Source organism: Dama dama, chromosome 16, assembly GCF_033118175.1.
Source record: "Dama dama isolate Ldn47 chromosome 16, ASM3311817v1, whole genome shotgun sequence".
NCBI lineage: Eukaryota > Metazoa > Chordata > Mammalia > Artiodactyla > Cervidae > Dama > Dama dama.
The window spans coordinates 33146390-33218478 of record NC_083696.1 but is presented as its reverse complement, the minus strand read 5'-3'; the positions used below and the strand labels follow the sequence as shown (position 1 = coordinate 33218478).

General features: G+C 40.3%; 1 protein-coding gene across 1 annotated transcript; it reads left to right on the top strand.

Annotated features, from left to right (window-relative positions):
• Positions 1-57389: 57389 nt before the first annotated feature.
• LOC133071432 (ras-related protein Rab-5B-like) lies at positions 57390-58064 on the top strand. Its single transcript, XM_061164017.1, has one exon. The coding sequence runs from the start codon at positions 57405-57407 to the stop codon at positions 58050-58052; it is 648 nt and encodes a 215-aa protein (XP_061020000.1). The 5' UTR covers positions 57390-57404; the 3' UTR covers positions 58053-58064.
• The last annotated feature ends 14025 nt before the right edge of the window (positions 58065-72089 follow it).

The window sequence follows — 72089 nt, the reverse complement described above, 5'->3', positions numbered from 1 at the left end:
AAAAAAGTTCATCATTTAATGTTTCTTTTTTAAAAATTCCATGCTTATTACTTTCTTAGCATCCTTGAACTTTGGTAAAATACAAAGCTAACACTATGAATAGAGGTGCTTATTAAAAAAAAATATGTATCGAATTGGCCAAAATGTTTGTTCAGTTTTTTCTATAAGATGGTATGGAAAAACCTGAACAAATTTTTGACCAACTGAAAATTTGGGGTCTACTATGTGAATGACCTTATGCTAGGTGTAGGGGATAAAATAGTGAATAAGACAGACTTCATGCTTTGAAGAGCTTATACTTAAACTATAAATGTGTTTATTTAAGATACTTAAGGTTTACTATAATCCAGGCACTGAGCTAGGAGCTCAGGATAAAATAGTGAACAAGAAAATAAAGGTTGGTTTTCCTGGGAATGTAGATGTAGTTAGGGAGACTGACATGAAATCACACATTACTTAATATTTACAGACTCATGCTTGCGACCAGAGATGCAAAGGGTAGGACCTCAAGCTATGAGGATATGATGGAACACATCCTCTGAGGAAGAATCCATGAGATGTTCTCTGAAGGATGAGCAGGAACAAGCATGATGGAGACATGGACATAGAGTGGGCAGGTAGAAATTAGAGTTTTGCCGCACAAGAGACTTTTGCTGGTATCAGAGGAAGAGTGGCTCCAAAATGGGAGAAGTGGGCAGGGCCTTAGAGACTAGGAGATACTTTTGGTTTTCACACTGAGTACAATGGACACGCATAGAGGAGGTTTCATCAGAGAAGTGACATAATCAAATATGCAATTTAGAAAGACCACTCTGGCCTTGCACATTGAGTGGTTCATAGGGGTAACAGTGGAGGCAGAAATACCAGTTAGGAGATTATTCCACTGATCAAAGTGGGGAAATAATGGTTGGTGGAACTAGAGTAGGGGTGGATGAGATGATGGTAACAGACATATAGATATGAGAGATCTAAAGAAATCTGACACAGTAGGACTTCAAGCTTAATTGGATGCAAGAGTTATTAAGGAGAAAGTTAAGTAAATTGCCAAATAGATTATAGTGACCAAATGTTATAAGTGACTATGAGGCATGTATCTAGTCACTGTGTGTCAGCAAAGATATATGCAAAGAAGCATATGACCTCAAATCGTACATGGCTTATTTGAATAGATTAGATACCAATACTGAAAGTTAGTATACAGTCAAGGCAGTGCACACCAAGCATCGAGTGATGCATTCATTGTGGGTTGTGGTGTTCACAGGTCACTTGTAGATAGAGGTTAAAGTGAAAATGTTCATTACTCAGTCATGTCCAACTGTTTGTGACCCCACAGACTGTAACCCACCAGCCTCCTCTGTCCTTGGGATTCTCCAGGCAAGAATATTAGAGGTTGGCATTCCCTTCTCCAGGTGATCTTGCCAATCCAGGGATCAAACCTGGTTCTCCTGCATTGCAGGCAGATTCTTTACCATCTGAGCTACCAGGAAAACCCTATAGATAGAGGTATCTAGGGAAAATGTCATCAATAGATGACACCAGCTAGACTTGGACAAAGAAAGGGAGAAGGGCAATCCTGATGGAGAGAACATCTGGGAGAAGGTGAGGAGGAAGTAAGAAATAGATGTCACCTCTTTCAGTTCAGTTCAGTTCAGTCACTCAGTCGTGTCCGACTCTTTGCGACCCCATGAATCGTAGCACGCCAGGCCTCCCTGTCCATCACCAACTCCCACAGTTTACTCAAACTCATGTCTATTGAGTCGGTGATGCCATCCAGCCATCTCATCCTCTGTCGCCCCCTTCTCCTCCTGTCCCCAATCCCTCCCAGCATCAGGGTCTTTTCTAATGAGTCACCTCTTCACATGAGGTGGCCAAAGTATTGGAGTTTCAGCTTCAGCATCAGTCCTTCCAATGAATACTCAGGACTGATCTCCTTTAGGATGGACTGGTTGGATCTCCTTGCAGCCCAAGGGACTCTCAAGAGTCTGTACCAAATAGACCAGTTATATAAAAATAGGGAATTTGGAGGAAAAGTGATACATGTGATAGTATCAGGGTAAGAGCAGCCCCAAAATGGGAGAAGTGGATTTGGTAGGGCAGGTAGGGGACAGCAATGGGGTTGTAGAATTTCTATAAAAAAATTCATAAACATTATTTTGCCTCAATCATCATGTCCTAAATCTTGTGCAATAGGAAAAGCTCAAGTTCTAGATCTTCTGTGACTTTTTCTACAGTGGAATCTTTTTTCTGCTCAACTTTATTGAGTTTATGTAGTTTATTTATTTATTATGTAGTTTATTTATTTATGTAGTTGCCATATAGTGTTGTGTAAGCTTAAGGTGTACAGTGATGAACTTATTTATTGAGAAATGATTACCACCATAATGTTAGCTAATACCCTCAGCACATCACATGCCATTTCTTAATTGTGGTGAGAACACTTAAGATCTACTTTCTTAGCAACTTTCAAATATATATTAAAGTATTATCAACTATAGTCATTGTGCTATATATCCCAGAACTTACCCTTTGTAAGTTTGTACCCTTTGACCAGCCTCTCTCCATTTGCCGCACCTTCCAGCCCTGGCAACCACCATTTTACTCTGTTTTTATCAATTTGGTTTTGTTTTAGATTCACATATAAATGATATCATGCAGCATTTGTCTTTCTCTGACTTATTTCACTTAACATTATACCTTTAAGACCCATCCCTGTCACAGATGGCAGAATTTCTTTCCTTCTCATGGCTGTATAATATTCCATTGATGTGTATCACATCTGTATTCATTCATCTGCCGATAGACACTTGGATTGTTTCTATATCTTGGCTATTATGAATAATGTTGCAATGAACATGATATTACAGGTATCTCTTCAAGATCTTCTTTTCATTTTCTTTGGTTACATACACTGGAGTGAAATTGCTGATACTGTGGTAGTTCTATTTTTAAATTTTTGAGGAACTTTTATGCTGCTTTCCATAATGGCTGTACAAATTTACATTCCCACCAGCAGTGCACACACATTCCCTTTCTTCACATCTTCACCAACACTTCTTATTTCTTGTTGTTTGATTCTAGCCAGTCTAACAACTGTGAGGTAATATCTCAATATGGTTTTGATATTCAATATGGTTTTGACATTTCCCTAATGTCCCTGATAATTAGTGATGTTGAATATATTTCCATGTACCTGTTGGACATTTGTATATCTTCTTTGGAAAAATATATGTTTAGTTTCTTTATCCATTTTAAAATTAGATTATTTAATTTTCTTGCTGTTGAGTTGTGTTGGTTCCTTTTATATTTTGAAAATTGACCCCTTAAGAGGTACATGATTTGCAAATATTTTATCCCATTCTGTAGGTTTCCTTTTCATTTTGTTGATTCTTTTTTTTTTTTTTTTTGCTGTGCATAAAATTTTTAGTTTGATGTAGTCCTTGTTGATTTTTGCTTCTGTGGCTTGTGCTTTTGTTGTCAAATTCCACCCCCCCCAAAAAAAAAATCATTGCTAAAGCCTATGTCAAGGAGTTTTACCCCTATGTTTTCTTGTAGGAGTTTTATGGTTTCAGTTATGTTTAATTTTTTTTTTTCAATTTCCAGGCAATTTTGTGAGTGATGTAAGTTAGGGGCCCAATTTTTTTTTTTCTTTCTGCATGTGAATCCAGTTTTTCCAACACCATTTATTGAGGAGACTATGATTTTCCCAGAGTATTCTTGGCTCCCTTGTCAAATATTAATTGGCCGTGTATGCAAGGCTTATTTCTGGGCTCTCAATTTTGTTCCATAGGTTTATGTCTCTTTTGATTACTAGAGCTATGCTGTTGAATTCAGTTAGTATATCTCCTTGGACTGAAGGAGATCAAACCAGTCAGTCAATCCTAAAGGAAATCAACCCTGTATATTGTTTGGAAGGACTTATGCTAAAGCTCCAATACTTTGGTCACCTGATGCAAAGAGACGAATCATTGGAAAAGACCCTGATGCTGGGAAAGATTAAGGGAGGGAGGAGAAGGAGGTGTTCGAGAACGAGATGGTTGGATGGCCTCACCATCTCAATGGATATTAATTTGAGAAAACTCTGGGAGACAATGAAGGACAGGCAAGTGGCATGCTGCAGTCCATGGGGTTGCAAAGAGTTGGACATGACTTAGCAAACTGAACAGCAACAACAAATCTTTTGTTGAGAATTTTTTGCATCTGTATTCATCAGGGATATTAGTGTGTAGGCGTTCTAAACTTTGTAGTGTCCTTATCTAGCTTTGATATCTGGGTTATGCTGGCCTGGTAAAATGAATTTGAGGGTGTTCCCCTTTTCAGTTTTTTGGAAGACTTTGAGAAGGATTGGTTTTAATTATTCTTTAAATGTTCGCTAATATTGTTGTTCAGTTGCTCAATCATGTCCGACTCTTTGTGACCCCATGGACTGCAGCACACCAGGTTTCCCTGTGCTTCACCACTTCCTGGAATTTGCTCAAACTCATGTCCATTGAGACAGTGAAGCCATTCAACCATCTCATTCTCTGTCACCCCTCTTCTCTTCCTGCCTTCAATATTTGCCAGCATCAGGGTCTTTTCCAATGAGTTGGCTCTTCACATAGGTGGCCAATGTATTGGAGCTTCAGCTTCAGCATCAGTCCTTCCAATGAATATTTAGGGTTGATTTCCTTTAGGATTGATTGGTTTGATCTTGTAGTCCAAGGTCCAAGGGACTCTCAAGAGTTTTCTCTAATACCACAGTTGGAAAGCATCAGTTCTTCAGCACTCAGCCTTCTTTATTGCCCAAATCTTACATCCATACAAGACTCCTGGAAAAACAATAGCTTTGACTATATGGACCTTTGTCAGCAAAGTAATGTCTCTGCTTTGTAATACACTGTCTAGGTTGGTCATAGATTTTCTTCCAAGGAGCAAGCGTCTTTTAATTTCATGGCTCAGTCACCATCTTCAGTGATTTTGGAGCCCAAGAAAATAAGGTCTGTCACTGTTTTCCCATCTATTTGCCATGAAGTGATGGGATTGGGTGCCATGATTTTTGTTTTTTTGCTAATATTCACCAGTAAAATTGACTGTTCCTGGGCTTTTTTGTTCTTGAGGGTTTTTTGATTACTGACCCAGTTTCCTCATTTGTTATTGACCTGTTCTGATTTTTTGTTTCTTCCTAATTCAGTCTTTGTAGGTTGTATATTTCTAGAGCTTCATATATTTCTCTTAGGTTATCCAATTTGTAGGTGTATCACTGATTCACAATAGTTTCTTATGATTCTTTGTACTTCTGTGGTATCAGTTGTAATGTCTCCTCTGTCATTTCTGATTTTATTTATTTAGGTGCTGTTTTTTCTTAGTGACTCCAGCTAAAGATTTGTCGATTTTGCTTATCTTTAAAAAAAACAAAAAACAAAAAACTACAGTTCTTAGTCTTATTTGAAATATCACATCCTCAGAGAAGCTGTGCTTGTCATCCATCCTGAAGCAGGTTTTCCTTCTGTTATTGTTCATCACAGGCTCCTGTGTATTTCTCTCACACTGTTGAGTACAACCCGCAGATATTCCAAATGTTCGCTTGTTCAATATCTGTCTTGTCCACTAGAATGCAGACTTTATGAGTGGAGGGCTTTGTGTGATGCCCTGCGCATCCTTGATCCTTAAAGTAGAGCTCACTTGGAAGAAAAGGATGTAAAGAGTGTGATAAAAAAGCAGGAGCAGGGAATTTAGACCAGAAATGAGAGCAGATTCTGCCACATTTACTGAAGGAAAATATGCCTCATTTTGGGTTTGCCAGACAATTCCTGAGCTTTGCTTAAAAACAAGTACAAGGAAAACAATACCCATGTCTTTTTATATCCTCTGAAAGTTTGAAAACTTGTTAAGGCTCCTCTTGGTATAAAGTTATGCAAATATTTGGAATATTCAAAGTGTAAGCATTTATAATACTTAAAATACTTTTCTAATTAACCATTTTATGAGGTGTCTTTACCTGCATGCTCAACTTTCCCACTTTTAATGTCTTAAGTAACTCTTCTATTTTATTTTCTGCTGAAAGCATTGCTAGTTAACACTAACTCCAAAATTGGGGTTTTACTGAACATTGTGAGTATGAGGAGATTAAATCCTGGTCTGCAGGGTCCAAGAAGGAACATGGGTCTCCTTCTATCCATGTTCTCAGTTTCCTATTCTTCCAGGGTGGGAACATCCTGGTGACCCTGTTTCTGGCATGACTTGTCTCTTGGGCTCTGGGGTCTACTGTGTTGGAGAGAGGGTGAATTCTACTCTTGAGACTGAATGCTACCCCACCTATAAAGTAATCCTGCCAACATGGGTGTATTGTCTGAACAATACACCTAGTGAGTTCTGGGTACAGACTTTTGCTGGTCAGAGAGCCTACCAGCTTGTTGATTACAGCTCATGGACCATGGAGCCAACTCCTGGGTTTGAATCTCAGCTTTTCCACTTGCTAGCAGGAGGATTTAGCAAACTAGTAGCAAACCTCTCTGTGTCCTGGCTTCCTCACCTAAACAAAGGAGATGATGATCACTTTACCTAATCAGGTAGCTGGGTTGTGAGGATGCAATGAGAGAATATATATACAGCCCTTAGAAGAGTGGCATATAGGAACTGCTTCATTAATGTTGTAGCTGAGTATATGGGCATTTTTGTCCCTACACAGCTCTTTTAACTGAGCCTGTTTCGTCCGTCAACACCCATGTTTTGGTAAGCAGCATTTAGAGTTTATCCAATCCCTGTTGGTTTGCCCTCTTCTCTCTCATCTGAACTGGTTGTTTACCCTACCTTCATTTAGTTTCCACATCCTGCTGTAGACTGATAACTTTGCTTGATTGGCTTTCTTGTCTTGAATGGTCTTCCTGGGATATGACTTTTATATCATAGGTAAGATGCACTGCTCTTTCATACATGCCCTCATCCTCTGGCGCCACCAGGACACAAATTCGTCCCTGAATAATGAGAAGTGATGATGTAGGACCCTGGTCCTTTGCCCTAGGAGTGAACTTTTCATCAATTCCTAAATCTTTAGTATTGAGCTGAAATAAAATGAGAGTGGCCAGAAAAGATGACTGGAATGATTTCAGTTTTTTTGAATTTTCCAAGACCAGATTTATGGCCCAGGATGTGATCTATTCTGGAGAATGTTCCGTGTGCACTTGAGAAAAAGGTGAAGTTGATTGTTTTGGGGTGAAATGTCCTATAGATATCAATTAGGTCTAGGTGGTCCATTGTGTCATTTAAGGTTTGTGTTTCCTTGTTAATTTTCTGTTTAGTTGATCTATCCATAGTTGTGAGTGGGGTATTAAAGTCTCCCACTATTATTGTGTTACTATTAATTTCCTCTTTCATACTCGTTAGTGTTTGCCGCACATATTGCGGTGCTCCTATGTTGGGTGCATATATATTTATAATTGTTATATCTTCTTCTTTGATTGATCCTTTGATCATTATGTAGTGTCCTTCTTTGTCTCTTTTCACAGCCTTTATTTGAAAGTCTATTTTATCTGATATGAGTATTGCAACTCCTGCTTTCTTTTGGTCTCCGTTTGCATGAAATATTTTTTTCCAGCCCTTCACTTTTAGTCTGTATGTGTCTCTTGTTTTGAGGTGGGTCTCTTGTAGACAGCATATATAGGGGTCTTGTTTTTGTATCCATTCAGCCAATCTTTGTCTTTTGGTTGGGGCATTCAACCCATTTACATTTAGGGTAATTATTGATAAGTGTGGTCCCGTTGCCATTTACTTTGTTGTTTTGGGTTCACGTTTATACAACCTTTCTGCATTTCCTGTCTAGAGAAGATCCTTTAGCATTTGTTGAAGAGCTGGTTTGGTGGTGCTGATTTCTCTCAGCTTTTGCTTATCTGTGAAGCTTTTGAATTCTCCTTCATATCTGAATGAGATCCTTGCTGGATACAGTAATCTAGGTTGTAGGTTATTCTCTTTCATTACTTTCAGTACGTCCTGCCATTCCCTTCTGGCCTGGAGGGTTTCTATTGATAGATCAGCTGTTATCCTTATGGGAATCCCTTTGTGTGTTATTTGTTGTTTTTCCCTTGCTGCTTTTAATATTTGTTCTTTGTGTTTGATCTTTGTTAATTTGATTAATATGTGTCTTGGGATGTTTTGCCTTGGGTTTATCCTGTTTGGGACTCTCTGGGTTTCTTGGACTTGGGTGGCTATTTCCTTCCCCATTTTAGGGAAGTTTTCAGCTATTATCTCCTCGAGTATTTTCTCATGGCCTTTCTTTTTGTCTTCTTCTTCTGGGACTCCTATGATTCGAATGTTGGGGCGTTTCACAGTGTCCCAGAGGTCCCTGAGGTTGTCCTCATTTCTTTTGATCCTTTTTTCTTTTTTCCTCTCTGCTTCATTTATTTCCATCATTTTATCTTCTACCTCACTTATCCTATCTTCTGCCTCCGTTATTCTACTCTTGGTTCCCTCCAAAGTGTTTTTGATCTCATTCATTGCATTGTTCATTTTTAATTGACTCTTTTTTATTTCTTCTAGGTCTTTATTAAACATTTCTTGAATCTTTTCAATCTTTGTTTCCAGGCTCTTTATCTGTAACTCCATTTTGTTTTCAAGATTTTGGGTCATTTTTATTATCATTATTCTAAATTGTTTTTCAGGTAGATTCCCTATCTCCTCCTCTTTTGTTTGACTTGGTGGGCATTTTTCATGTTCTTTTACCTGTTGGGTATTTCTTTGCCTTTTCATCTTGTTTAGATTGCTGTATCTGGAGTGGGCTTTCTGTATTCTGGAGGTCTGTGGTTCCTTTTTGTTGTGGAGGATTAACCCAGTGGGTGGGGTTAGACGATTGGCTTGTCAAGGTTTCCTGGTTAGGGAAGCTTGCGTCAGTGTTCTGGTGCGTGGAACTTGATTTCTTCTCTTTGGAGAGCAATGGAGTGCCCAGTAATGAGTTTTGAGATGGGTCTATGTGTTAGGTGTGACCTTGGGCAGCCTGTATGTTGATGTTCAGGGCTATGTTCCTGTGTTGCTGGAGAATTTGCGTGGTATGTCTTGCTCTAAAACTTATTGGCTCTTGGGTGGCATCTTTTCTGACCACAGTGCAGTAAGATTAGATCTCAATTACAGGAAAAAAATTGTTAAAACTTCAAACATATGGAGGCTAAATAACACGCTTCTGAATAACCAACAAATCATAGAAGAAATCAAAAAAGAAATCAAAATATGTATAGAAATGAATGAAAATGAAAACACAACAACCCAAAACCTATGAGACACTGTAAAAGCAGTGCTAAGGGGAAGGTTCATAGCATTACGGGCTTACATCAAGAAACAAGAAAAAAACCAAATAAATAACCTAACTCTACACCTAAAGCAATTAGAGAAGGAAGAAATGAAGAACCCCAGGGTTAGCAGAAGGAAAGAAATCTTAAAAATTAGGGCAGAAATAAATGCAAAAGAAACTAAAGAGACCATAGCAAAAATCAACAAAGCTAAAAGCTGGTTTTTTGAAAAAATAAACAAAATTGACAAACCATTAGCAAGACTCATTAAGAAACAAAGAGAGAAGAACCAAATTAACAAAATTAGAAATGAAAATGGAGAGATCACAACAGACAACACTGAAATACAAAGGATCATAAGAGACTACTACCAGCAGCTCTATGCCAATAAAATGGACAACTTGGATGAAATGGACAAATTCTTAGAAAAGTATAACTTTCCAAAACTGAATCAGGAAGAAATAGAAGATCTTAACAGAACCATCACAAGCAAGGAAATCAAAACTGTAATCAAAAATCTTCCAGCAAACAAAAGCCCAGGACCAGATGGCTTCACAGCTGAATTCTACCAAAAATTTAGAGAAGAGCTAACACCTATCTTACTCAAACTCTTCCAGAAAATTGCAGATGAAGGTAAGCTTCCAAACTCATTCTATGAGGCCACCATCACCCTAATTCCAAAACCAGACAAAGATGCCACAAAAAAAGAAAACTACAGGCCAATATCACTGATGAACATAGATGCAAAAATCCTTAACAAAATTCTAGCAAACAGAATCCAACAACATATTAAAAAAATCATACACCATGACCAAGTGGGCTTTATCCCAGGAATGCAAGGATTCTTTAATATCCGCAAATCAATCAATGTAATACACCACATTAACAAATTGAAAGATAAAAACCATATGATTATCTCAATAGATGCAGAGAAAGCCTTTGACAAAATTCAACACTCATTTATGATTAAAACTCTCCAAAAAGCAGGAATAGAAGGAACATACCTCAACATAATAAAAGCTATATATGACAAACCCACAGCAAGCATCACCCTCAATGGTGAAAAATTGAAAGCATTTCCCCTGAAATCAGGAACAAGACAAGGGTGCCCACTCTCACCACTACTATTCAACATAGTGTTGGAAGTTCTGGCCACAGCAATCAGAGCAGAAAAAGAAGTAAAAGGAATCCAGATAGGAAAAGAAGAAGTGAAACTCTCACTGTTTGCAGATGACATGATCCTCTACATAGAAAACCCTAAAGACTCTACCAGAAAATTACTAGAGCTAATCAATGAATATAGTAAAGTTGCAGGATATAAAATTAACACACAGAAATCCCTTGCATTCCTATATACTAACAGTGAAAAAACAGAAAGAGAAATTAAGGAAACAATACCATTCACCATTGCAACAAAAAGAATAAAATACTTAGGAGTATATCTACCTAAAGAAACAAAAGACCTATACATAGAAAACTATAAAACACTGATGAAAGAAATCAAAGAGGACACAAACAGATGGAGAAACATACCGTGTTCATGGATTGGAAGAATCAATATTGTCAAAATGGCTATTCTACCCAAAGCTGTCTATAGATTCAATGCAATCCCCATCAAGCTACCAACGATATTTTTCACAGAACTAGACCAAAGAATTTCACAATTTGTATGGAAATACAAAAAACCTCGAATAGCCAAAGTAATCTTGAGAAAGAAGAATGGAACTGGAGGAATCAACCTGCCTGACTTCAGACTCTACTACAAAGCCACAGTCATCAAGACAGTATGGTACTGGCACAAAGACAGAAATATAGATCAATGGAACAGAATAGAAAGCCCAGAGATAAATCCACGAACCTATGGACACCTTATCTTTGACAAAGGAGGCAAGGATATACAATGGAAAAAAGACAACCTCTTTAACAAGTGGTGCTGGGAAAACTGGTCAACCACTTGTAAAAGAATGAAACTAGAACACTTTCTAACACCATACACAAAAATAAACTCAAAATGGATTAAAGATCTAAATGTAAGACCAGAAACTATAAAACTCCTAGAGGAGAACATAGGCAAAACACTCTCCGACATAAACCACAGCAAGATCCTCTATGACCCACCTCCCAGAATATTGGAAATAAAAGCAAAACTAAACAAATGGGACCTAATGAAATTTAAAAGCTTTTGCACTACAAAGGAAACTATAAGTAAGGTGAAAAGACAGCCCTCAGATTGGGAGAAAATAATAGCAAATGAAGAAACAGACAAAGGATTAATCTCAAAAATATACAAGCAACTCCTGCAGCTCAATTCCACAAAAATAAATGACCCAATCAAAAAATGGGGCAAAGAACTAAACAGACATTTCTCCAAAGAAGACATACAGATGGCTAACAAACACATGAAAAGATGCTCAACATCACTCATTATTAGAGAAATGCAAATCAAAACCACAATGAGGTACCATTACACGCCAGTCAGGATGGCTGCTATCCAAAAGTCTACAAGCAATAAATGCGGGAGAGGGTGTGGAGAAAAGGGAACCCTCTTACACTGTTGGTGGGAATGCAAACTAGTACAGCCGCTATGGAAAACAGTGTGGAGATTCCTTAAAAAACTGGAAATAGAACTGCCATATGACCCAGCAATCCCACTTCTGGGCATACACACTGAGGAAACCAGATCTGAAAGAGACACGTGCACCCCAATGTTCATCGCAGCACTGTTTATAATAGCCAGGACATGGAAGCAACCTAGATGGCCATCAGCAGATGAATGGATAAGGAAGCTGTGGTACATATACACCATGGAATATTACTCAGCCGTTAAAAAGAATTCATTTGAACCAGTCCTAATGAGATGGATGAAGCTGGAGCCCCTTATACAGAGTGAAGTAAGCCAGAAAGATAAAGAACATTACAGCATACTATCACATATATATGGAATTTAGAAAGATGGTAACGATAACCCTATATGCAAAACAGAAAAAGAGACACAGAAATACAGAACAGACTTTTGAACTTTGTGGGAGAATGTGAGGGTGGGATATTTCAAAAGAACAGCATGTATACTATCTATGATGAAACAGATCACCAGCCCAGGTGGGATGCATGAGACAAGTGCTCCAGCCTGGTGCACTGGGAGGACTCGGGGGAATCGGGTGGAGAGGGAGGTGGGAGCGGGGAGCGGGATGGGGAATACATGTAAATCCATGGCTGATTCATATCAATGTATGACAAAACCCACTGAAATGTTGTGAAGTGATTGGCCTCCAACTAATAAAAAAAAAAAAAAGATTAAAAAAAAAAATAAAAAATAAAAGACAAAAAAAAAAAAAAAGAAAAAAAAAAAAAAAAATGAGAGTGGCACTGTGTGTCAGGATGGGAAATAACATGCCCTTAACCAGAAGAGGATGACTAGCCATCCAGGTGGTTGTCCAAAGGAGGAAAAAGGACTAGGTTTGTATTTTAACATAGTTCCTTATAGCCTTCACTCCTTTCTCTCTCTCCAAATCTCCATCTGCCTCACCGTTGACAGTGTTTAGAGGATGACCTTGTCTGAAGCTATCCTATTGGATTCTTACACCTAATTGGAACCAGACCCTAGTGTGGATTCTTTGTCCTCATTTGAGCATATAGCAAATGACCCCATATTCATGGGGGCAGCGTTGCCATAATGCAGAAAATAATCAGGCATTTCCTGGTGCATTAGAAGAGAATCTGTCTGGTCTTCTCCCCAGAAGTTAAATTTGTTTTTCAGTTTTCGGCAAGCATCCTCATTCTGTCCCGTGTTTCCATTTAAAACTTCATATTTTATCCAGGAGAATAACCGTCAGCTGATTATTTTGGTTGTCAGTGGCTGGGATGAAGCATTGCTGGTGATAAACTAACACAGCTGAAGTTCCCACAAAATTTTTCATGTGGCGTTTACTGCGTGTTGGGATTTACAGAACAGCAGGTTGTTCTTTAAGAGGTGTGATACACTGCGCTGTGGACTCACCAAGAATGAAGGATTGCTGAGGCTCCTGAGTTCTCTCAGAAACATCAGTGCTTCAGCTACGCTTGTAGTCAGAATGATGAGGATAAGGAGAGGAGCTTCATCCACCTCAGGCTCCACACAACATACTCAGATGATAAATTCCTGGTTAAATTTCTCACCGTGGCTCTGTGAAAACTCTTAGCTCAAAGCTGCCACAGTTCCTTTAAAAATTCCCTGGCAGTCCTGATAGCCAGGAAAAATTTATTTTTCAAGCAAGAATTTTGGTATTTGAATGACTGAGTCCTTTATTTAATTATAACAGCACTTTTAATTTAAATTTCCTTTGGAAAAAAATGAGAGTTTGAATGAAGGGGGAAATACTATGTTATACCAGACTAAGTTTGAGCGATTGAAAACTCTATTCAAAAAGAATTCTAAAGGTTTTGTGAAACCCTTCCCCCCATTGGTCAACCTGCTCATCTGCTCATATAGTGACCTTTACCTAAGAGCATTTCTCTACCCTCCACCCAAGCTAGGACTAGGAGAGAATTATTTTTTTTTTAGTATGTATTGATTTGGGTTTTTACTATTTATTTGGCGGCATCAGGTCTTAGTTGTGGCACACAGGATCTTTCATTGCAGCACATGGGCTCAGTAGTGGGCCCCTGCTCAGTATGTTGTTGGGCAACATATTGGATCTTACTTCCCTGACTAGGGATTGAACCCAAGTCCCCTATATTGAAAGGCAGAGTCTTATCCATTGGACCACAAGGGAAGTCCTGAGAGAAGTAATTTTATAAAGATGAGAGCCAGGCCTATGGGGTCCTACAGGACTCTAATGGGGCCTTTTAGACAAGTTAGAGTTGAGTGTTTTATTTGATAACCAGAGGGTGTCAGTTTCCTTACCCTAAAAATGCCATTTTTAGTTGCACGCATTAAGCATTATGAAAGCCCAGGTGAGACTCTGTAGCACTTAGTTGTAGACCATCAAATGGTGGACAAAACAGATTAGAATTCAAGAGTGGTAGTTACAAGGACACACTGTTAGCTAAATTCTGCCCTTCCTCTCTATTTCCTCCCTCCCTGTTATTCTCCCCCTCCTTCCTTCCTTTCATCCTTCCATATCAGAAGGATATCCATTCCATATCCATTCTTTCTCAGGATGGGAGGGATTGGCAGATTTTCTACTAAATTTGGGAGTAAAAGAAAAAGGAATACTTCCTATTACTCTCTGAACACTCCCGAAGCAAATGTGTGGGTTTTTCTACACCAGGTAACTCTCCAGTTGTCTGTGGATGCTGACTGGGCACCTACAGTTTAGCTCAGTTCTGATACTAACTACCAAGGGTTAGTGCAGACCCCACAAGATTGTCCCCGCTCCAGATACCACTTGTACTTGGGTTGTCCCTTGTATTTCTGACCGCCAGTGCACAGGGTCCTACACCATCACTTCTCACTAATCATGGAAGGTCACATGTCCTGGTGCCCCCCAGAGGATGAGGGAGTTGTGTGAGTTTTGTGATCAATTCTATTAAATTATTATACCTGAGGGGAAGGTTGTGGGAACCCCCACCTTCAAACTGGTCTCATAAAGGATGCTTCAAAGGATATAGGTGAACATTCAGATGAAAAAGGACATAGGGCAAAATGTGGGGAAGGGGCACAGAGCCTGCATGCCTCCTAGCACATCCATGTGTCCACCAACCTGGAAGCTCTCTGAAACCTGTACTTTAGAGATATTTTTTAATCATCACATAAGCATGATTGGCTATTAATTCAATCTCCAGCTCTTCTCCCCTCCCAAGAGGATGGGAGTTAAGTGTGACTGAAAGTTCCAAGCTTCTGATCATGCTTGGCCTTGCTGGTGATCAGTCCCCATTCAGAAGCCTACCTCACTTCACTAGAACAAAAGATGGTCCTATTGAAAGTTTGCTGCTGAGCCATGAAAGATGCAGGGATTCTTGGCCATTGGAGGAGAGGAATTTGATCTGGGGCCAGTGATGAGGCTTGATAGCTCAGAGCTTTTATAATAAAGTTTTATTAAAGTATAAAAGAGATTGATAAAGCTTCTGACATAGACATCAGAAGGGGGCAAAAAGAGTGCCCCCCTGCCAGTCTTTAGCAGTGTGTTATATACCTATCAGCAAGTTGTTAATTAGAGAAAAGAAACGTCTCAAAACTCAGAGTGGCACCAGGCCCCTCACCCACAACATGCATTTTGAGATAGCATTGGCACAAGGTAAGTCATCCCAGGCCATAAAATGATTGACATGAATCTTGAGGAAAGGCAGGTTTCCAAATAAATATATAGTTTCATTAACATATATTAGGAGAACAATGTATGAGTAAAACATACTAGTTTGTTGAGCCCTTATTGTTTCTGTGTCTTAAGCAGAACGGACTTGAAGAAAGACAAAGTCTAGGGTAAATACATAGTTCATTAACATAGTTTAAGAAAAACATTTCCATAAGAAAAACACATTGGTTAGCTCAAGGTTTGAGAAAAGTTAAGTTCAGGTGGAAACAGGTGTCATCATGGCAACCCAGAATTTTAAGAGAAACCTCCTTTTAATTTTGTATAGGAAAGGGAAAAAAAATCTGACACTTGTAGTTTGTTTCCTCCTGCCACTTAAGCAAGATAAAAAACTGTCTGACACTTGCAGCCTATTTTCTCCATTTGGAGACCCCTAGCCTTCTTGCCTGTTACCCTCACTATCGCTCAGGAAATTACATGGGCTCTGTGTCAAAACCAGGGTCAAAGACCAACTATTAGAACAAGACACTCATAGTACCCTTATCACTCAGAAAATGACAAGAGATTTGGGAGCTCTGTTTCTGGAACTGGGGGCAGAAATCAAATATATATATATATATACACACATATATATATACATACACTCATTTCTTATTATGTCACAGGGAGACTGAGGCCTAAACATCATTTCAGTGATTCTCTTTGCCCCAAGTAGTCCAAGGTAGGGCAATAGACATGTGTCACAGTCATCCTTGAAATTTGGGTCCCTCCAAGGCTTGATTGGGAGAAGGCAATGGCACGTCACTCCAGTACTCTTGCCTGGAAAATCCCATGGACAGAGGAGCCTGGTAGGCTGCAGTTCATGGGGTCGCTAAGAGTCAGACACGACTGAGTGATTTCACTTTCACTTTCACACATTGGAGAAGGAAATGGCAACCCACTCCAGTGTTCTTGCCTGGAGAATCCCAAGGACGGGGAAGCCTGGTGGGCTGCCGTCTATGGGGCCGCACAGAGTCGGACACAACTGAAGCGACTTCGCAGCAGCAGTAGCAGCAAGGCTTGATTGACTCTTGCCCCAAGTGGCCACCTGAGCCAGTGACATGTGCCAAGTCCAGAAGCTCTGGGAGAAAGTTCAGAGAGAGAAACAAGACTTCCTGATTGAGTCCTCAGCTGTGTGACTCCCCACATCTCAGCCTCACTTCTATTAGCGAGGAAGCCAGGAAGCCTGTACAGCTGAACCAAACGGTTACCACAAAATTCATCTTTATTACTGTAGTGTAGATACTTGGAGTTTACTGAGTTATCACATCACATTTTGCAGTTTATGTGCACGTTGGCTGTCATGAATGATCTTTCTGGTCTAGAGCATTCAACAAATACTTACGATATGCCTGTGTGGGAAATGCTGCCCTGGACCTTTGGATGGCAAAGGGATGAGGTTGGAAATAAAGCATGACCTCAAGAAGTTTCTAAGGTAGTGCAAGGTTAAAATGTACCTCTAAGATGAAGGAGAAGGCGGTGTGTACTTTAAGAGAAGCACAGAAAAAGCAGAGCAGTCTATAAGTCAAGAGCAAAGAAAGTTGATTTCAACTGGAAGAGTGGGGGAAAACTTCCTATAAAGGTGAAGATTAAGTCCAGTCTAGCAGACTGGTAGGATTTGAATACATAAAAGTGGATCATACATGGGACTAAAAGTTAAGGAGGGGAATTGTGGGCACACAGAGGAAACAGGAGAGCCAGGGGAATGGGAGCAGACTGCAGTGTTGGTGCAGGGATGAAAAATTGGTTGGAGAGGTCATTTGGGGACAGATTGTCACCTAGTAATGGCTCACTGCCCAACTCTCATAGAAGCCAACACTATGGCACTGGGTTTTGAGAAAAGAAAGAGCTTTGTTTGCAAGGTCAGCTGACAAGGAGAGAGGAAGCAACTATCTCAAATCTGTCTCACTGATCCAGGGTTCAAGGCAAAATTTAAGAGTTTAGGGGAATTTCAAACTTGGAAACAGATTGGCTAGTCTTGAATCAGTTTGTAGGAGCTACTTGTGCTGCTGGAAACCAGATTCTCCTTACTAAAAGACTTCTCACCTTAAAAAAGGGCTCTGGTGGCAAGATTTCTGTTCTCAGAGATCCATATACTTAAGATTAAGTTCCATATATTTAAGTTTCATGTACTTCAGATTCTTTGTCCTGAGGTCATCCTAGAGACATGGATTTCCATTTTGCACATGCACAGCTATATCTCTGTAAAATAATTCCAGGTTCAATTAATCAACAATCTGTTTCAGGGAAGCAAAGCCAGGTTAATCTGCTCAATGTTTTGCCCACTGTTTCAGGATGCTGCTGGACTTTGGCTGTAAGTGAAGAAGTTGAAGTGATATGAGTGCCAAGATAATAACTTGGGTAATTTCAGGCAGACTGGAAAAGTGAATTTGGGTTGAGTTGGCTGGATTTGTGCTCCTCAACAAACTTTTTATCTCCAACTTGTGAGGAACCCAAGATGCCTCCTCAGGTAGTATCTTCTTGTAGCCATCTTCTTCTTATATCAGACCCCTTTCCTTGCCCAGGACAAATCCTTTGTATTTTATCCTGTGACAGCTATGCCCACCATTGTATCTCAGGAGGAACAGCTCCCAGTGGTCAAGAGTGTGTCAACTGCCAGGCACCTTCGGGAGTTTTTAACATGGTATTTCTTTTAATTCTCTTCAAAACCTAATGTGGGAAAATGTTTTCTGTATTTTTCAGACAAGGAAACTGAGTCCTAGTGTGGTTACCTGTATTCTAAGATTAAACATGGATGTGGCAGAAAAATGATTTGCTCCTGTCATACTCTGCCCATTTTTCTATCCAAGCTCTCAGAGCTTTTAATATTGATAAATATTAATAGCTGACAATGTGTGTTCCACATAGCACATGCATTAACTCACAGTAATAATATAAACAAAGTCCTGCTGCTGTTATTACTACTTGTGAAAATTGCTCAGTCTTGTCTGACTCTGTGACCCCATGGACTATATAGTCCATGGAATTCTCCAGGTCAGAATACTGGACTGGAGTGGGTAGCCTTTCCCTTCAGATCTTCCCAACCCAGGGATCAAACTCAGGTCTCTCTCACTTATTTGCAAGTGGATTCTTTACCAGCTGAGCCATGAGGGAAGCCCAAGAACACTGGAGTGGGTAGCCTATCCCTTCTCCAGCAGATCTTCCTGACCCAGGAATTGAACCAGGGTCTCCTGCATTGCAGGCTGATTCTTTACTAACTGAGCTTCAGTTTATTACTTAAAAAATGAGAAAACTGCCTTAAAGATTCATATACTTTGCCCTAGGTCACAAAGCTACCAAGTGGCAAAACCCAGTATTTTAGCCTAGGCTCTAAGTGTAAGGTCTTAGCAACTTTGTTATAACTGATTACTAGCTCTGCTAATGCAGGCACCAGGCTCTAGCAGAGTTTCAGGAAGCTAGTGGCCATTTACATATTTTTAGATGTTCTTTGAAAGAAACTGAGCAAATGAATGAATGAGTGGGTGAAATCAGAATGAATGAGTAAGTCGTTTGTATATGACACCAAAGTTGAGTCCTTCATTTTCCCCCAGGACACTATGCTAGGACTTTTGACAGCTGGAATTGCCACAGGTGTGGCAATAGGGCCAGCTGCTAAATATCAGATTTTAGTTAATTAGTATTTGTCTATAGAAATAAAATTTTAAATTCCATTTCCTAGTTCTAAACTAGGTATATTGCATGCTCCAATAGTACTAATTCAATTAGGAGTAATATGTAAACAATCACAAATATGTAGGGGCATTTTGGTAGTTTTTTTTATATTAAACTTTACTTCTTACTATAACAGAAAAACAAACCTGACTCCATATTGAATCTATACCTTTTGCTCTAACCTTTGTGCTCTCTTGCCTGTGCTTAGTCATGCTGAATTTGCACCTTAGTAAACGAACCAACCTAGATAGCATATTAAAAAAGCAGAGACATTACTTTGCCAACAAAGGTCCATCTGGTCAAGGCTATGGTTTTTCCAGTGGTCATGTATGGATGTGAGAGTTGGACTGTGAAGATAGCTGAGCGCCAAAAAATTGATGCTTTTGAATTGTGGTGTTGGAGAAGACTCTTGAGAGTCCCTTGGACTGCAAGGAGATCCAACCAGTCCATCCTGAAGGAGATCAGTCCTGGGTGTTCATTGGAAGGACTGATGCTGAAGTTGAAACTGCAATACTTTGGCCACCACATGCGAAGAACTGACTCATTGGAAAAGACCCTGATGCTGGGAGGGATTGGGGGCAGGAGGAGAAGGGGATGACAGAGGATGAGATGGCTGGATGGTATCACCGACTCGATGGGCATGAGTTTGAGTAAACTCTGGAAGTTGGTGATGGACAGGGAGGCCTGGCACGCTGCGATTCATGGGGTTGCAAAGAGTCGGATGCGACTGAGCAACTGAACTGAACTGAACTGAACTGAAAAGAATGTTACCTACTTGATAGCCCATTCTCAAGGCTCTGGCCTTTAAGGATATAATACTTTTCCATTTATACAGAGAGAAAATGTTGCAAAGGAGATAAAAATACCAAGGGCAAAGGAGACGCTCTAGCAAGATGGTAGGAGGTGCAAAATTGCATTTAGAATCAAACCCCATGGCTGCCAGAGACGCTCAGAGGGCTCAGACAAGCCTTGTGTACACCAGGACCCAGAGACCCCACAAAGACTGAGACAGAACTGTGTTTGAGCGTCTCCTGTGGAGGTGCAGGTCAGCAGTGGACTGCCTCAGGGGCAGGGGCTCTGGATGCAGCAGACGTGGGTATGGCATAAGCCCTCTTGGAGGAGGTTACCATTAACCCCACCACAGAGCCTCCAGAACTTACACAGGACTGGGAAACAGACTCTTGGAGGGCAGAAACAGAACCTGTGCACACCAGGACCTGAGAGAAAGGAGCAGTGACCCCACAAGAGACTGACCCAGACTTGCCTGTGAGTGTCCAGGAGTCTCCAGTGGAGGTATGGGTCAGTGGTGGTCGGCTGCAGGGTTTGGGGCACTGACCTTTTTCTTTTTTTTTCCCCTATTTTTAAAAACTTTATTTTACATTTATTTTAATTTTTTTCCATTTATTTTTATTAGTTGGAATCTAATTACTTTACAATATTGTAGTGGTTTTTGCCCTACATTATACAGAGTGAAGTAAGCCAGAAAGATAAAGACCAATACAGTATACTAACACATATATATGGAATTTAGAAAGATGGTAACAATAACCCTATATGCAAAACAGAAAAAGAGACAGATGTACAGAACAGACTTTTGGAATCTGTGGGAGAAGGCGAAGGGCACTGACCTTTGAAGGAGGTTCCCATTATCTTCATTACCTCCACCATAGTTTGGCCCCAGGTAAATAATGGAGGGAACACAGCCCCACCCATCAACAGAAAATTGGATTAAAGATTTACTGAGCATGGTCCTGTGGATCAGAACAAGACCCAGTTTCCCCCTCAGTCAGTCCTTCCCATCAGGAAGCTTCCGTAAGCCTCTTATCCTTCTCCATCAGAGGGCAGACAGATTGAAAACCACAATCACAGAAAACTAACCAATCTGATCACATGGATCACAGCCTTATCTAACTCAATGAAACTATGAGCCATGCGTGTAGGGCCACCCAAGACAGATGGGTCATGGTGGAGAGTTCTGAAAACATGGCCCACTGAAGAAAGGAATGGCAAACCACTTCAGTATTCCTGCCTTGAGAACCCCATGAACAGTATGAAAAGGCAAAAAGATAGGACACTGAGAGATGAACCCCCAGGTCAGTAGGTGCCCAATATGCTACTGGAGAAGAGTGGAGAAATAAATTCAGAAAGAATGAAGAGATGGAGCCAAAGCAAAAACAAAACTCAGTTGAGGATGTGACTGGTGATGGAAGTAAAGTCCAATGCTGTAAAGAGTAATATTGCATCAGAACCTGGAATGTTAGGTCCATGAATCAAGGCAAGTTGGAAGCAGTCAAACAGGAGATGGCAAGAATTGACATTTCAGGGCTCAGTGAACTACAATGGATGGAAATGGGTGATTTAAACTCAGATGGGCAAGAATCTCTTAGAAGAAATGGAGTAGCCATCATAGTCAACAAAAGAGTCTGAAATGCAATACTTGGATGCAATCTCAAAAATGACAGAATGATCTCTGTTCATTTCCAAGCCAAACCATTCAGTATCACAGTAATCCAAATCTATGCCCCAACCAGTAATTCTGAAGAAGCTGAAGTTGAATGGCTCTATGAAGACCTACAAGACCTTCTAGAACTAACACCCAAAGATGTCCTTTTCATTATAGGGGACTGGAACGCAAAGGTAGGAAGTCAAGAAATACCTGGAGTAACAAGCAAATTTGGCATTGGAGTATAGAATGAAGCAGAGCAAAAGGTAATAGAGTTTTGCCAGGAGAATTCACTGGTTATAGCAAACACCCTCTTCCAACAACACAAGAGAAGACTCTACACATGGACATCACCAGATGGTCAATACCAAAATCAGACTTATTATATTCTTTGCAGCCAAAGATGGAGAAGCTGTATACAGTCAGCAAAAACAAGACTAGGAGCTGACTTTGGCTCAGATCATGAACTCTTTATTGCCAGATTCAGACTACATTGAAGAAAGTAGGGAAAACCACTAGACCATTCAGGTATGACCTAAATCACATCCCTTTTGATTATACAGTGGAAGTGAGAAATAGATTCAAGGGATTAGATCTGAGAGACAGAGTGCCTGATGAATTAAGGATGGAGGTTCATGACATTGTACAGGAGGCAGGGATCAAGACCATCTCCAAGACAAATAAATGCAAAAAGGCAAAATGGTTGTCTGACAAGGCCTTACAAAGAGCTGTAGAAGAAGAGAAGCAAAAGGCAAAGGAGAAAAGGAAACATATATCCATTTGAATGCAGAGTTTGAAAGAATGGCAAGTAGAGAAAAGAAAGCCTTCGTCAGTGATCAATGCAAATAAACAGAGAAAATAGAATGGGAAAGACTAGAGATCTCTTCAAGAAAATTAGTGATACCAAGGGAACATTTCATGTAAAGATGGGCACAATAAAGGACAGAAATGGCATGGACCTAAAGAAGCAGAAGATATTAAGGAGAGGTGGCAAGAATACACAGAAAAACTATACAAAAAAGATCTTCATGACCCAGATTATCACGATGGTATGATCACTCACTTAGAGCCAGATATTATGGAATGCGAAGTCAAGTGGGCCTTAGGAAGAATCACTATGAACAAGGCTAGTAGAGGTGATGGAATTCCAGTTGAGCTATTTCAAATCCTGAAAGATGATGCTGTGAAAGTGCTACACACAATATGTCAGCAAATCTGGAAAACTCAGCAGTGGCCACAGGACTGGAAAGGGTAAATTTTCATTCCAATCCCAAAGAAAGGCTGTCCCAAAGAATTCTCAAACTATCACACAATTGCACTCATCTCACACACTAGTAAAGTAATGCTCAAAATTCTCCAAGCCAGGCTTCAGCAATACGTGAACCGTGAACTCCCAGATGTTCAAGCTTGATTTAGAAAAGGCAGAGGAACCAGAGATCAAATTGTCAACATCCTCTGGATCATCAAAAAAGCAAGAGTTCCAGAAAAACACCTAATTCTGCTTTATTGACTATGCCAAAGCCTTTGACTGTGTGGATCATGACAAACTATGGAAAATTCTTCAAGAGATGGGAATACCAGACCACTTGACCTGCCTCTTGAGAAATCTGTATGCAGGTCAGGAAGCAACAGTTCGAACTGGACATGGAATAACAGACTGGTTCCAAATTGGGAAAGGAGTACATTTAGTCTGTATATTTTTACCTTGCTTTTTAAACTTATATGCAGAGTACATCATGAACAAGGCTGGGTTGGATGAAGCACAAGCTGGAATCAAGATTGCTGGGAGAAATATCAATAACCTCAGATATGCAGATGGCACCACCCTTATGGCAGAAAGTGAAGAAGAACTAAAGAGCCTTTTGATGAAAGTGAAAGAGGAGAGTGAAAAAGTTGGCTTAAAACTTAACATTCAGAAAATTAAGATCATGGCATCAGGTCACATCACTTCATGGCAAATAGATGGAAACAATGGAAACAGTGAGAGACTATTTTCTCAGCCAGCAAAAAATCATGTTTTCTCTAATGAGATTCAGTAAAGCCATCAGCAAAAGTATTAGCAGAGACATTACTTTGCCAACAAAGATCCATCTAGTCAAGGCTATGGTTTTTCCAGTAGCCATGCTTGGATGTGAGAGTTGGACTATAAAAATAACTGAGTGCTGAAGAACTGATGCTTTTGAACTGTGGTGTTGGAGAAGACTCTTGAGAGTCCCTTGGACTGCAAGGAGATCCAACCAGTACATCCTAAAGGAAATCCGTCCTGAATACTCATTGGAAGGATTGCTGCTGAAGCTGAAACTCCAATACTTTGGCCACCTGATGTGAAGAACTGACTCATTGGAAAAAACCCTGATGCTGGGAAAGATTGAAGGCGGGAGGAGATGGGGAAGACAGAGGATGAGATGGTTGGATGGCATTACTGACTCAATGGACATGAATTTTAGTAAACTCTGGGAGCTGGTGATGGACAGAGAGGCCTTGCGTGCTGCAGTCCATGGGGTCACAAAGAGGCAGACACGACTGAGTGACTGAACTGAACTGAAGAAGTTGTAGAACAGAGTATAACAATTGTCTTGCTGGATGCTTATAGTAGCATCGTTAACTGACCTACATGGATAGCTGCAAAAACAAAGGATTCTGGCACCAAGAAGTTTACCAACAACCAGGCGCACCCCCTCCCATTTTAGTGTAAAAGGATCCTGAGTTCTAATTCTGTTAAGGCGGTTCCTTGGGACACTAGCCCACCATCTTCTTGGTCTGCTGACTTCCCAAATACAGTCGCTATTCATTGCTCCAACAATTTGTCTTTTGATTTATTGTTTTGTCATGCAGCGAACAGTACAAGCTTGAGCTTGTAACATTATCAGCTACTCCTGAACTTTTTAAAAAGTTGATTTTTTATTTTCTGATAGTTTCAGATCTGTAAGAAAACAGCAAAGATAATACAGACTTTCCATATACCCCACAAAAGATTTCTCTTTTGTCAACATCTTCCTTATATCTGTGGCACATTTGTCACAATTGAGGCAGCAAAACAATTTGGGTTTTATTGGTTTCCTCCACTGTCCTTCTTCTATTCTAGGATCTCACCCAAGATACCACATTATACTTAGTTATCATGTCTTTGTAGGCTCCTCTGGCCTAAGGTCATTTCCTCAGACTTTCTGTTTTTCATAACCTTGACAACATCAAGGAGTGTGGATTAGTTATCTTGTAGAATGTCTCTCAGTTTTGGATTTGGGTTTGTTGGATGGTTTTCTCATAATTAGCCTGGGGCTAGGGGTTTTTGGAGGAAGACTACAGAGGTACAATATCCTTCTTGTTACAATGTATCAATACTATTACTGAATTTTAAAGCTAACTCTTTAATTTTTTTATTTATAGCATCAGTAGCTCCATGAATTTTCTTTTATACTTTTGCTGATGGCCTTACTGAATCTCATTGGAGAGAACGTGTTTTTTTTTGTGGGCTCATCAGGTCCTAGCTAAGCCTTAATAGCAGAATATATTTTTTTTAATTTTTAATTTTTTAAAATTTTATTTGGAGGCTAATTACTTTACAATATTGTGGTGGTTTTGCCATACATTCACATGAATCAGCCATGGTTGTACATGTGTTCCCCATCCTGACCCTCCCTCCCACCTCCCTCCCCATTCCATTCTCTCAGGGTCATTTTGAAGGGGTTCTGCACCCTGAGTTTTGCCTCAGCTGGCTAACACAGCCTTGGCTGTACTAGTCATGTAAGTTTTACTCCACTGAGATGTAGAACACTTTTTAAAAAATGCTGCTAACAGGTAAATGGAAGCATTTCTGGTTCTTAAAGGTGCAGCTACTATCCAAGGTCTTTGTGGATACCATGAGGAAGTACTACTCTTATTGATAGGTAGGTGAAACTGAGCTTACAGGAGCAAGGCTGAAGGAGAAAATATAAATATATTTTATATTTATATAAATATAAACCACGTGTCTCATAGATGGCCCCCAAATTCCATGTTCACTTATTTTTTAAGACTATAAAACTACCAATAAAGATAATCTCCAAATTGCTGCTGCTTGTAGACTTTCACTATCTCGGCACAAAACCCAGCATCTCTCATGAACTTGTCCTCACTCAAGCTTCCCGGTCTCTTATCCTGGGAAGGTCCACTTGAAACTATGCCCTGGATCAAGAAATTACATCCTTATCTCCATTTAATACTACTTTGTGGTGATTATTTGCAATTACCAAGATTTGGAAGCAACCTAACTGTCCATCAATAGATGAGTACATAATGAAGATGTTGTACATATATATAATGGGATACTACTCAGCCATAGAAATGAACAAAATTTTGCCATTTGGATAAACTTGAAAGGTATAATGCCAAGTGAAATAAATCAGACAGAGAAAGACAAATACTGTATGTTATCACTTATACGTGGGATCTAAAAAACAAAACAAACGAGTGAATACAACAAAAAAGAAGCAGATTCACAGATATAGAGAACAAAGTAGTGGTTACAAGTAGGGAGATGGGAAGGAGAGGGGCAATGTAGGGGTAGAGAATTAAGAAGTACAAACTATTAGGTATAAAATAGGCTACAAGGATATATTGTACAACATGGGGAATATAGCCAGTATTTGATAATAACTCTAAATGGAGTATAACCTTTAAATATTGTGAATCACTATATTGTACACCCATAACATCTAATATTGTATATCAACTATACTTCAGTGGGGTTTTAACATTTTATCCATATCTGCTAAAAAACATGTGGTTGTTCAGTTGCTAAAAACATAAAATGCTTTCCCAGCTAAAAACATGAAATGGTTACAAATTTCAGGAAAGCCAGTGATCTTGGATAAACAGAAAGCACTAGGGCAATTTCAAAATGGCAACAATCCTTATTGCCCTTCGAGAGGCCAGATGGAACAAATTTGTTCTGGAGTTTGTCTGACTGCGTTTTATTTTGTTTATTTTATTTATTTATTATTTTGGTGTGCATCTGTCTGCACTTACAGGCAACAGCTCTCCTGTAAGACAAGATAGAAGCAGACTGTTTATTGTAGATCTCAACTGAAGGTGCAGATGTTTTGGCTCAGTGAATAATAAACAATTCTTTGACCTATTTTTAATTTTAGTTCATGAAGTAATAGGAAAATACAGCAACTTTTTGAATGTACTCTTGGAGAGAGACAGAGAGAGAGAGAGAGAGAGACAAATTCACTTGATAGTAGATGATTCTGGTTAGGTCCCAGGCCTCTTTTAAGACATCATCCTTGTTCTCCTTTCCATCATCACTCCTCATCTTAACTTCCATGATTTTGTCTCTCCTGTTCTTGATTCCTCTTCCTGATGGACCCTGCTTGCATCTGGGACGTGCTTTTCTGTTTGCATCCACAACTTTGCCTTGAATGTCAGGGCTAAGGGTGAGAAGTGCCTACATCTCCTCTTGCCTGGCTATGCTGATGGAGCCCTGAGGATGCTGAGCACAGCATTAATCCAACCTTCAGGTCAAGAGATTTCCACTTTCCAAAGTGAGACTCAGTTGTTCCGATTCCTGGAAATGCATGTTAAAAGACACTACTTGGCACCTAGATGGGCCTGTGGACAGGAGCCGTGCTATCTGGACCCGGCCCAACCAGATAAACCCCTCTACTGGCAGGAGGCAGGCCAGGCCACGGCAGGGGCTTGGAGGCAGCAGGTGTCTTCCAATGGGCTACTGTGCCCGTACCTACTTCTGGTGGCTGGGTTCACATAAAATCCTTTGGTTCTCGTCCCCTTTGAACCAGGGAACCATATATATTGCCTCAAGTCTGGCTCCTGATCATTACATGTGGTTTTCTAAATGTGACCGAGAGAATGATGATGATGATGATAAAAATAACAACATATATTCAGTACATAAGAGAAAAGGATTGTGCTGAGCATTTATAAACATTATATCTTTTAATGCCTACAACAGTTCTATCAGAGAAGGACTCTTGTTATTCTCATTTTATGTTAGAAAACTAAGGTTCAGAGAAGCTAAATAACTTGTTCAAGATCATCTAGCTGGAAAGAGTCAGGGCTGGGTTTCAAACCAGTTTTGTCTGAGTTTTGAGCCATTCTTTGTCAACTCTGCTATGTTAAATTAAACCGAAGAAATCTAATGTCCAGGTGCTGAGGGTTGTGGATGTGGGCACATATTGTCTTGTGTGTGTATAAGAGACACAAGTGCATGCATGCGTCTTTGTGTTCATGTCTATGTACAGATGTATATGTGCACTGCTTGTATATGCAAGTGTCTTTTTGCCTATGTGTGTATGTTTATGTGTGTTGTATGTCTGCATACATACATGAATCTGTGTGCACACTGGTTTATTTGTCAACATATATTTTTTTGTGTGTTTGTATGTGCATATGTGTGCTTCCCAGGTGGTGCTAGTGGGAAAGAACCTGCCTTCCAATGCAAGAGACATAAGAGACATGGGTTTGATCCCTGGGTCAGGAAGATCCCCTCAAGGAGTGTATGGCAACCCACTCCAGTATTCTTGGCTGGAGAATCCCATGGACAGAGGAGCCTGGTGGGCTACTGTCCACAGGGTCACAAAGAGTCAGACACGGCCAAAACAATTTGCACACATGCACGCACATGTGCATATGTATGAAAGTATATGCATGAAAGCATAAATGTGTGATTTTAGAGCCCAGCAAAAATGCAGCTGAGAAAGAACCTTGCTAAAAATAAAAGTTTGATGTTTCAGTCATGTGCACACATTTTCTACAGAAAATGACTGTAGGACATGCTACACCATAGTCTGTCCTGATTAAATGGTTGGGGGTATCTCAGCAGAGGCAGCGGGAGTGAGGCATATTGTGTAAGTGCTGGGTCCTCTCCAGCCGTCCATGCATCCTCCACTTTTGATGATTCTGAATCCAGGGTGCTTTGGCTACATTTTTTTCTGAAAGTGAAAGTGAGAGTGTTAGTCACTCAGTTGTGTCCAACTCTTTGCAACTCCATGAACTGTAGCTCACCAGGTTCCTCTGTCCATGGAATTCTCCAGGCAAGAATACTATAGTGGGTAGCCATTCCCTTCTCGAGGGGATCTTCCCGATCCAGGGATTAAACCAGGATTAAACCCTGCCTTGCAGGCAGATTCTTTACTGTCTGAGCCAACAGGGTGTGGGCTTAACTTTTTTATTTGGGGACATTGTGCATTTCTTGAGTAAATTCAAGTGAGCTATTTGAGGTTTAATTTGGATGCTTCCTTTTTTCCTTCAATCAAATGCACCCTTTTCCAGGACTGTCCTAATAAACACAGCCAGGACTTGAGAAGCTATTATAAAGCTATGTGAGGCCACAATAAGATGGAAGTCTCGTAATTCCATTGTGGGTTTAAGAAATGTCAAGTGACAGAAACCTGAGAATACTCTTCATTTTCTTAAGCTAGTAGAATGCAATTATAACATGACTCACTTTACCGCATATTTTACCGCATGTGTTCATATGCATCCTCACGTGCATGTGTGTGGATAATGGGTTCTTCAACATTTCAGCAGAGGGTTTAAAATCAAGACACTGGGCTAAGTGCTGCAGGCTGCATGCCAGTTAGGAAACTCCTGATTGCAGGTAGTAAAATATTGGTTGGGTACCAAGGTAGGGGAGCCATGGGAACATTGAGCCTTGACAAGGGTGAAGATTTTATCACTGCCATGGTTTAGTATTGCTAGTACATAGAGATGATAAAAAGCAGATGGACTTTTAGTTGGTTTTATTACAGTTTTTGAATTCTCTGTGGACCACACACACTTTCCCCTACAACCCAAACCTGGGCAGATTGGCCTTCCTGCTCCTCTGTTTGATTCATCACTGTGAAACACATCCTACAGTGAGGAGAGTTCATTTTCCCATGAAATAAAGTCTGGCATCAGATGGTTTCAGGGTTGCTTTGGCAACTAAGTAATATCAACAAAAGTTCAGAATCTTTCTATTTGTCATTCCTATCAACATCCTGGCAACATCAAGCTTGCTTCTTATGACCCAAGAGGCCATTAGGTAGAGATAAGACAATGTCTGGGCCAAGAAGAGATGTGTTTCCTCCAATGTTTCTTTAAACAGAGAGAACAGTTGTCCAGGGGGACGACCTAGAAAGCTTTTGCAGAGGTCCCATTGTCCAGGGTTGGGTGATATGAGCATGAATTAGTTCGGGGTTGGCAAACTCTTGACACTATAGCCCAGAGGTCCCCAACCTTCAGAATCTAATGCCTGATGATCTGAAGTGGAGTTGATGTAATAATAATAGAAATATAATGCACAGTAAATGTAATGCACCAGAATCATCCCCAAACCATGTCCTCAATCCCAGTTCATGGAAAACTTGTCTTCTTGTCTTCAGACTGGTTCAGTTCTGTCAGTTCAGTCACTCAGTTGTGTCCGACTCTGCAACCCCATGAACTGCAGCACACCAAGCCTCCCTGTCTATTACCAACTGCTGGAGTGTACCAAACCCATGTCCATTGGGTTGGTGATGCCATCCAACCATCTCATCCTACAACCAACCTCTCCTCCTGCCCTCAATCTTTCTTACCATCAGGGTCTTTTCAAATGAGTCAGCTCTTTGCATCAGGTAGCCAAAGTATTGGAATTTCAGTTTCAACATCAGTCCTTCCAATGAACACCCAGGACTGATCTCCTTTAGAATGGACTGGTTGGATCTCTTTGCAGTCCAAGGGACTCTCAAGAGTCTTCTCCAACACCACAGTTCAAAAGCATCAATTCTTCTGTGCTCAGCTTTCTTTATAGTCCAACTCTCACATACATACATGACTACTGGAAAAACCATAGCCTTGACTATACAGACCTTTGTTGACAAAGTGATGTCTCTGCTTTTTAATATGCTGTCAAGTTGGTCATAACTTTCCTTCCAAGGAGGAAGTGTCTTTTAATTTCATGGCTGCAATCACCATCTGCAGTGATTTTGGAGCCCCCAAAAAATAAAGTCTGACACTGTTTCCATATCTATTTGCCATGAAGTGATGGGACTGGATGCCATGATCTTAGTTTTCTGAATGCTGAACTTTAAGCCAACTTTTTTACTCTCCTCTTTCACTTTCATCAAGAGGCTCTTTAGTTCTTCTTCACTTTCTTCCATAAGGGTGGAGTCACCTGCATATCTGAAGTTATTGATATTTCTCCCAGCAATATTGATTCTACCTTGTGCTTTCTCCAGCCCAGCATTTCTCATGCTGTACTCTGCATATAAGTTAAAAAAACAGGGTGACAATATACAGCCTTGACGTACTCCTTTTCCTATTTGGCATCAGTCTGTTGTTCCATGTCCAGTTCTAACTGTTGCTTCCTGACCTGCATAGAGGTTTCTCAAGAGGTAGGTCAGGTGGTCTGGTATTCCCATCTCCTTCAGAATTTTCGAACTGGTTAGTGGTGACAAAAAGTTTAGAGGCTGCTGCTCTAGCCCAAAGGTCGAATCTAGCCAGCTACCTGTTTTGGTTCAGCTCACAAGCTAAGAATGTTTTTTACATTTTTAAATAGTTGTTCTGTTCTGTTCAGTCACTCAGTCATATCCAACTCTTTGCGACCCCATGAACTGCAGCACTCCAGCCTCCCTGTCCATCACCAACTCCCAGAGTCCACCCAAACCCATGTCCATTGAGTCGGTGATGCCGTCCAGCCATCTCATCCTCTGTCGTCCCTTTCTCCTCCTGCCCTCAATCTTTCCCAGCATCAATAGTTGAAAAAAGTCAAAAGAAAGATCATATTTGATTACATGAAAATTGAAAGAATTCAGAGTTCAGTGTCCATAAATAAAGTATTATTGGAATACAGCTATGCTGAATTGATTATACATTTACTAAGGTTGCTTCCACTGTCCAGTGGCTAAGGCCACTCTGGAGAGAATACTTAATATTTACTGAAAATACTTACTATCTAGACCTGTATAGAAAGAGTTTGCTGACCTCTGAGCTATCTGAATAGATGGCTGGGGCACCTGGCATTTTCAGCCTCTGTGATGGGCTGCTTACAGAGATTTAAGTGACTTGGCCAAGGCTACTCAGCAAGTGTCACAGATTCTGCGAGCAGATATATCTGTTTTGTCGATTTAATAACTTGATACACAGGTATTTGACCAGCAAAAGTGATTTGATTTGGGAATGGCAGAGGAATTGCAACTCCAGAGGTGTAGACTGTGGTGGATCAGAGGCAAATCCAGAGAACTAGGAAGGGGTTCTTGCTTCTGTAGGGAAAAGGGAGGAGTTGGGAGGGGCTGTGTTAACCAAAGAGTCCATTGGAAGAAGCTGGGCAACCAAAGTACAAAGACTTCTCATTGGCTGGACTGCTACAGTCTGGGCTGTCCTGAGGCAGAGAGTTTTCTTCTTCCTATTGGATAGTAAAGTACGAGCACCTCCTTGTCACAGACGTAGGTGTTTGTTTAATCCTGTTTGGAGTAATTGGCAGGTGCATAGTGGGGTATGAGAACTCCCACCACAGGCCTATCCTGCCTGATTTAGCTGTGCCAGCTTGCATGCTAAGTTGCTTCTTTCATCTCTGACTCTGTGAATCTGTGAACATAGCTGCTGAGGTTTTTTTAATCCCACAACTTTCTTACTCTTTGCCCTGTGATGTCCAACAGGTGAACCTTTAGCAATGAGGTGAAATTGTTCTATGGAACAGCATGAGCAAAGCAGAGTTTGGAAGTTACATGGGGTGGCAAAGAGTATGGAAAAGGTGCAGCTGGAAAAAATTTAGCTGGAAAAAGATACTGCAGGAGATTAGGCTAGAGCCAGATTGTGGAGGGCCTTGACTGTTGAGCCAAAAAGAACTTTATTCTGTTGAAATGGAAGGCTTTTTTGAGGAAGAGATGAACTGTTTTGAGATCATAATTCTGATGAAGATGTGACAGATGGGATAAGTGTCTGATGATGTGATTTTCTTTCTTTCTTTCTTTTTTAATTTTTACAATGTCGTCTTAGCCCTTTCATCAAATACCAACATTAGAAAGGGATCCCACCAATCCTTTAAAAAGCTCAGGGAGGTACAGTGTCATGAAATGGGCTTGAAGGTGTGTTTTGCTTGGCCTCACAGAGATTTTTCTTAGAGGAAATAAGCCATTAAAAATTGGAAGACTAATGAAAAATATGACTTCTAGCTTCTCTCAAATAGATAGGAACATCTGGCAATCAATTTCACATTTTCGCATGACAGAAATTGGCTGGGGTTGAGCTGGGACTGATGTTTTTAGATTCTCCATAGTCATTACCATTTCTTATTATTCTCTTGACATGGAGGTCAAGTGTGAGTTGCTATTTATAATTACTGTGTTAGTTAGGGAAATGCAAGTTGCTATAACAAATGAACCCTGACATTTCAGTGTCCCAATGATATATACAAATATATCAGGTTATGCAAGTAACAATCCAATGTGGCTGTCTCTGAGAGTGGATAGCCTTCCTCCACACAATCATTAAGGGTCTCAGACTCCACCTATCTCATGGCTCAGCATTCTAAGCCTTGGGATCCTATGCATGCAAGTGGTGGGTGGGGAAAAATAAAGTGGAGTAGGGTCAGCTTTTTCATAAATTTGGCTCAGAAGTAACATATGGTAGTAAGTGCTTCTGCCAATTGTTTGCTTGATCCCTGGCCTGTGGCTAATGCATTGCTTTAGAACAACAATTTAATGAACATAAAGGGTTGGTTTGGGATTACTCTGCTGAATTTCTACCAGTGTCTGGTCACTAAATCTATTTACTGACCCCTTAAGCTTTTCCAGCAACTTCCTCGTGGTTATGTATTTCATTATATGTTTTGTTATCTTTGATTGTATAACAGACTATTTCAAAGCCTCATGGCATAAAAATACCCAATTGTTTTATTCTGAGTTTGGTCAGGAGTTTGGGTAAGTAGAACATGAATGACTTGGCTATGCTTCTCTGTGACTGGGGTCTTGGCTGTGAAGTCTTGAATGTCTGGGGACCTACTCAGATGACTGGAGGATGGAGATATCTGATGGTTCTTTTCATTCACATAGGTGAAGGCTGAGCTATTTGAGACTGTTGACTGGGGTGATACACAATGCCTCATAGTGTGCTTGAAGTTTCCTCGTAGCGTGGCAGCCTCAGGATATTCAGAGTTCTTACTGGTGCACGATTCCAAGAGTGAGTATTTTAGCAAGCAAGGTAGAAGCCCCCACAACCTTTTGGGATTTAGCCTTCAAAGATTCTGTACTATGCTGTACTTCTATAGCACATTATTGATCAAGACAGATACAAGTCAACCCTGACTTGAAGGGAGAAGACATAGAACCCCACCTGATGGAGTTCTTGATGGAAAGAATGTCAAAACACTTAAGGCCAGGTTTTAAAAATTTATATAGCTTGGCACATTATTTGACATCCCCATGCACATAACATTAAGCAGGCCATTCAACTAAAGGAGCAAAATTTCATCAAAAGTGCAAAATATCTCTAATTTGTGATTTCTCTGATCATCTCTTACCAGCCTGGGGAGATAAAGTGAATAAGGACAATTCTAATTGCCGCAAACTATGATAAATGCCACATACCCCAGGTAATCCATTTAAAAGTCTAGGTTTCTTCTTTTGAATTTTAATGTATTTGACTTTGAGTCAATACAGAATTCTCTCTAGTCTGACATGTGGCTTCTGTCTGCTGTCAAAGTGTGTCTAAATCTTCAAGACTCACTATAGACCAACCAGTCCATCTTAAACAGGATTCATAATTCTGAGTACGCATGGGTCTAGATCAGGGTCTTAATTTCAGGTCCACAGATGAAATTCAAGGTGTCCATGACCTTAGATGAGACCAATTACAGATTTATTTTCACCAACTTCTAACTGAAATGCAGCATTTTCTTGTATGAATATAGGCAACACAACCCATTAATATTAGCACTATCTATGATGCTTGGACTTTTCCAGCAAAAAAATAAAGTGATGATACATTCGTATATTATTACATTTGTTACAGTTATCTTGAAATACTATTTGTAAGGTGAGTGCAGAGAAAAAGAGCGAACCAGGCAGTCAGGCAAAAGGTGAATGTATTAGAGGGAAAGAGAAGGTGACTGGCCCTTAAGGAGAACCAGTGTCCCCCCTTTCTGATGGGGTCTTTCTTGTATCCTGCCAATGAAAAATTCTTGGAAGGGATGGTTAATTTTTAGCCAGTAGTTGAGTCCTGTGGTCACGTAGCCAGAGGTCTGGAATCGGGTGGTCTTGTAGCTTTGAGAAGGTGTAGCCAGTGAGAAAACAGAATGTCATTTGGGCAATTTGGTCAGTCTCAAGGGTCACTGTGATTTTGTTCTTTGCTTGAGAGGTCAACATAATGAGCCATTTTAACAATGAGCCCCCATGTAGACCCTATCACTATTTATGCTCTTCATTCCTTTGGAATTATTGTTGTCATTAGTCATGCTAGATTGCATGTGACCATGGTCTTCCTGTCTACAGACACATGTCCGACAAAGCTGGAGAGTTATCCAGACAACTCTGGCCCCAGCCATGGTTCAGCCCCCAGCCCACAAAATCCTGTTTTCTTACCTTGTTACCAATCACAAGGTAACATTGTTCTCTATCTACAGTTGTTGAAATATAGAAGGAGGTGGGTTATTTTTATTGTTTTGTAGCATTTTGCAAAATTAGTCTCAATGTGAATTCACAGCCTTCCAGAGTGTGGTACACCTGTTCTTCCTGGAATTCTGGAGGTGTCCATGAGTGAGGGTGCAGGCAGGGCTGACAGAGGAGAAGCAGTGATGATGGGCACAGGAAGTTGGGAGAGTGGTACAAGTCTTGGTAGCACTTTTATTTGGAAGCTTAGGGTTCTTCCCTTTGGACAGGGCCATGATGTGGAGAAAAGCAGAGGTTTTACAAAATTGTTATTTTGGGGGTAAGTGATACATGGCACCCCACTCCAGTACTCTTGCCTGGAAAATCCCATGGGCAGAGGAGCCTGGTAGGCTGCAGTCCATGGGGTCGCTAAGAGTCGGACACGACTGAGCGACTTCACTTTCACTTTTCACTTTCATGCATTGGAGAAGGAAATGGCAACCCACGCCAGTGTTCTTGACTGGAGAATCCCAGGGACGGGGGAGCCTGGTGGGCTGCCGTCTATGGGGTCGCACAGAGTCAGACACGACTGAAGTGCCTTAGCAGCAGCAGCAGCAGATACATGCACATGGCACAAAATTTAATAGATAGAAAAATAATTCAGTGAAAAGTACTTATCCTACTCCTGTCCCTCAGCCATCTCTTTCCTTCCCTAGTGACAACAACTGCCATCAGATTTTGGGGTATAACTCTCCATCTAATGAATTCGTATACAGTCAACACATAACCCATAGGTATCATGCCTTCATTATGGCAAAAGCCTTCTATTGTTTTAATATCATGAAGACAATGCATTATATTATACAATTCAAATTCAAATTATATATTATAAAATTCTGTTGTACCAATTTCAAAATGAAAGGCTCCCTGATGCTTCTCCTTGAAGAAAATTCTTCAACTTTTACTTTTTTAGTGTTTCTGATGTCCAGCTCTGTACTTGGAATAAAGTTCATATACCTCTGTTTCTTTACTTACCAACTTTAGATAGGATATAGTACTCTTTACTTTGAAATATTTTAACTAAATCAACCTAAGTTAGCAAATGTGATTCCTCTCTTTCCAGTTTTTAAATTAAGCCATTCTTTCCTTTAAAATCATTTTTTGGTTACTAATACAGCTTTAATAGCTATTACTTTCATAGTGTCAATTTTAATAACATTTGTTTTCCGTTTCACAAATATGATTCATTAGTCTATGGATTGTTCCCATATGTTCATTCTTAATATTAAAACTAATCAAAATTTATGTTTTACTATGTAGATGTTATTTATTGCCAAACTGATTATTGTGATGAGACACTGAGAAAATGAAATATAACCTAACCTGCTGTCACTAGAAGCAATATTAATAATAACATTAGTACATATGAAGCACTGTCAATTCCACCTTGCTTATTTATTTTTAAAATTTGCCTTAATTAAGAGGTAATTGACATAATATGGCTCCCCAGGTGACTCAGTGGTAAAGAATCCACCCGCAATGCAGTATACGTGGGTTTGATCGATCCCTGAGTTGGGAAGATCCCCTGGAGAAGGAAATGGCAAGCCACTCCAGTATTCTTGCCAGAAATCTCATGGACAGAGGAGCCTGGCGGGCTACAGTCAATGCTGCTGCTGCTAAGTTGCTTCAGTTGTGTCTGACTCTGTGAGACCCCATGTACTGCAGCCTAAAAGGCTCCTCCGTCCATGGGATTTTCCAGGCAAGGGTACTGGAGTGGGTTGCCATTGCTTTCTCCGACAGTCAATGTGGATCGCAAAAGAGCTGAACACGACTTGGTGACTCAGACAGCAACAACAAATTGTGTAATTAAAGGTATATACTGTGTTGATTTGATACATTTATATATTGCAATTTCCATTATAACTTTAGCTACCATCTCTAACACATCACACAATTATGATTTCTTTTTTGTGGTGTGGAAAGATTAAGATCTAGTCTCTTAGTAACTGTTAACTTTATAATATAGTATTGTTGACTATAGTCACTATGCTGTTCATTAGATCTCCAGGACTTATTCATCTACTGGTTGGAAATTCATACCCTTAAATAACATCTCCTCAATTCCCCCAGTCCTAGCCTCTGGTAACCACCATTCTGCAATGTTTTTGTGAGCTTGGCTTTTCAGATTTCACAAAGAAGTGATATCTTACAGTATTTGTGAAATGTCATACAGGGAAGGACAAATACTGAATGGTATCACTTCTATGTGAAATCTATAAATCCCACTTTGAAGATGAGGATGCAGTGGTCCAAGGGATTAAGAACTTTGCTCAAAATTCGCATAGTATTAAGTAGGGCAGGGTGGATAGAATTTGAAACTGAGCAGTAAGATTCTAGAGCCCATGATCTTTAACCACGGTACTATTCTGCCTCTCTAGGTAACAAAATCAAAAGGACTCTCTTGCTTTAAGCTCCATCAATTTCCTTTCTCCTAAAATTCCTAGTAGTAAATAAAGACTATATTGAAATGGTTGAGGTAAAATGTAAGAGTAACCCCTCCACGTTTTCTGTAACGATCACCTATCCCAAAGGAAACAAACGTGTATAGTGTGGTGGATATCTTTCCACTCCTTTTGCCATGTAATTTAATGGACTCACATATTGTATCCTTTACCAGCTGACTTGCTTTTTGATTTGGAGATCTTTCAGTATAAAAGTATACTACCTTCTTTTTTAAACAACAGTATAAAATTTCTTTAAATGGGTGTATCATAAATACAAGATCACTCTACCACTGATGGGTGTTTGGATTTTCCCCAGTTTTCAATATTAAATATGAAGCAGCCAAGAACATCTTAGTTCATGCTATATGGGCACATGTGTTTCTGTAAGATTGGTTGGTAGCAATGAAATTGCTAAAAATGTAGACACATTTAAAATTGTGATAACTCTTGCCAGATTGTTTCCCTTCTCCAAACAAAAGACTTTATAATGTATACTTCTTCCATGTTGAATGAGAATGCTTGTTTTTTAATATCATCTTCAATACTTGAAATTGTCAATGTTTTCAATTTTTTTGCCAAACTGATTGGCAAAAACATTGAAATATGGCTGTTCATGTGCATTTCTTTATTATTAATACATTTCACTATCTTTTTATTGACATTTCACCATCTGTTTATTGATATTTGAAATTCTTCTGCAAACTGCCTGTTCATAGCCTTTGCTCATTTAACTATTGAGATGTGGGCCTCTTGTACATTTTTTAGGAAATACATATATTTTGGATACTAATCTTTCATTTAGTATGTTGCAATACTTCCCTTCAATGTGTTGCTTGTTTTATACTTTTTATTTGTGATATCCTTTGTCATACAGAGTTTTAGATTTTTAAGTAGTCAAATCTGTCAATCTGATGTTTCAATTAGCATGTTTCAATTAGCATCCCAAACCCAAAATGTCTAACACTGCATTTCTTCCTGTTTCCCCAGCTACCTTCTCCTCTTGGCCCTTCATTCACTCATTAATTGAACAAATGTTGCAATGCCAGAGGACTACTGAGTTTGTTTTTATTTTTTTCACAAGAGTGGCTGGCAAACTTCATGACCCATGGTTTTGTAATTTTATAATAAGCATGAGAGAAGTTTGAACACATCTTTTTAAATACAATTAGCATGCAGTTCACTTAGAAGCTGTAAACAATAGACTGTTGAGACTGTGCCTTTGCAAGCTGCTGCACTGAAACATCATTGCAAATTACTAAGTATGTTGCCTCAGGATAGCTTTCTCAACCCTGATGCTGTCAAACTTTATTTGATTCTCTTCGGCTCACTAATCTCCAAACCAGACCTCTTTGCAGCCCACAGAGACCCCATTTTTTATTGTGAGCACAAGAGTGGGATGTGTGTGAAAGGAATGGTGCAAACTTCTGGACGTGCCCCGGCAGGTGTTCCCTCACTGCCGTGGAGATTGTTCCTGAATCCTCCTCATGCTGGAGTGGGAGTTGGGAAGAACACTTAGGGGAAGGTATCAGTTTGAAAAATGAGGTTTCTTTCCTTGCTTCTTGGGATCCCTCTCCACGCGTTCTCTTCCTGCTGTCTCTCCCACCGGTCCTGTCAAGGAAGGAAGCACAGTGCTTTATGTTCATTCCTGTCCTCCCCCAGGACCCGTGGCCATCCTTTGGGAAACTCACAGCAACTTCCCATTGCAGAGCGCTTGACCGCATGGAAGCTGGATTGACTCACACTCGTGAATTTCCCTTCCTGAAACCTTAGGATGCCATGGGGTCCCCCAGCTGGTTTCATAAATGTGGTGTCACATTGTAAATCAAGCAGCTGCAGTGGCCAGAACATCTGCTTGATTCTGCTAGTCTCTTTACACGGAAAGGAAACAAGCTCTAAAGAGGTCAGTAAAAGGTGAGCATTGCCAGTTGTTACTCTTATCAGGTATGGACCAGAAATATCAGGATCTTTTGTTTCCTAAAAACAACACCTTCACACCCACACACACAGCATGGCTTCATGGAACTCTGCTTAAAGGATGAGATAGGAGGAAAAGAAAATGAACAAGTGGTATCTTGTAGTTTACTGGGATATTTGTTCATTTTTAGCAAGTTAAAGATGTTGGGAGTGTGATGGAAAGTAAATAGAAAAAGAGGGTGCAAGAGAAGAACTGTTCTCTACAACCATTAGGTTGGGCATGGGAGGCCGCTTTTTTTTTTGAACAAAATTTTACCCATTTCCTTTTCTTATAGACAAGTGTATTAGGTTAGACTTTGCTGTGATAACAAACATATCCTCTCCTGAATTTGAACAAACTTACCACAAAGGTTTATGTATAACTCATGCAACTTTGATTGAGTTCAGGTGACCCTCCCTGGGGAGTTGACCCCCAAGCTTGGAGAAGAGGAACTGGGTGGCAAACAGTTGCACACAGCTCTTAAGAGTGTGTTCTAAAAATGACATATGCTGCTTCTGCTCACTGAACTAGCCACACAGACACGGCCCCTGCAGGGAGGTGTGGGAATGTGGAAGAGCTTAGAGATATCTGGCAAGTGGTACATGTCCCTGACAGCCCAAGCTGTATTTGAGGCAGACATAGCAGAGATAACAATTTCTCCTTGTTATTCCTTCATTCTTAGCTTTGGATTTAGCAGATCTCCCTGACTTTATTCTTCCTTTCCACTTCTACTACCAATAGCCATGACCATTGCTAAAATATCATCTTAAATGAAAAGTAGAAAGTCTATATGACTTAAAATGTGTGTATGTAAAAAAATATCTACAGACTATAACTCATACAAATGAAGAGATTCTCATTCAAAATATAGAGTTGTTAATAAAAGTTCTCAACTGATTCTCAGCCCCTCACCAGTTTCTACAGCAGATCACTTGGTCAGCAGTTTAAACTCATCCTTATTTTCCTCTGGAAATCACTTGGGGCACTAGTTAAATATCCAGATGCCTGGCCCCATGTTAAATTCACTTAAATTCATTCAGCGTTTCACTGGAGTGGGTCTCATTTTGAAAGGGCTCCACAGATTATTCCAATAAACACTGAAATTTGAGAAAGGTTAACATATTAATTTTTCTCAGGAGAATTTGCATGTTGTAAAAGGAACGCTGAAAGAAGAAAATATTTCATATGAAAGAATGATTTACTAGCAGTTGAAATTCAAACACAAGAGGGGATGTGGTCTTTGGGTGAAGACCTTTCTAGATTGGGTCAGATTAAATATTTTTGCTTATTCAGTTGTGTCAAGTTAGGGTGTTCAGTTTTGTTTGTACTATTTTGCTGTTTTTTAAAGTCTATTTCAGGTATTTTATTGCATTCTTTGTTGTATGTATGGAGTCTCTCTCACAGGGGATAGTTTCCCAGTACAAGCTTTTCAGTGTTGATTGTGAATGTATCTTCACTGGGGGCTGTTTTCTCTCCTACCAGGATCTCTGATTTCCAGAATGTGGAAGCATCCCTACAGAGTGGTTTCTGTTTGGTTCTACCAGGTGTCCAAAGGATTTTACTTACTTAGAAACATTTCTCTGCAGTTGGCATCATGGCACCACGAAGGTGCCCATGCAAGAAAGAGTCTAATTGGGATTCCTAACTATAGGCATGTAGATTTTAGTTCCATCCATCCAAAGCCAGGCTTCCCAGGTGGTACAGTGGTAAAGAATCTGCCTGCCAATGCAGGAGTCACAGGAGATATGGTTTCAATCCCTGGGTTGGAAGATTCCCTGGAGGAAGAAATGGCAACCCACTTCAGTATACTTGCCTGGGAAATCCCATGGACAGAGGAGCCTGGTGGGCTACAGTCCACGGGGTCACAAAGAGTCATACATGACTGAGCCTACGTGCACGCATGTATGCTTGAACACATGCATCCAAAGCCATGGGCAAGATAACACTTTCCTGCCACTAAGGAAGCCCACTTATAGTGTTCCTCTCCTGCCCGGTTCTTTTTCTTAAAGCAAATAGCCCTTCCAGGTCTCTAGGTCATAAATCTTATCCCTTTGGAATTCCTGGATCTTTCCTGATACCCACAATTCTCTTCCTTGGGCATCCATGGCATCAACTGTAGGATCTAACTCTGTAGCTTTGATTTTTCCTTTTATTTCCTGGTCCCTGATTTGAAATTAGAATAGGACTTTTTAATGGCTATGTTTTATCTGCTATAGGTTTGGAGACAGATCAAGGAAAAGGGCCTCAGTCTGCCATTTCTCTGAAGTTTTATAAGACTTTTAAGGAACTTATTAGTTATCTATATTTTATTTACAATAGTGTGCCAATCCCAATTTTATATGCCAATCCCAATCTTCTAATTTAAAGCACAGGGAACTATACTCAATACTCCGTAATGGCCTATATGGGAAAAGAATCTAAAAAAGAGTGGATATATGAGTATGTATAACAAATTCAGTTTGTTGTACACCTGAAACTAACACAGCATTGTAAATCAATTACACCCCAATAAAATTTTAAAAAATAAATTCTCTGCCACAAAAAAGACTTTTAAGGAAGTACATTCCTTTGTAGTTGTGTTCATTTGTTTCCTGCTATCAATGCTGTTTTGTTTGATGAATTTTCTTGGCTCTTGAATAATATTTGAGGGTAAAAGATCCCATTTTAGGCAGAAAACAGACCATTAATCACACTTTCCCATGGAGCTTAGTTCATTTTCCCCACATAATTGTCATCACACCTCACTGTTGTCGGTTCCAAACAGCCTTGCCTTCTATATTGTGGGCTTCTGGGACCAGAAACCAGATCTTTCATCTTTTTATCTTTGGTGCTGACACAGTGCCTAGCACATAGAACTGGGCAGGGAATGTTTGTGTTGTTGGTAATAAGTCAGGAAACCTTGATGATGATGCTATTAATGGTGGTGGTGGTGAAGGTGATGGTGATGATGGTGATGATGTTGGTGATGATGTACGCTACCATGCAGGAAAGGCCTCATACAGAATTCTGGTTCTGGTGTCAATGGTTAAAACATCCTTCTTGGATGGCTATTAACTAGTCTATGTAGAGTAATACTTGCTCCTTCCTGGGTGTGCACACATCCTTTAGATAGTTTCAGACGAGAGCCTACCCAAGGGATTGGAAATGCACAAAAATTCAGGGAGCAATAGTTTTCTTTTTCTCAGTGATGATTTTGGTCCCCAAGTACACACTCAGAGGCTGGCTGTTACACAGTCTGCCTGCCAACCTGCCTCCTTTCCTCTCTTTCTTCCTCTTTCCCTTCCTCCTTTTTCCATTCTTCTCTTGCATTTTACCACCACAGGTATAAGTGCTTAACTGAGACAAACTATAGTATTTTATCAATAAATATTTGATTAAAGAATTCTTTTCATTATCCTTAAAAGGAAAGAATATTGTCTACCTCCCCTTTTTATGCAGAGGCAATTAATGTGCCCACCAGGCCCGAGCACATAGGTGGGACCCTTATTTTTTACTCAGGAGTGATATACAGGGATAGAAGGTGCTAGGCCCCTCATCCCCTTCCAGCCTGGCAGATTCAGGAAGAAGGGAAACCAAAGCTGTTAAGTTGCCTGTGGCAAGTCTGTCTGAAAGTTTAGGTCAGTGTCAAAGATTTGTGGTCTAAATATCTTGGATTCTTCTCCTGGTTTCTTGGTGATAGGGTTATATTTTAATAATGCAGTGATAGCAATGTTTAAAATATTAATATAAATTTTAGAAAGATAATATTTTCAAAAAAGAATACTTATATTAAGTTTTTCCATGATCCAAAATCAATTTTAAAATGTAAGCAAGTCTATTTTCCAGTGAAAAGAGAGACAGATACAGAAAGAGACAGAGGGATAAAGAGACAGAGAGAGGGAAATGTGGAAAATACTGACCCTAACACAGACTCCAGAGAAGCTGGTGATCTGAGTGTGAGGTTTGTTGCTGGCATCGCAGAGAGGGAGTCTGGCCAAGGTGGCATTCTCAGTAAGAGATGATGCTTACCTGTTCTGCCTGCTCTGGGGGCCAGGATCTAGACTATCATTATGTGTGTGTTTGTGTATAGGATCCACTGGGTCTGATATCTATTCACTGCTGTATCTGGTAACTCCATGTTACTAAAGAAGATTAGGTAGGGGATATGGGCAGGCTCTAGGACACTGTTTTGTAAAAATGCTAACATGAAATCTTTGTCCCTTCTTCCAGCTTATTTCCTCTCTGGTGACTGAAATTTAAATAATCATTGGAAATTAGTAAACACCTTGAACCATGAAGTGGACCAGGGTGGAACATAGAGAGTGAGCTGGATCCTTGATCCCATGAACAGCAATATTGGTCCTGGACTGCTTTGGTTTAGACAAGAAAAATGTCCCTTTAGCTAATTTAAACAATTGCTAATGTGGGTTTTATACTACTTACAGCTAAACCTAATTGGAGTTGATCTATTCCATATTAAATGACTCCCAATGGCCTTTACACAGTGTGAGTTGGAGAAAAGCAATGCCTACTCCATGATTCAATCATTCAGGGACTAGCAGACCAGACCAGAGAAATTCTATATGGACAAGGGTAGGAGTACTCACCCTAATTGGACACTCCTTCCCATGTTCCTTGCCTAGCCAGTGGCATATTGATTATTTTGAATTAAAACTACTTGAGAAATGGCTAGTGAAATGCAAATTATATTTAAAAGAAGACATTCAGAGAATAGATCTGAAAATAGACCTATGGTTACTGAAGGGTAAGAGCAGGGGAAGGATAAATTGCAAGACTGGGATTGACACATAGACATTACTGTATATAAAATAGATAACTAATGAAGACTTACTGTAAAGCACAGGGAACCTTAATACTCTGTAATGACTTATATGGGAAAATAATCTAAAACAGAATAGATATATGTGTAACTGATTCACTTTGCTATACATCTGAAACTAATACAACACTGTAAATCAACTATATCCCAATAAAAATAAAAAAGGCATTCTGGCACCCAATTATTTCCTTCTGAAAGCAGGAAATAAATCTCCCATGTGAAGGCATCCTCTTTATATCAGGAAGATAGAAAGAATCATTATCATCAGAGTTAGGAAATTCAAGGCTAAGAAAGCTGTATAGATAAATTTAGCTACTTCTTCATTAGTTTGCTGCACCAGACACACATCCTTTTGTTTGCTTAAATATTCACATAAAATTGTTTCTTTGTCTAAAAATGATATATAAACAGCCTTCTTTGGTAACTTTGGAAGTTCCACTTATTTGAGACTTCTGTATATATGAATTAATTTTTTTCTCATTAATTTCTCTTGTGTGAGTTTAATAATTACATCAGTCAAAAGAATCCAGAATGGTGGGGAAATTTTCCTTCTTTCTGATACCTTCTAAGCACTTCTCATGTGTTAACTCACCTAATCCAACAATTCCACAAGGCACTGCTTTCATTATCCTCATTCCAGCTTTCAAATGAGTAAACTGAGGCACAGAGAGATTAATTTGTCCAAGATCACGCACTTAATAGAAGAAGAGCTGAAATTTGAACCTGGGAGTTTAACTCTAGAATCCAAGCTCTTAACTGTTATGCAGATAATCTCTTGATATTGAATAAAAACACATGCATTCGTGTACATCCCACCTCAAACACACATCATGTTGAAAAAATGGATGGGATGGGGAGGGAGGTGGGAGGGGGGATCGGGATGGGGAACACATGTAAATCCATGGCTGATTCATGTCAATGTATGGCAAAAACCACTACAATATTGTAAAGTAATTAGCCTCCAACTAATAAAAATAAATGAAAAAAAAAAAAGAAAAAATGTAAAAGGCAAGTTTTCCATTTTCAGATTCTCTACAGATGATCCTTTTTAATAGGTATGACAGCAACTTGTGCATGATTTTAAATTGTCACAGATATTAAGAATGATTCTCATTCTCTAAAATTACATTTGACACTCTCTATGTGGCCTTGGACAAGTAATTAATTTTTCTAAGCCTTGTTTTTCTTATTGTGAAGTTAGGATAATAATGCCTTTTTAAATGAGTGTTAGAGACATCAAGTAAGAGGAGAACATAAAATGCCTGTATAGTTGGGTCTTTTTCAGTTATCAGTGACCCCGCAAACCCAACTTAACAGCTTTGTAACTGAAAAGTCACAGGATACACCCCAGGCTGAATTAATAGCCCAGTGGAGTGATCTATATTGTTAGTTTTGTTTTTGAGTCCCCATTTTCAGTTCCATTTTGCTCTCTTCTTTATATTGGCTTCATTCTTAATTTCATGTGAGGGCAAGATGGTTTCCAACCCCAGAACTGTTCAAGTTTAAACTCAACTGAAAAGCGAGGGCTTTGGGATTAGCAGGAATTACTCCTGATTCACTCTGATTGACTTGGGCTGAGTCACATGTCCCTCCTCAAACCAGTCACTACGGCTGGGGAAATTGCTTGCTCTTATTAGCTAGGCATGTCAGAAACTGGAATCAGGAGTGGAGTCAATGTTGCCTGAAGGATGGAAGTTAGGAGTCAGGGAGGGGTGTCTCCTTGGAAGAAAAATCAGAATGCTTATCCTTCTGAAGATAATAGTAAGTGAATGCAGAGCACCAGTAACTACTCACCACTTTAGTGCCTGACCTGTTTAAGGAACTCAATAAATCCTAGGTTCAGGTCTGTTCTTGTATTGGAATGCACATGATGCCATTCAGAAACATCTTTTTCAGAATTCTGTTAACTAGCATTTGAGAACTTTCTTTTAACAGGGCAATAGATGTCATCATTAGAATTGCAAGAAAGTCCATCCTTACCTTCCTTGCCTTTTATTCAATGTTCCCTTCTAGCCTCTTTCCTCATATTCTCTCAGTGATCCTAAAAATCTTCCACATCCTTTCTTCTGCTAGGAAGACCAGCAATCAAGTGGTAGATAATGTGTCTGCCATATCTTCTTGGGCAATCAGCCAGCAAACCATCACTAAATCTTCAGCTTAGAGAATACAATCCAATGTGGAACTGAGAGGGGAGTTGTTATTGTAAGGAGAAATAAAACCAGGAAGCCAAACTTCCCCCTTTACCTTTACTGTAATAAGTCAATTCAGGAGACATAAGGACATGGGTTCGATTCCTGGGTGGGGAAGATCCCCGGGAGGAGGGCATGGCAACCCACTCTAGTATTCTAGCCTGGAGAATCCCATGGACAGAGGAGCCTGGTGGGCTACAGCCCACAGGGCAGCAAAGAGTCAGATATGACTGAAGCAACTTAGCATGCACACGTTATTCATTTGTTTATTTGTTCAACAAATATTTCTTAAACACTTATGGTGTGTCTGGTTCTGTGTATGTACTGGAACTGCAAAGGATTTGGGAGCACTTTGTTTGTTTATTCTATCCTCCTTACTCCTTCCTATCACAGGAAAAGCTGATATCTGAGTTGAGTCCTAACTGGCCCAGAGGTTCTCCCATCACACCTGTTCTGTGCTCTTGAAGTCCTGCATTGCCAAGGGGAAGCCTCAGGATCTTCCATGGAGCTGAGAAAAGAGGATGAGCAGGTGGCCCACCCTTCTTTTATATCCTGGGGTGCTTTATAAGAATGTTCTCAAAGATAGGAACTTTCACACACACAGATGTTGGGATCAGAAACGTCTAAATTTCAGCTCTGCACTGACTGTATAAGCATGTGACCTTGGGCGAATCAGGTAATCTCTCTGGATCTATTTTCTTCTCGATTACAATGAAGATGGTAGTAAGCAGTTCACAAAACTATTTCATAGAGCTTCATAGAGCATGGTGAAGATCCAGAGAGGAGTTATGTGAAAAGTATTTGGCACACAGTGGGAGCTGAGCAAAAGTTTATTTTCACCCTCCTCTCCCTTCCTCCCTCTTTCTCCTTTACTTCCCACCTCCCTCTTTCCCTCTCTTCTAGTCCCACTTTGGGAGCAGCAAGTGCTGGCCTGGGTGTGAACAGACGTCGACCCAAGTTGTGGAAGTTACTGTCCTTCTACCTTACTGCTGCCTACTGTTCCTCAAGCTCCAGGCAGAAGTGACCGCCCCTGAGCAGAGGTCAGCGGCAGTGATGGTGCTCCTTGACAACCGAGAGCCCCTGCTTTGTTCAGTGGATGACCTTGGCTGCCTCCTGAGGAGCTGTGGTCCTGGGAACATCAGAATGCCAGCTCCAATAGCAAGCCTGAGGGAGGGATGCAAAGCTCCTTTTTCTAGTTCTCTGCAGAGCAAACTCCTGGTTAGTACCATCCTAAATGTGAAGAGGGGAACTGTAGCTGGTGTAGTCAGAAGCTTTTAGTGAAGAGTTCAAGACACATAACTCAAATTGGCTTAAACATAGAGAGGGAATTACTGGCTAAGCAGCTCCAAATCTGAATGGCTTCAGAATCTCTCTCCATCTCAGCTCTGCTTTCTCTGGCAGCTCTTCCTATTGTGACAAGGTCATCATTAACAGCTCTGGGACTGCTTTCTGTTAGCTTTATGACCAGAGGAAAAAGAGAGCACCCCTTTCCTACCCGATCCAGCAAGAATTCTAAGACTGAGTCTATCAGTCTGATTGAGTCGTCTGCGCATCCCTGAACCCATCTTTGTGGGCAGTCATCTGACTGGCCAGGACTCCTTTGGAAGCCACCAGGGAAACCCATATTTATACATATGTGCGTGCATGCTAAATCACTTCAGTCGTGTCTGACACTGTGACCCCCTGGACTATAGCCCGCCAGGCTCCTCTGTCCATGGGGATTCTCTAGGCAAGAATACTGGGATGGGTTGCCATGCCCTCCTCCAGGAAATCTTCCCAACCCAGGGATCGAACCCAGATCTCTGGCATTGCAGGTGGATTCTTTACTGTCTGAGCCCCGAGGGAAGCCCAAGAATACTGGAGAGGGTAGCCTACCCCTTCTCCAGGAGATCTTCCTGACCCAGAAACTGAACCAGGGTCACCTGCCTTGCAGGAGGATTCTTTACCAGCTGAGCTACCAGGGAAGCCTATTTATATGTATAGGTATATACAAATATGTATAAGTGTATTGTACATACAGATACATAGATATGTCTTCTACCGGTTCTGTTTCTCTGGTAGAACCCTGATTGATACATCATGGAATGTCAAATTATGATCTGTAGTTGAAAAATGAGGGGCTTCCCTGGTGGCTCAGTGGCAAAGAATCTGCCTGCCAAGCAGGAGACATGGATTTGATCCCTAATCTGGGAAGATCCCACATGCTAACTCGCTTCAGTTGTGTCCGACACTCTGCAACCCTGTGGACTGTAGCCTGCCAGGTGGTGCATACACGCTTCGAAACAAGTAGGCCCATGAGTCACAAGTATTGAGCTTGTGCTCTAGAGCCTGGGAGCTGCAACTACTGAGACCTCATATCACAACTCCTGAAGCCAGGCACCCTAGAACCCGTGCTTAGCAACAAGAGAAGCCACTGCAATGAGAAGTCCCTGCGATGAACAAAGAGTAGTCCCCACTCGCTGCTACAAGAGAAAATCCCACACAGCAATGAAGACCTGGTATAGCCAAAAACAAATCAATAAATAAAATCATAAAAAAGAAAAATGATATTGATTATGATGTTAGTGAGTTTTTAAGTCAGTCAAATTTGAGGCAGAAGAACCCATTCCCCTTCAGTGTACAAGATATGTAATTTGATTGAACCTGTAGTGTAGTAGTCTTATTAACATATTTTCACAGGAATGGTTCTACATTTTGTAGGTCCCTAAAAAACAAAGTGTCACTGTAATACTGGACATAAATACTTGAAATATAGCGCCTTTCTACTGAGGAATTTAAATGACTTCACAGGCATTATCTCATGAATATACATGTGTTGGTAATGAGGTAGGTGACAAATAGGACCATCTCCACTTTATAGACTGAAATTGGGTCGTGGTGAAAGTGACTTGGTCCAAAGTTATGTTGAAACTCACTAACAGACTATGACTGGAAAAAGAAGTCTTGCAGGCTTTGGGTCAGTGTTCAGCTAGTTCAAAGTGTGGTCTCCCTGTCCCCTGTATGGGAATTACCTGGGGTTATTAAAATGCCAATACCTGAATCAGAATTCTGGCAAGTGGATTGAAGAGTTTGTCATTTTGGTAAGCTCCTTGGGTGGGCCTTAGCATATTAAAGTCTGAGAACTACTCCTCAGGTGTACATCTTTACTTCGTGTGAACTTTGCTTGGCTTCATGCGTATATAAATTGAAAAATTTAGGAACTCAACCCTGGTTTTCCTGATTCAAGTAGGAAAAAGAAACTGAAAGAAAAAAAAAATCTGGTTTATTTTATTTTTTAAAAGCAGACGTTTAAGTGCTTCTCATTATTTTCAAGGAGAATTAGGCTACCTATGAGTCACTAATAAGTATATTCTATCAACATCCTGGTCTCCATTTATTGGTACTTGTATGATATGTTTTGCCTTTTCAGCTCTTTTTGCTCACCTGGGAGGTCTCTTTGGCTGCCTCCCACAGATTATCTGGGTCCTTTAACCAAACAAATGCAGAGACATTTGTAAGCCAAGGACATTTTTGCTAGGGTAGCACTGGCAGAAATTGCACAGGGTTCATAAGCTGTCTCAAAGACAGGGGAATGTCTGACAGGGTGAATTCACCTTGGCAAAATCATTTGATCCACTGGCCAAACAGACTCAGCTGGCCATGGTGTAAGCATGATTGGGCTTATAGCTTTAATGTCCTTATCTTTTGTTGTTGTTTTCTTTTCAAAAAGTTTGACAAGGGAATTCCCTGGTGGTCCAATGGTTAAGACTTTGCACTTCCATTGCAGGGGGCGTGGGTTCCATCTCTGATAGGGATGGAACTAAAGGTCCCATATGCTGTGGGGATGCTCCCCCTCCCCCTGCCTGAGAAAAAAGAAGTTTGACAAAAGGAGGTTTTTATACAAAAGAAATTCTTAAAATCCACTCCAGGATTCTTACCTGTAAAATCCCATGAACAAAGGAACCTGGTGGGTTACAGTCCATGGGGTTGCAAAGAGTCAGACACGACTGAGTGACTAAGGATTCAAGATTCCAAAATAGATGACAAACATAAATGAAAGCAAAGCTCATATACATGCTTTCACAAATATTTCAATATATAACCCTAAACAATGTAAAAATTCTGTTGGAATCATGAAAAACTGGGGACAATACAAGTGCCCAATTGTGTGGAAATGTTTAAATAAGTTACAAAATTTTCATATAATGGAATTTCTTGTAGACGGCAATCAAATGAAGTATCTATATACAGACATAGATGATATTTATCATGTATTTTTAAGGCAAATTATAAAAGAGTATAGTCTGGTTCTATTTTATAATATAATAGCAACCATACATATTAGTGTGTGCATATGAAGAAAGCCTAGAAGGATATATACAGGATGGTTAAGAGGTTTGGGGCTTCAGGAGATATTTGCATTGTACACTATGAATTTCTGCCATATTTGAGTTTCTTATAAAGAACACAATTACTTTTTCATCAGATCACATTGTAAATGTTTTAAAAAAATGAAAACTAAAACTTCCTTGCGGGGGGAGTTTTTCTGCACGAGGTAACCCTGGTTGAGGTTCTTGTGCGTTACCTGTCAAGTCCCTTCATTTGTGTCCAGCGCTATGCAACCCTATGGACTGTAGCCCACCAGGCTCCTCTGTCCGTGGGGTTCTCCAGGCGAGAATACTGGAGGGGATGGCTGTGTTCTTCTCCAGGGGATCTTCCTGATCCAGGAAACGAACCCACATCTCTTAAGTCTCCTGTATTGGCAGGCGGGTTCTTTATCACTAGTGCCAACTGGGAAGCTCTGAGGTTCTTATACCACTGGTCTAATGAAGTTTAGAAAAAATGCTGTGGTAGTCTGGGTCTCAGGGAAGCAGATGGCAGGGCAGATGGGAGTGCAGCCAGTCTGTGGGTTGAGACACCTGTGAGAGGAAAAGGCGAGCAGAGTAGAGTGGAGGAAGACCTCAGACCCTGATGCAAACACTGCGAAGCATCAGCTGGTCACCTGGGAAGAAGAAGATGCCCTTTAGACAAGTCCCTCACCGGGGCCTTACACTGAGCTTGTGTACCACTGCCCAGCACGGTCATTGTCTGGGGGTTGCCCCAGAGGAGGCTGACGTGGGCAGGAAAGCTGAGGGGGGTCCTTCGAGAGTTCACACCTGGAGGCCCAGGCTCCTGGAAGCCTCAGGGCCGGCCGGTTCTTTCTCCAGGGGAGTCTGAGCCCTGCAGTCATGCCCCTATGCAGGGCCTCCTTCACTTCCCTGTGTGCAAGCTTAGGCATTTATGGTAAGATGCTTTGGGGTGAAATCTTCTACTTTCTCTGGGCTACAATACTTTTCCATCTAGGTAGAATACTTGCCTTTTTCATGTAACCATCTTTTCTCTGGTTTAATTACATTTTGAAAAATAAAAATTAAGAAGTGGCTTGTGGTATATGAGAGTTATAAAGTTATTTATATTAGAAGATATATTGTTAAAAAGCAAAACTCAACTGAATAAATTTTATAGATCTTATCAACTTTATACAAAGAGTCAGTAGAAAATGGGATCAGTGATTGCAAGATTACTTCCCTTTTTAGGGATGGTAGAAGTTTATCTGGCAGATTACCTACTAATGCTTATCATGTGATTGCCAACTGACTGGTTTAAGATTCCATTTCTGGGAGAGTTGAAACTGGATTCAAGTCTCGGTTTGGTGATGTGGGGCTTAGCCTCATGGCTAAGGCTGCTTTGGTCCTGTTGACTTATTTTAACAATATACACTTATTTACTTTTTTGAACTTCTCCAAATGATTTCAGAGAAAGTACTGGAAAATATCAATGGCAAACACCTAAACACTTTACATTCATTCAAGCTGCAGCCTTATAGCAGCTCTCTGAGGGTGTTATTATTCTTGTTTCATAGGTAAGAAAGCCAAGGCACAGAGTGGCTGTCAGCTTCCCCTCATCTCTCGCTAAGTGGTAGAGGCAGGATTTGAACCCAGGGAGTCTGGTTTCAGAGTCTGTATTTTTAAATACCACAATAAACTGCCTCTTCTGTGAACTAGGTTTGTTCACTGCTTGTTGGGGATATAGCATGTCCAGAGGAAAAGAAGTATCTATAGTATTAGGTATGAACTAGCCACCCAGACACAGGTCCCAGAGGCTATGTAAGACCTCACTGCAGATAAGGATGGGACAGGGCCAATGCAGGCAAAACTGTCACTCAGACCAATGCTTTGGCCTCCATCAGCCTGTTGCGTGTTAGTATGAAGAGAGACTTGAATTAGCCACCTCCAAATGAAGCAGCTTCACCTTTGAATATAAGTGGATGACTTCCACCTTGGAATTTAATGACAGACATTCTTTCTGCCTGCTCATGTGTCCTCAGAGGTCCTTGGACCTGCCATGGAATCTATGAGATCTCATATTGTTTCTATACCTCTCCCCATTTATGTCTGCTGCTCTTCTCTAAGTAAATGAGGTTTGTGCTGGTAAACAAGCTTTTTCAAAGACTTGCCTTTTGTCTCTATCCCTAGGTAATCTGGGGGCAAAATCTCTATTTCAAATAAAATTATTGAGAGTCCTAATTGCAGTTATTGAAATTCAAACTCTACACTGAAGTCTTTGTTGCTCCAATTATGAACAGTGTTCAAATAAGGTCACTTACCTGGGAAATTATTAAAACATTCATGTACCTGAAAGCCTCAAAAGTTCTTGAAAGGCAGATGTTAGGTAAGGGATATTTTCATGGCAATGTCTTTCCCTCCACAGTTACTAGCAGAACAGCAATCTTCTTCTTTAATAATTTCAACAAGATATTCAAGAAAATATGTTGCTCATTCTCAACTAGTGATTGGAATTTCTCCCTGAATCCTGACCTGAGTTTTCTGAATGTTGACTTTTAAGCCAACTCTTTCACTCTCCCCTTTCACTTTCATCAAGAGGTTCTGTAGTTCTTCTTGACTTTCTGCCATAAGGGTGGTATCATCTGCATATCTGAGGTTATTGATATTTTCCCCAGAAATCTTGATTCCAGCTTGTGCTTCATCCAGCCCAGCCTTTTGCATGATGTACTCTGCATAGAAGTTAAATAAGCAGGGTGACAATATACAGCCTTGACCTACTCCTTTTCGTATTTGGAACCAGTCTGTTGTTTCCTGTCCAGTTCTAACTGGTAGACTGGTAGGCTGCAGTCCACGGGGTCGCAAAGAGTCGGACACAACTGAGTGACTTCACTTTCACTTTGGGGTCACTGTCATTACTCATATTTATTACTTTACTACCATTTATTTCCTTAAACCTAAGATTACCAAAAGAACTACCTTACTATCATCACCTCTCACCTATCTACTGACTCTGTTCTCATCCATCACTCACCTATTTTTTTTCCATTTATTTTTATTAGTTGGAGGCTAATTACTTTACAATATTGTAGTGTTTTTTGACATACATTGACATGAATCAGCCATGGGTTTACATGTGTTCCCCATCCTGAACCCCCCTCCCACCTCCCTCCCCATCCCATCCCTCTGGGTCATCCCAGTGCACCAGCCCTGAGCACTTGTCTCATGCATCCAACCTGGACTGGCGATCTGTTTCACACTTGATAATATACATGTTTTGATGCTGTTCTCTCAGATCATCCCACCCTCGCCTTCTCCCATAGAGTCCAAAAGTCTGTTCTATACATCTGTGTCTCTTATTCTGTCTTACATATAAGGTTATCGTTACCATCCTTCTAAATTCCATATATATGCATTAGCATACTGTATTGGACATCACCCACCTATTTAAAAACATTTCTTGGTTCTCATTCCCACTCCCAAACTCTACCTGGCCTCATCCATCTACAACTGTGTCTATTCTTCCTCTTCTAACGCCCTCATCCAACCTCTAGCCAAAGTGCTCTTCTTATTTGCCCTAAAACAGCTTCCAAGGGCCTTCCTCTTCAGCTCTGATCATGACAATCCTAACCAGTTGGAGTACTCTATCTTCTCTTGCATCTCCTCTCCTCCATCTGCTATCAGTTAAGAAACTTTGATCCTTAGGGTAGGGCTTCCTTGGTGGTCCAGTGGTTAAGACTTCACCTTCCAAAGCAAGAGGTGCAGATTGGATCCCAGGTAAGGGAGCTAAGATCCCAGATGCCTCACAGCCAAGAAACCAGAACGTAAGAAGCAATGGAAAAGGCGAAAGATTTATACGATCTGAAGAGAAACCAGAGTATTTGAATGGATAAGGAAGCTGTGGTACATATACACCATGGAATATTACTCAGCCATTAAAAAGAATTCATTTGAACCAGTCCTAATGAGATGGATGAAGCTGGAGCCCATTATACAGAGTGAAGTAAGCCAGAAAGATAAAGAACATTACAGCATACTGACACATGTATATGGAATTTAGAAAGGTGATAATGATAACCCTATATGCAGAACAGAAAAAGAGACACAGAAACACAGAACAGACTTTTGAACTTTGTGGGAGAATGTGAGGGTGGGATATTTGAAAAGAACAGCATGTATACTATCTATGGTGAAACAGATCACCAGCCCAGGTGGGATGCACGAGACAAGTGCTCGGGCCTGGTGCACTGGGAAGACCCAGAGGAATCGGGTGGAGAGGGAGGTGGGAGGGGGGATCGGGATTGGGAATACATGTAAATCCATGGCTGATTCATATCAATGTATGACAAAACCCACTGGGAAAAAAAAATAATAATAAAAAAAAACAGAAAAAAAAAAAAAAAAAGAAGCAATGGAAGCAATATTTCAACAAATTCAACAAAAGCGATAGTCAGTGACCCCAAAGAAAGAGGCAAATCTCAAGAACTATTTCAAAGAAACAGTCAGTAGGAGTTGGCAAATATGTAGATGTGGTGGGGGAAAAGAAGAAACTGTCAAAAATGACTTAAACTTTTTGAGCTTGTGTGGCTTGAGTGGTACAAAGGGACAGAGAGTGGATTTTGTGGATCAGATGAGTTCAGTTTGGGTGTGTTGAATTTGAAAGACGTATGTTCCATATAGTTATTGGGGAATTGAAATCTGGAACTTAGAGGCTCTTGTTAGAGCCTTTTCAGAATGGTGCTATAATATATAAATAATGGAATGTCAAAGCAGGATTAATAAGGAGCTGAGCAGTTTTAAAGTTTCAGGTGGAATCTTTATTTATTGGGCTTTGGAATTGCTATTTAAAAATCTCTGTATGTAAACAAGGAATTGGAGATTCTTTTCCAAGAGGAGGTGTGTTTCAAATTCATTGCATTAGAATTTATACAAACCTTTATAGTGATTTTACTTCATCAGTTTGTCAAGGTTGCTGAATTTTAATGACTCAGCCCTTAAAAACAACTGTTTTAAAAATCAATCTGGGTACAAATGACATCATCTCAAACTGCAGTGTTGACTTGAATGAAGGAATCAAAACCAGATGGGTTTAGTGGATTTTCAGATTACTGTCAAAGTGTTAAGCCCTCAGAGTTTCTAAGTTTAACAAACACTTTCTCTGAAAGATTATTTAAAATATTCAATAATTTACATCTTGGCCTACTTTTGTACCAAACTTAAGTGGCAGATGACCAGAGGGCAATTCCACAGCTATCAAAGCTGAGAAACATCAATTGGTGTTTATATCCAGGCAGCAAGGAACAATGATGAATCCTCCCTCCCCCTTTTTTGTTGCTCATCAGTCACATCAAATATTTTAAAAATTTCCCCAGAAATCATCATTAACATTTTAGTGGTTAATCCAAAAACTAATGCTTGCTTTCCAGAAAAAAAAAAAAAAAAAGTTTCCAAAATGCTATTGCAGTTTCAGGCATTAAATTTTTTTCCTTCCTTTTCTTTCAGATTATGGACATTTTGTTCCACTCCCATCACCTTAAATTAGTGTGGTAATGATGAAGTTTACATGAGATATTTTCAAAAGGAACACTGAATTATCTTTTCTAAGAAAATGATTACATCCATTCTTTTAATTCTGTAAATTAAATATATAGGCTTTAACAACACAGATTTTTGAATCTTGTATTGAAAGTCATAATGGTGGATATCTACTGCTGTTTCATTGACTACATGAAAGCCTTTGACTGTGTGGATCACAACAAACTAGAACATTCTTAAAGAGATGGGAGTACCAGACCTCCTTACCTGCCTCCTGAGAAACCTGTATGCAGGTCAAGAAGCAACAGTTATAACCAGACAAGGAACAATGAACTGGTTCAAAATTGGGAAAGGAGTAGGTCAAGGCTGTATATTTAACTTATATTAACCCTGCTTATTTAACTTATATGCAGAGTACATCATATGAAATGCCAGGCTGGATGAATCACAAGCTGGAATAAAGATAGCTAGGAAAAATATCAGCATCCTCAGATATGCAGATGATACCACTTTAATGGCAGAAAGTGAAGATGAAATAAAGAGTTTTTTGAAGGTGAAAGAGGAGAGTGAAAAAGCTGGCTTGAAACTCAATATTCAAAAAACAAAAGATCATGGCATCCAGTCCCATCACTTCATGGCAAATAGATGGGGAAACAGTGGCAGATTTTATTTTCTTGGGCTCCAAAATCACTGTGGATGGTGACTGCAGCCATGAAATTAAAGACGCTTGCTCCTTGGAAGGAAAGTTATGACAAACGTAGACAGGGTATTAAAAAGCTGAGGCATGACAGGCTTGGGCCCGATGGGGGAGACAGAGCCCCAGAACTGTTGAGGCCTGGACGCCCCCCTTTCCCCCTCCCCCCACCGCCGCCTTGTGGCATCCCCCTCCCTCCACCCTTTCCCACTCTGATAATCTAGCCATGACTAGCAGAAGCACAGCCAGGCCCAACGGGCAGCCCCAGGCCAGCAAAATATGCCAGTTAAAACTGGTCCTGCTGGGTGAATCTGCAGTGGGGAAATCCAGCCTGGTGTTACCTTTTGTTAAAGGGCAGTTCCACGGGTACCAGGAGAGCACCATTGGAGCGGCCTTCCTCACCCAGTCTGTTTGTCTAGATGACATGACAATCAAGTTTGAGATCTGGGACACAGCTGGGCAGGAGCGATACCATAGCTTGGCCCCCATGTACTACAGAGGTGCACAAGCTGCCATTGTGGTTTATGACATTACTAATCAGGAAACCTTTGCCCGAGCGAAGACATGGGTAAAAGAACTCCAGCGACAGGCCAGTCCTAGCATCGTTATTGCCCTGGCAGGGAACAAAGCCGACCTCACCAACAAGTGCATGGTGGAGTATGAAGAGGCCCAGGTGTATGCAGATGACAACAGCTTATTGTTTATGGAGACTTCAGCCAAGACAGCTATGAACGTGAACGACCTCTTCCTGGCAATAGCTAAGAAGTTGCCAAAGAGTGAACCCCAGAATCTGGGGGGTGCAGCAGGCCGAAGCTGGGGTGTGGATCTTCATGAGCAGTCCCAGCAGAACAAGAGCCAGTGTTGTAGCAACTGAGGGGGTGGCTAGCAGCAACCAAGTAAGGAGCTAGCACAAGAGCTAAGAAATAACCTCCATTTCCCCCTCAGCACACAGCCCCTACGGTAACAGCACAGCGAGCCTGGCTCCCAAGGGCTGCCTCCTGATGGCTCCATCACGGCACTTTTTAACGCTTCAGCAGCAGTACCAAGCCACTGTTGCCGCTGGCCTCCTACCCCCACTCTGGGGCTTGGGGGTCAGATCCCCCAGGACTTACCTTCCAAACCAAACTTTCTTCACTTTGTATTATAGGTGCAAGACAGTGACCTACTCATCTTTCCTCCTTCTGCCCATTTTTTCAGAAAACTATTTTTTTTTTTTTGTCTCTTGCCCCTTCCCCTTCTGCTTTTGGTCAGTCTCTGTTCTTGATCTGCTTTCCCTCCTCTCCCCAGGATGGAGAAGGTGGTGAACCCAGGAACTGAGGAAGGTTTCCAGTTCAGTCACATTAAGGGCCTTCGGGAAAGTAAGGCTCAGAGCAGGGGGTAGTAAGGAAACATTGCCTTTTTGTTTTTGTTTGGTTGGAGTTCCTCATATTTGAAAGCACTGCAGTCCATGAGTTGGCCTTGTGGAGGGTTTTTCTAGGTAGAGGTGGGAATGGGACGGCCAGCTCCCGGGCACCAGGTTGGAGTCTTGCTATTGGCTGCCTGGGCAGAAGTGGAAGGGGTGGAGAGGCAGTGTCATCTGTGGCTCGTGAACTCTTCCAAGGCCTATTTTCCCCTCACCCAGCTTCTTAGGTAGCTTCTCCCCCATAATGGGGGAGATTCTGGACCCCAGAGTGCTCCAAAGAATCTTCACTGGTTGCCTGCCTCGTTGGCTCTGCTGTGATCTAAGTGGAGGAGGGACCAGTTTCTGATACCTATCCTCTGACTTAGGCATTTTTTTCTCTCCAGTCTTCAGATGGCCTCAGCCCCAGCAACCATATCCCCCTGCAGTTTGCACTTTAATTGATGGTAGTTCAGTTGTGATACTTGTTTAATGGGCAGTTTGGTTGATAAACTTGCCCTCTTTTTAATCAAGTGGAATCCAATGTGTATATGAGATTTGAGGAGGGGCTGCAGAGAACAGTACCGGTGGCAGCTAGTCAAGCCCAGTCTCCTCTGCTTGCTTCCTCTAACTATGATTCTTATTTCACCTGTATTCTTGCCAACCGAACTCTTTGGTATAGGTTTATCTTTCCTGGGAAATTAATTAAGCAACTGCTCAGCCTCAGGATAGCATAGGCCATTCACTGTAGGAGAGTGAAGAAGAGTCCGGCCAGAGGGAGGAGTTTTCTGTGCTTTCCCAGGGCTCCCATTCAGTTTGATCCACCCATTACTGTGTCTTTTCTACTTCCCTGTAAATAGGTATGATCTTTATTCCCACTGTACAGTCTGTTCTGCCCCCCTACCTCCCATCAGGCGCGATTTCTTTTCTCCTTTGTTAGAATCTTCAGTTGGCCATGCTTACTGCCCCAAACCCACCCCCCATGCAACCAGTGGTTTAATCCACATACCAATAGGGAGTTGTACCACAGAGGTCTGCCTGTGGCCCCCTCATATCACAACGCCTGTTCCCGTGGATAGCGAATGGCTGGCACTCAAGGTCCCTCATGACTGTCTCACCACCAGAGGACATTGGTCCTTTCTAAATCTCCAGCCTCTCTCCATGCCCCTCATCAGGTATTTTAAGATGTCTTTGGGAAGCCATCAAAGCAAGAGAGAACTCTAAATTCCTTCTTACTCTAGCTTAGAATTTTGGGGAAATTGAGGGAAATAAGATAGGAGAGGCCATAGTGAGCTAGGATTGGAACTGTTCTGCCTTTTGGGCTTGTAGACTGCTTTCTGTTCCAGAGCAGCTGAGAAATCCATGACGCTGAGATTCTGAAGGACTGAGCTTAGGTTCTTCCACTTATGCCTCAATTCCCTTCCTTTCCCAGGAGCAGCCTTAGTTCCCATGGCCCTGAAGCACATATTCTCCCCCTCTTTTCCCAGCACCCTTTAGCGCCCTAAAGCACCCAGTGCGTTCTTACAAGTGGAAGAACTAAGATGGCTCTCATAAGTTTCTTAGAAGTGAAGTTCTTTGTGCAGTTTTCCCCATGGAGCAGGAGTGAAGATGTTTCATTGCCTTGGGGCTGGGAAACCATTTCTTCAGGCTTCTTCTCCCCTCCACTGCCCCACTTAGGAACAGGATTGGCCTTAACTTATGGGCCTGTCTGCTGCCTTCCTTCTACTTTCTAGCAGCTCTTCTGCTTTTCTTTGAGCTCTGGTGAGCTTGGGGAATCTTAGTTTTTATTTCCCGGCTCTTCATTTTTTTCTTCTGATCAGTTTTTTTTTTTTTTTTTTTAAGGGGGGTATATATATATATTTTTTGCCTCTAAGAAAGCATTTGCCTTTTTTCCCTTTCCTTCCTCTCCCAACATAACAATCTTGGTAACAGAATGCGACTGCTGATTTACCGACGTATTAGTGTAAGTAAAAAAGGAGAAAAAAAGGTGGGAAAAAAAAAAAAAGCAGAGCCCTCACTTTGTTGACAAGAAGTCCATATAGTCAAAGCTATGGTTTTTCCACTAGTCCTGTACAGATTCAAGAGTTGCACCATAAAGCAAGCTGAGTGCTGAAGAATTGCTTTCAAATTATGGTGCTGGATAAGACTCTTGAGAGTCCCTTGAACAGCAAGGATCAAATGAGTTAATCCCAGAGGAAATCAACCTCGCATATTCATTGGAAGGACTGATGCTGAAGCTTCAATATTCTGGCTATCTGATGCAAAGAGCTGACTCACTGGAAAAGACCTTGATGCTGGGAAAGATTTAAGGCAAAAGGAGAAGGGATGACAGAGGATGTGATGGTAAGATAGCATCACCAACTAAATGGACATGAATTTGAGCAAACTCTGGGAGATAGTGAAGGACAGAGGAGCCTGGTATGCTGCAGTCCAAGGGGTTGCAAAGAGTCAGACACAAATTAGGAATTGAAGAACAACAACAAAATCAAAGAATAATTACAATGTTTTGGACTTCAATCTTGAATTGCCAAAGTTGTTTTTTCTAGATAAAGACATTTATACAAACCATGTACTGTCTGCCTCCCATCTCTTGGAGCTGCTTCTATTGTTCTCCAATGTTCAATTCTCCACTTCTTTTTGGGTATACAGAAAGACTATTTCTTGGTCTCGCTTCTAGTTAGGAGAAACTATTTGATTGTGATCCAGCAATGGAATGTAAGCAGAACTGACTTGATTCAGTTCCAGATCAAGGCAGTTAAGAATCAGAGTGCTTCTTCTACTCTTTTTCCCATTTTCATGCCTATGGTTAAAGTAAAGAACTCCAAAGTGGTGGATCCATACAATAAAAGAAAGCAGGATTCTTGAGTTGCTGCTCAGAAGAGATCTGCCTTAGAGCCACCTGAATCAATGGGTTGTTATATGAGAGGGACAAGCTACATTAATGCCCTAATGTACCTCTATTACATAGTAGTGTATCACATAGTAGTGTAAAAGAGTAGTGCTTAAAAACCAAAAAATGTAGAAAGGATATAATCTATTAACTTCAAGAAAATGAATATATTTTGCTTCAGCAGTGCTGAATGCCAAAAGCATTGTCACTAGCCAGGCCCAGCTGTGACTGACGTTAGGAGCCCCTGGCAGTAATTAAGAGCAATCACTGAAATCAGACCAGGGGTTGAGTTCCAGTCCGCCACTTCCCAGATGTGTGTCTTTGCCAAGATGCTTAATACTAACAAACCTCAGTTTCCTTATTTGTAAAATGGGGATAATAATAGTAAGTTGGGGTCAAAATTGAATGAGGCAATGAATGGCTCCTTGCAAGTGCTCACTCAGTAAGAGTTGGTTATTGTATGTAGCTTGGCTTCAGGGACGATCCCCATTTCATTATTTCTCATGTTTTCTTGGAGTTTGCACTTTACAAATTTAAATATTTTATAAACCAGGAAATTAAAATGTAAGCATTTTAACATTCACTGGAATAATTTTCCTGACATTTTGTTAGGAATCACTGAAAACAGGAAACTCGCTGTTATGAAGAGTTAAAGGAGGTGATGAAGCTGGCCTATTAGGAATATATATTTTGGAATTAGAAGCTTAGGATTAATTAAAGAAAGAAAAACAAAGGAAGACCACCCTTGCCACAGAATCATGGTCCCCTGCCTGGAATGTGCCCAGGAGCAAAGGGAAGGGTTGATAGAGGCAAACAGAGGGTTTCAGTATGTTCCAGGATATTCTGCACAAGGTCACCATTGAGTGGAACTCCATATAACATCATCAGTTCAGTTCAGTCATTCAGTCATGTCTGACTCTTTGTGACCCCATGGACTGCAGCACGCCAGGCCTCCCTGTCCATCACCAATTCCCAGAGTTTACTCAAACTCATGTCAATTGAGTTGGTGATGCCATCCAACTATCTCATCCTCTGTCGTCCCCTTCTCCTCCTGCCTTCAGTCTTTCCTGGCATCAGGGTCTTTTCAAATGAGTCAGTTCTTTGCATCAGGTAACCAAAGTATTGGAATTTCAAGTTCAGCATCAGTCCTTCCAATGAATATTCAGGACTGATTTTCTTTAGGATGAACTGGTTGGATCTCTTTGTTGTCCAAGGGACTCTCAAGAGTCTTCTCCAAAATCACAGTTCAAAAGCATCAATTCTTCCGTGCTCAGCTTTCTTTACAGTCCAACTCTCACATCCATACATGACTACTGGAAAAACCACAGCTTTGACTAGATGGACCTTTGTTGGCAAAGCAATGTCTCTGCTTTTTAATATGCTGTGTAGGTTGGTCATAACTTTTCTTCCAAGGAGCAAGCATCTTTTAATTTCATGGCTGCAGTCACAATCTGCAGTGATTTTGGAGTCCAAAAAATAAAGTCTCTCACTGTTTCCATTGTTTCCCCATCTATTTGCCATGAAGTGATGGGACCAGATGCCATGATCTTAGTTTTCTGAATGTTGAGTTTTAAGCCAACTTCATGTAACCATATTAATAAGAGGATAAATTAAAATTCATGATCAGTAGGTAAGTAGAATTTCCTCCATTTGCTAAATGTTATAAGCCAGTCTGGGTGAGTAAAACTGCCTTATTTTTGTTTCTGGAACCAGTTTGATTAGATGATTGTAAAGTAAAAAATACTACTGCTGTTCATTTTACAATCTCTATTCCTTTTGTCTTTAGCATCTTCCTAGTAGGAGACATCTTCATTAACAAATATTGGATTCCCTGGCTCAATCAGACTGAGCAATTCAGCCTTACTACCAACAACATTCAGTTGCTCAGAGATTTTTTTAACTCACAATAAGTTTAAAAATCACTTTATTCATTCATCCAATCATTTTATTGTCTGTGACAGCAACATAGTATAAAAACGTGGAATCACAATGATGAATTCCCTATTTTTCTGATATTTTATGGTTAATATCCTGTTGTTTTGATATTTTTGTTTTAAAGAAATTCCTTTTCAGGGAAGCACATCTCAAATTATACACAGTTTGAAAAATAATCTAAGAAATTTATAAATTATTGTTTTAATTTAGCTACATTATTGAACTACAATGTTTGATTTCTCTAGATCTTGGAGATTTATTGTCATTGAAGTCCAGATCATGTTTTATGTATTGAAATTGTGTGCATGTGTGTGTGTATATTATGTCTAACTATATAAACAGCATTGTGTATATTTATTTAAAAAATTGTACATTATATTTATAAATTATTAACGAGTAATAAGAAAAGAAGACATACCCATTTGAACGCAGAGTTCCAAAGAATAACAAGAAAAGAAAAACAAAAACCAAAGAATAGCAAGGAGAGAGATGAGAAAGCCTTCCTTAGTGATCAATGCAAAGAAATAGAGGAAAATAATAGAATGGGAAATTCTATTATTTTATTTTTTAAATTTATTTCATTTATTATTAATTTTATTTTTATTATTACTTCTTGAAGAGATCTAGAGATCTTTTCAAGAAAATTAGAGATATAGGGAACATTTCTTGCAAAGATGGGCACAATAAAGTACAGAAATGGTATGGACCTGACAGAAGCAGAAGATATTAAGAAGAGGTGGCAAGGATACACAGAAGAACTATACAAAAAACATCTTCATGACCCAGCTAACCACGATGGTGTAATCACTCACCTAGAGCCAGACATCCTGGAATGCAAAGTCAAGTGGGCCTTAGGAAACATCACTATGAACAAAGCTAGCGGAGGTGATGGAATTCCAGCTGAGCTATTTCAAATCCTAAAGGATGACACTGTGAAAGTGCTGCACTCAATATGCCAGAAAATTTGGAAAACTCAGCAGTGGCCACAGGACTGGAAAATATCAGTCTTCATTCCAATCCCAAAGAAAGGCAATGCCAAAGAATGTTCAAACTACTACAAAATTGCATGCATCTCACACGCTAGCAAAGTAAAGCTCGAAATTCTCCAAGCCAGACTTCAACAGTATGTGAACCATGAACTTGCAGATATTCAAACTGGATTTATAAAAGGCAGAGGAACCAGAGATCAAATTGTCAATATCTGTTGGATCATCAAAGAAGCAAGAGAGTTCCAGAAAAATATCTACTTATGCATTACTGACTATGCCAAAGCCTTTGACTGTGTGGATCACAGAAAACTGTGGAAAATTCTTAAAGAGATGGGAATAACATACCACCTGACCCGCCTCCTGAGAAATCTGTACTCAAGTCAAGAAGCAATAGTTAGAACTGGATATGAAACAACAGACTGGTTCCAAATAGGAAAAGGAGTATATCAAGGCTGTATATTGTCACCCTGCTTATTTAACTTATATGCAGAGTACATAATGAGAAACTCTGGGCTGGATGAAGTACAAGATGGAATCAAGATTGCCGGGAGAAATATCAACCTCAGATATGCAGATGACACCACCCTAATGGCAGAGAGCGAAGAAGAACTAAAGAGCCTCTTGATGAAAGTGAAAGAGGAGAGTGAAAAAGTTGACTTAAAGCTCAACATTCAGAAAACTAAGATCATGGCATCTGGTCCCATCACTTCATGGCAAATAGATGGGGAAACAATGGAAACAGTGAGAGACTTTATTTTTTGGACTCCAAAATCACTGCAGATGGTGATAGCACCATGAAATTAAAAGACACTTGCTCCTTGGAAGAAAAGTTATGACCAACCTAGACAGCATATTAAAAAGCAGAGACATTACTTTGCCAACAAAGTTCAGTCTAGTCAAAGGTATGGTTTTTGCAGTAGTCATGTATGGATGTGAGAGTTGGACTGTAAAGAAAGCTGAGCACTGAAGAATTGATGCTTTTGAGCTGTGGTTTTGGAGAAGACTCTTGAGAGTCCCTTTGACAACAAAGAGATCCTAAAGGAAATCAGTCCTGAATATTCATTGGAAGGACTGATGCTGAAGCTGAAACTCCAATACTTTGGTCACCTGATGCAAAGAACTGATTCATTTGAAAAGACCCTAATGTTTGGAAAGATTGAAGGCAGGAGGAGAAGGGGATGCCAGAGGATGAGATAGTTGGTTGGCATCACCAACTCCATTGACATGAGTTTGAGTAAACTCTGGGAGTTGGTGATGGACAGGGAAGCCTGGTGTGCTGCAGTCCATGGGGTTGTAAAGAGTTGGACACGACTGAGTGACTGAACTGAGCTGAACTGAATAAATAATTAAAATAATATAGTATATTAATAATGACTTAAATAATTTAAAATATTTATACATACATTGTATGCATATTTATTATTAAAATTTGGGGAGATGGATTAGTATTAACTTCCTAATATGATCACTAATAGTATTGGTAATAGTGTTAGTATTAGTCACAGTTATTAGTTATGGAGAACAGGCTATAGCCTGAACTGACAGGAATAACTCCCCGAATCACACACAGACCTAGGCTTCCCAGGGAGCTTTCACATTTGCCATGGTCAGGAAGCAACAACATTATCTCCAGTCCCCTAACTACAAGGGAATCCAGTCAGTAAATTTGCTCACAGTCACTTGCAGTAAAGGAAGGTACGCTGAGAAGCACTGGGATAGAGGTTGAGTCACCTGACCATAATATCAGCCCTCCTGGCAATGCATGAAATATGATAGCTACTTTACAGAGGTAACTAGAGTTCACACTATATGTGTGTGTCTTAAACAAGGAGATTGTCAGAGAGTGATCAAAAGGAAATCCCAGGCAGTAGCAGAGAGTTGTGTCTTCTTCCAGGAGATAAATCTATCATGGTCAGTGTACTGTGGTCCTAATCCTGCCCATCACCTGTTTTAGCAAATAAAGTTTTATTGGAAACAGCCACCTCATTCATTTATGTGTTGTCTATGGCTGCTTTCACACTGTAATGACAGAAGAGTGCTACAGAAACCTCAAGTATTTACTATTTGGACCTTTATAGGAAAAGTTTGCAGGCCTCTGGTCTAGTATAATCACATATGTTTGGAAAAACCACTGGAGTTAATACTTTGATTAGTGATTTTGCAAAATAATTGTTGATGAATTTTTATTTTTTAGTGTGCAGTGCACTGCTGAGCTCAGTATACCAAGACAGACACATACACACAAACACAAAAACACAACCAAAATGAAACAAAAACATATATTCCCACAGCTATTGAGCATCAAGCTGAGAAGTTTGAGAAGTTCTATTTATGTTTTTATATAGGAATTCCCCAGATTTGATTTTATGGATAACTGGAAGGATCTTTTTAGCAGATCTGTATGATTTCCCCAGGCAGATGTCTTCCATTTGTTCTATGAATTATGTGGCAAGTTAATAGTGATTCTGACAGCCTTTCTCACAATAAGATGTTAGAAATAACAAAGTGCATTGGGTGACTGTTACACGTGGACCAACAAAGGACAAGGTCATTGTCTCCTGTTGACTTAACATGACATGTGTGATCACCTGATCTTTTATTACTTTCTTGAACAATAAGAATCTAAACAATTTTTAGCCACAGTGCTAATCCTCATCTGCTTTTGCCAAGTTATTAAAAGCTATGTTCCTTCTTTGCACTTTTGGACCAAGTAAGGAGTATAACTGATCCCTTTAGGTGTATGTGGACTTGGAACGTGCATCCTATAATTTTTCACAAATTCCTTCAATTTCACGAGGCTACATCTTACTCCTATTGAAAGCATTCTTACCATGGTCAGATGTTTACTGACTGGGAATGACTATGCAACACACAGATAAAACAATAAGCAAAGATCCTGAGTATCTACAGCTTGTAAGACCCTTGCTTCTCACTCACAAGCCAGGATGCTTATTTCTCTCCTTAGGAGGACACTGGCAAAATTGGGAGTATACTCAATTTACAAATGTCTGGAGACTGTGCTGCAAGCATGGAGTGTTGGTTGCCTGTGGGTAGAAACAATTGGTGTTTTCTGTTTGGCCTACACCCTATGTCACATATTTTAAATAGCTTCTCAGTTTCTGAAGGACAGGAGCTTATTTCTTTTGCTGGCAGTGCTATCTTATTAATCATCTTTCTATCATTGGGTTGGCCAAAAAGTTCATTTGGGTTTTTTTTCTGTAAGATGTTACCGAAAAACCTGAGTGAAATTTTTGGCCAACTCAACCCAATACTAATCTTTGTTAAATTCCTTTTGTATTCCACTTTGATTCTTAAAGGGCCTCTCAGCGTACTGACTCATCTACTGTCCCCAAAATGCATGTCTTCACTGTGGTTGTTCTAAATGGAGGGCATGGGCAACACAGCAATGGACTGTCCCCCACCTTTTCACACTGCAGGAGTTTCAACCTCCTCCCAATTGGTGACTTTGGCTGTTGTTTTCAGTGCTTGTGACTCTAACTTCTGTCTGGAAGACAGAAGACATTATCTGTGATACTCTAACAAAGAACTTAGATAGTTACTTCATAACATTTTCATCCTTCTGTCTGTCTGCCTGTTCTTGTTTCCAGAATGCTACATCTAGATAGATATCATCTGATGTTGTGCTTAGCATTTTTTGGAAAGTTTTTCTCTGCGCACCATGGGAGAGTGGTATTAGCTTCTCTTATCTACACAAGTGGTATTTTAAGAGAAGGGCTTATATTTAAAGTATGAATTTTAAACTTGAGATGGAGATTTGTGGGTATGTTGGGAGAGTGGTGAAAGGCACTCTGTGCTCAAATGAGCTTGAGTTTTCCAGTGAATGTGACTTTAGGAGCTGTTTCCATAATTGTGTTAAACCACGTAGTTGTGGGGTTAATATGGGAAAAGCTTTTGGGAGAGAGTTTAGAAGAAAGTTCAAAGATGAAAGATAAATTGGTTGAGGTGTGTTTGAGATAAAAAAAAAAGTGTTCAGGGTGTGGAGAAACTAATTTTCCTCAGAAAGCATGGGTGAAGAATGAGATGGGGCTGATGACAGGGGTATCCATGAGGTGAGGTGTGGCTCAGTGAAGAAAGCAAGGTCTTTGGAATATAAAAAGTTAATTTTGGTTCCACTCCAATTACTTGTATGATTTTGGTCAAGTTATTTCAAAACTTCCATTTCCCTATTCATCAAAGAGGGAGCACAGGAATATCTGTCTGGTAGCCACTTTGTCCCTTTCATGGGTCACAGCCTTGTCCTAGCAAAGGGGCTTGTGTAACTCAATGAAGCTATGAACAGTGTTGTTCGGGGCCACCCAAGACAGATGGGTTATAGTGAAGAGTTCTGACAAAATATGATCCACTGGAGGTGTGTGTGTGTATGTGTTAGTTGCTCAGTCATGTCCAACTGTTTGCAATCCCATGGACTGTAGCCTGCCAGGTTCCTCTGTCTGTACAGTTCTCCTGGAAAGAACACTGGAGTGGGTTGCCATTTCAAGAAACAGCAACCCACTCCAGTATTCTTGCTGTGAGAACCCTATGAACAGTATGAAAAGGCAAAAAGATACGACATTGGAAGATAAGCCCCCAGGATAGAAGATGTCCAATATGCTACTAGGGAAGAGGAGAGGGAAATTACTAATAGCTCCAGGAAGAATGAGGCTGCTGGGCCAAAGCAGAAATGAAGTAGCTGGTGGTGAAAGTAAAATCTGATGCTGTAAAGAACAATATTGCCTAAGAACCTGTAACATTAGGTTCATGAATCAAGGTAAATTGTTGTTCAATCACTAAGTCCATGTCTGACTCTTTGTGACCCCATGGAGTGCAGCATGCCAGGCTTCCCTGTCCTTCATCATCTCCTGGATTTTGCTCAAACTCACCTTCATGGAGTCGTGATGTCATCTCATCCATCTCATCCCTGTTGTGCCCTTCTCCTCCTGCCCTCAGTCTTTCCAATGAGTTAGCTTTCCACAACAGGTGACCAAAGTTTTGGAGTCTAAGCTTCAGCATCAGTCCTTCCAATGAATATTCAGGACTGATTTCCTTTAAGATTGACAAGTTTGACCTCCTTGCTGTCCAAGGCACTATCAAGAGTCTTCTCCAGCACCACAATTCAAAAAACATCAATTCGTCAGTGCTCAGTCTTCTTTTTGGTCCAGTTCTCACATCCATACATGACTACTGGAAAAACTATAGCTTTGACTATGTGGACCTTTGTTGGAAAAGTGATGTCTTTTCTCCTTAATACCCTGTCTAGATTTGTTATAACTTTCCTTTCAAGGGGCAAGCATCTTTTTATTTTGTGGCTGCAGTCACCATCTGCAGTGATTTTGGAGACCAAGAAAATAAAATCTGTCACTATTTCCAATTTTTCCTCTACTATTTGCCATGAAGTGATGGGACTGGATGTCATGACCTTCGTTTTTTGAATGTTGAATTTTTAAGCCAGTTTTTTCACTTTACTCTTTCACCCTTGTCAAGAGCCTCTTTATTTCCTCTTTACTTTCTGCCATTAGAGTGGTATCATCTGCATATCTGAGGTTGTTGATATTTCTCTAGGCAATCTTAATCCAGATTGTGATTCATTCAGCCTGACATTTCTCATGATATACTCTGCATAGAAGTTAAATAAGCAAGAAGACAATATACAGCCTTGATGTACCCCTTTCCCATTTGTTTCCCTCCAATTATTTTTATTAGTTGGAGGCTAATTACTTTACAATACTGTAGTGGTTTTCGCCATACACTGACATGAATCAGCCATGGGTTTACATGTGTTCCCCATCCTGAACCCCCCTCCCACCTCCCTCCCCATCCCATCCCTCTGGATCATCCCAGTGCACCAGCCCTGAGCACTTGTCTCATGCATCCAACCTGGACTGGCGATCTGTTTCACACTTGATAATATACATGTTTCGATGCTGTTCTCTCAGATCATCCCACCCTCGCCTTCTCCCATAGAGTCCAAAAGTCTGTTCTATACATCTGTGTCTCTTATTCTGTCTTGCATATAAGGTTATCATTACCATCTTTCTAAATTCCATATATATACGTTAGTATACTATATTGGTGTTTATCTTCCTGGCTTATTTCACTCCATATAATGGGCTCCAGTTTTATCCATCTCATTAGAACTGATTCAAATGTATTCTTTTTAATGGCTGAGTAATAGTCCATTGTGTATATGTACCACAGCTTTCTTATCCATTTGTCCGCTGATGGGCATCTAGGTTTCCTTTCCCAATTTTGAACCAGTCTGTTGTTCCATGGCCAGTTCTGTTGCTTCTTGACCTGCATAGAGGGTTTTCAGGAGACAGGTGAGGTGGTTTAGTATTCCCATCTCTTGAAGAATTTTCCACAGTTTGTTGTGATCCACACAGTCAAAGACTTTAGTGTAGTCAATGAAGCAGAAATAGACGTTTTTCTGGAATTCCCTTGCTTTTTCTATTATACGATGGATGTTGGCAATTTGATCTCTGGTTTCCTTTTCCAAATCCTGTTTGTATATCTGGAAGTTCTCAGTTCATATACTCTTGAAGCCTAACTTGAAAGATTTTGAGCATTACCTTGCCAGAATGTTTGAATATTCTTTGGCATTGCCTTTCTTTGGGATTGGAATGAAGACTGACCTTTTATAGTCCTGTGGCCACTGCTGAGTTTTCCAAATTTGCTGGCATATTGAATGCAGTACTTTAACAGTGTCATCTTTTAGGATTTGAAATAGCTCAGCTGGAATTTCATCACATCCACTAGCTTTTTTCATAGTAATGCTTCTTAAGGCTCATTTGTCTTCACATTTCACAATGTCTGGCTCTAGGTGAGTGACCATACCATCATAGTTATCTGGGTCATTGTGATCTTTTTTATACAGTCTTATGTGTATCTTTTGTATTTCTGTGTTGTCTGTTGTGATCTCTCCATTTTCATTTTTAATATTGTTGATTTTATTCTTCTCCTTTTGTTTCTTGATGAGTCTGGCTAATGGTTTGTCTATTTTATTTATCTTCTCAAAGAACCAGCTTTTGGCTTTGTTGATTTTTGCTATGGTCTCCTTTATTTCTTTTGCATTTATTTCTGCCCTTATTTTTAAGATTTCTTTCCTTCTACTAACCCTAGGGTGCTTCATTTCTTCTATTTTCTAGTTGCTTTAGGTGTAGTTAGGTTATTTATTTGATTTCTCTCCTGTTTCTTGAGGTAGGCTTGTACTGCTATGAACCTTCCCCTTAGCACTGCTTTTACTGAATCCCATAGGTTTTAGGTTGTTGTGTTTTCTTTTTCATTCTTTTCTATACATATTTTTAAAATTTCTTTTTTGATTTCTTCTGTGATTTGTTGGTTATTCAGTAGTATGTTGTTTAGCCTCCATATGTTTGTATTTTAATAGCTTTTTTCCTGTAGTTGGCATCTAATCTTACCACATTGTGATCAGAAAAGATGCTTGAGATGATTTCAATTTTTTCGAATTTACCAAGGCTAGATTTATGGCCCAGGATGTGATCTATACTGGAGAAGGTTCCGTGTGCACTTGAGAAAAAGATGAAATTCATTGTTTTGGGATGAAATGTCCTGTAGTTATCAATCAGGCCTAACTGGTCCATTGTATCATTTAAAGTTTGTGTTTCCCTGCTAATTTTCTGTTTAGCTGATCTATCCATAGGTGTGAGTGGGGTATTAGTCGCCCACTATTATTTTGTTACTGTTAATTTCCCGTTTCATACT

What these genes read in the sequence shown, in the direction of transcription:
- LOC133071432 (XM_061164017.1), top strand. Translation starts at nt 57,405, where the DNA reads ATGACTAGCAGAAGCACAGCCAGGCCCAACGGGCAGCCCCAGGCCAGC.